General features: G+C 34.9%; 4 protein-coding genes across 9 annotated transcripts in view; 2 read left to right on the top strand and 2 right to left on the bottom strand.

Moving 5' to 3' along the window:
• LOC132271666 (uncharacterized) overlaps positions 1–3,857 on the top strand; it is a 17,460-nt gene extending 13,603 nt beyond the window's left edge. For 2 of the 3 annotated variants that reach the window (XM_059773104.1, XM_059773103.1), the window contains exons 9-11: positions 1–1,157; positions 2,229–3,190; positions 3,278–3,857. The exon at positions 1–1,157 is cut by the window's left edge and continues 1,317 nt beyond it. In XM_059773104.1, the coding sequence (XP_059629087.1) occupies positions 1–1,157; positions 2,229–2,813 (1,742 nt within the window). In that variant the 3' untranslated portion in view covers positions 2,814–3,190; positions 3,278–3,857. The remainder of the gene's footprint in view (positions 1,158–2,228; positions 3,191–3,277) is intronic. The other variant, XM_059773105.1, reaches the window with a different exon arrangement.
• A 22,994-nt stretch (positions 3,858–26,851) lies between these two features.
• Positions 26,852–39,184, top strand: LOC132271665 (cyclic nucleotide-gated ion channel 1). Its single transcript, XM_059773102.1, has 8 exons — positions 26,852–27,069; positions 29,171–29,328; positions 31,189–31,756; positions 32,466–32,678; positions 33,425–33,714; positions 34,658–34,769; positions 36,196–36,432; positions 38,255–39,184. The coding sequence occupies exons 2-8, from the start codon at positions 29,300–29,302 to the stop codon at positions 38,951–38,953; spliced, it is 2,148 nt and encodes a 715-aa protein (XP_059629085.1). The 5' UTR covers positions 26,852–27,069; positions 29,171–29,299; the 3' UTR covers positions 38,954–39,184.
• Positions 39,185–40,789: 1,605 nt separating this feature from the next.
• Positions 40,790–48,594, bottom strand: LOC132271664 (plastidial pyruvate kinase 4, chloroplastic-like). Its single transcript, XM_059773101.1, has 5 exons — positions 48,477–48,594; positions 46,116–46,205; positions 45,282–45,715; positions 42,043–43,692; positions 40,790–41,044 (listed from the first exon to the last, which is right to left on the bottom strand). Exons 2-5 carry the CDS (start codon positions 46,167–46,169, stop codon positions 40,909–40,911), a joined length of 2,274 nt encoding a protein of 757 aa, XP_059629084.1. The 5' UTR covers positions 46,170–46,205; positions 48,477–48,594; the 3' UTR covers positions 40,790–40,908.
• A 4,250-nt stretch (positions 48,595–52,844) lies between these two features.
• On the bottom strand, positions 52,845–61,664 carry LOC132271663 (spermine synthase-like). Of its 4 annotated transcripts, none has more exons than XM_059773097.1 (11): positions 61,491–61,664; positions 60,332–60,576; positions 60,127–60,171; positions 58,796–58,872; positions 58,562–58,684; positions 56,521–56,625; positions 56,366–56,438; positions 55,964–56,035; positions 55,174–55,369; positions 54,793–54,922; positions 52,845–52,957 (listed from the first exon to the last, which is right to left on the bottom strand). In XM_059773097.1, exons 2-11 carry the CDS (start codon positions 60,522–60,524, stop codon positions 52,877–52,879), a joined length of 1,095 nt encoding a protein of 364 aa, XP_059629080.1. In that variant the 5' UTR covers positions 60,525–60,576; positions 61,491–61,664; the 3' UTR covers positions 52,845–52,876. The 4 variants fall into 4 exon arrangements, with proteins under 4 accessions (XP_059629080.1, XP_059629081.1, XP_059629082.1 ...); XM_059773098.1 differs by lacking the exon at positions 61,491–61,664 and adding an exon at positions 61,306–61,475; XM_059773099.1 differs by lacking the exon at positions 61,491–61,664 and adding an exon at positions 61,164–61,270.
• Positions 61,665–72,089: the final 10,425 nt, after the last annotated feature.

Genomic DNA, 72,089 nt, shown 5'->3' with positions numbered 1-72,089 from the left:
TAACAGGCTTTCCTGTTGTCCCTTCATCTCAGGTAAGTATCTCTGAGGGTTGTTCAATGAAAGACCATGCATCAGTGGAAGAGAATGGAGGTTTAATTAGGGAATGTGTTGGTGAGAATCCCCATTATCGAAAAATTGGTGGAAGTGGTGCTTACACTGCCAGTTCAAGAATTGTATCAGCTTCGTTGAGAACCAAACAGTCTTCTGAGAGTTCCTCAGATGGATCATCTTCAAAGAACTCCAAGTCGATGGCGGGTAGGTGGGGCAGAAAATTGACTCCCAATGAAGATCGGTCTACTTCATATAAAAATGGGTGGCAATATGAGAACGAATCAGTTGATCATCTTTCTTCACGGACTGATGATGACAACAGAGACTGGATTCGACTCTCAACAGTTGACACCGAAGTGGCAGAGAGTGAGGCTACTGGAGCTGTTTCTTCACTTCTGCGTAGCCGTCAGATGCCTGATACTGAACCAGCACAGACGAGTGGATCAAATTCAGTGCTTCCTGTTGCTCCAATGTTTGCAGATTATGGTTCAAGGCAGAGAGCAACGGAAAACAGTGGGATGTTACCTTTTGCTTTTTATCCTACAGGGCCTCCAGTTCCTTTTGTAACTATGCTTCCATTTTACGGTCTTCCAACTGAGCCAGGAAACTCCGATGCATCCACAAGCCATTTTAATAGGGACGAGGAGTTTAATAATCCCCATAATGGTCAGTCTGATCAAAGGTTGGATTCAACTGAGAATCTAGTTCTGCCAGATGTTTCCAGTCATTCTAATTTGGAGGGGGCTGATTTGGCTGAGCCTTCTGAAGAGCACAGGCCTGATATTTTGAACAGTGACTTCACCAGCCATTGGCAAAATCTGCAGTATGGACGGCTATGCCAGAATCCCCAAATTCATGGACCCACACTTCATCCTTCCTCTGTTGCATCTCCAATATATATGCAGGGTCATATCCCATGGGGCGGTCCTGGAAGACCTGTTTCTGCAAATGCAAACCTTTACAGTCAGCTTATGGGTTATGGTCCTCGCATCATTCCTGTTCCACCTCTCCAGCCTGGTTCTAATAGGCCTACTAGTGTTCATCAGTATTATGGTGAGGAGATTCCTCGATCTCGGGGTGGGACTGGAACTTACCTGCCTAATCCTGTAAGATGATCTCTCCCAAAGGAACTTACTATTTTGTTCATGACTCTGGTATATATCCTGTATTGATTATTTTGGTGCTCGACTTGATTAATTATTAAGGTGGGTGTAATTTTCGTGGCATGTTGGTCAAGTTCAATGCTTAACATGTCGTTGCTTGTTTCCTATGCAATTAAAGTACTGAAAATGCTGGAAGAATTCCTGGTGTGTCAGTTTTACTATCATGACAAAAATTCCTTATTCTCACCTGAAAAATATGGCTATTGCTTAATTAGAATCAATTATATGGAAGAATTTCTGTATTTATTGCACTTCTATGCAGTAACGAGTCTCAAAATGTTATGTATGCCAAATTCATAATATGAATTTTGAGCTTGCAACACATAATTTAATGTAGGTGATTTTTCAAATTCTTGCATAGGTGACTGCCTGAGAATGCCCACCCAAGGAACCTATGTTTGAACAATATGCAGTACAGTGCTTAAGTCATTGTTACATGTGGTTTGGCTGGGCCAGGGGTTGTCGCCTTCATGCCACCCTTGGCCTGATGTATTGTTTTACTTCAATGCTCTGTTATCCTCCTTGGGGACCGGTGGCATTCCTCTGTAATGCACATTGGTGTGTGGCTCACATTGGTGGTAGGTGCCACCACTTGTACCAGTAAACTGTGGTGATAACAGTAACTAATGTTGATAAGTTGGGTTTCTTTGTTGGGTGGAATTGCATCCTTGGAGCATCTCATGTTGCCCTTGATTGTTTTTTGAAAGTTAAAGCAAAACACACACGCCCATATCCACAAGATGTCCCTAGTGGGACTAGAACTCTCAACTTCCCCCATTGGGGAAGAGAGATCATAACACTGGGCTAGAGGCCCTTTGATTATTGTGGGCCTTGTGTCTGTTTCAAGTATATTTATTTTAGACATGCTTATTAGCTTCCTGCTACTGTTTTGGAAGCTGTAGATGTTCTTTTCATGTTTTGATTTTATACTGATGAGTTCTAGGGATCCATGACTTTTGATTTGAATATTAAATTTTTTTTATTATAACTTAATTTCTCTTCTTATTCTTCCAGAAGATTAGTTATAGGGAACGGCAATCTTCAAATACCAGGAACAACAGGGGGAGTTACAGCTATGATCGGAAGGATCACCATGGTGACAGGGAAGGTAATTGGATCAACTCAAAGCAACGATTTGTGAATCGTGGCGAAGGTCACAATCAATTTGAGAAACCGAATGCAAGAATAGATAGGAGTACGGCAAGCAACAGTCGATCTAATAGGCCTCGAGATAGTTTAAAGCCTGATTCTTTTCCTTCAAACCGTTCCCAGAATGGTCCATTTAATTCTTCAAACTCTATCCGCCACGGCCCTCCAAATGTAGCATATGGCATGTATCAACTACCGGTAGGAGGTTCTCATGGCACTGCTGTGCCTTCTGTTGTTATGCTGTATCCATATGACCAAAACATGGGTTGTGTTTCTCCTGCTGAGCAACTTGAGTTTGGGTCTCTTGGACCTGTGCATTTCCCAGGTATAAATGAAGTAGCACCCCTTGGTGAAGGATCATCAAATGGTGTCAATGAGAACCAACATTATCGAGTAGATTCTTCGTATTCTTCACCAGATCAACCCTCTTCACCCATGCTTCAAAGGTAATTGCTCCTGCCGTTTCTCAGGGTGCAAACAACTAGGCTGAAAAACACCAATGGTTTATGTCGGAGTTTCTGGTAGATGCTGGTGTCTTTTACAGCTTGGGGATCTATGGTACAAAGGGTTGTTCTGCTGATATATCTACTACTTGCAATCCATTTCCTGGTTTGATTGGTTCGGACATGCTCATATAATTGGAGTGCCAAGTTTGCATTGGCTGTGGTTGAACTGACTGAACAGTTTGAGGAATTCTGCTGGATGGTTGGTTACATGTAACCAGTGCGACTTTTGGCTTCACTTGTTGCTCGTCTAGAGTAATAGGCATGCGCACTGCCAGAGCATGGTTTATTATGCAAATCATACCATTCGTTGTTACTTAGCAGGTCATTTTTATTTACCTTTTTTGATTGTTAGTTTGGTGATCTTGTAATTGAATTGCTTGTGATGCTGTTGATGTATCATCTTAACAGGGTGGTTCCAGATTGAAGGTACAGAAGAATTATCTGTTAAAAGGTGTGTGTTTCCCTCATTCAAATATAAACCCGGGAGATCAGATAGCATAGCGGGAGCAACTATAAATCATCGCAATACAGGAACCTTCCATTCACTCCTCATGTGTAAGGGAACTGTTTTTCTTTGCCATTCCAGTAGATTGCGTGTTCCCCTTCTGCAGACGAACAACCATTTCATACCGGTGTACTGCTTCTCTGTTCAGCCTATTTTGCGATGGTATGGTGTAGAAATATCGACGGTGGCTTGGGAAAACCATTCTGTGGTGGTATGGGAGAGGGATGTTGAAGATGAAGCAGTTCTTTTACGGTCACCCAATTGAATTACCTGCCTGAGGTAAAGCAGTTAGGGTTCACTGTGCTAGGGCTTGCTTTTCTAATTTGTATGTACTGTAACATACTGGTTAGGTTTCTTCCTCTTATTTCTGTCCTTTTTCTCGACTGATATATGTGTTGATGGTCAAAACTTCCAAATGTACTATTATCATTTTCAACAGAAATTTGTTTGAAAATTTTTCAATTGCTTTATTTAGTGACAAAATTTGCAAGGGCTCTTTGACGTGTGATTTTCCTACACCAACCGCTTGATTTTTTCCGTTCAACGCATGAATTTGACGATTGGAAGGAAAAAAAACAGGGACGAATCTGATTGAGATTCAACTAAGTGCATATGAACGTTTGCTTCTTCCCCCTACCATTGATGATTTTCAATACCAAAATCATTGTCTTTTGTCAGTTGTTCCTGGTAGCTTTTTCAGATTTTTCTTTTTTCTTTTATTATAATTGTTATTAATATTATTATTATTTTTTTATTTTTCACTGTCACTTGTTCGGAGTTTTTTTTTTAGTTGATATTCACACCCCTCCCACCGAGAAATTGTTTACACATGGCAGGAATTGAAGTTCTGAATTTGTTTAGATAATGAGGATCTGATTCTTATCAATGGTGATAATCCATGTCCAAAATCACCATTGTTACCAACATCCAGAGTCACCTAAAACGGTATTCACAACCTCTTTCGTGAATTCCATCATCTCCAGCGAGAAATTTTCTGTATATCACAAAAATGCATTATATATTTCCTAACAAAATGATTTACTGTATATGTTTTCTCTATTTAAGCTTAGATGATAATTTTTTATTTATTTTTACGTAATTCAAGTAAAACTAGATTAAAGAACTATACAAAACAGGTATATGATGGACAAAACACAACAGGTTTATCAAGAATGCAACATCATTACAATTTATATTGAAAATGCAACACGGTTTTATCAAGAATGCAACATGCAACATTATCTATGTAATTATCGGTAATAATCACCATTGAAAGTTGCCTGAATTGTATCCATATTCGGTTGTCTCTAACAACATGTTAAAACTATATTTTACGGACAAGCTCTTGTGAGATAGAGATTTAACATTTGTTATTATTTTACATAAATTGACACTTAAGAAATTCAAATTCGTGTTTTCACTGCACCAAGGAAGACCCTTTATTGATAAAATTTGTCAAATGCCAACTATACCATCTTATTTTATGTCTTTAGCGTGACAATTCAGTTTAAATAAATAAATTATTAACGGGATTATTTTCAACACCTCCATTTTCTCTCTCACTCAAAGGAACGTAGGTCCAAACACAACGAAAAGGCTAAGCATGAAGTATTTTCATTACTTTTTTTTTATTTAATTTTAATATTTTAACGTATCTAAACATGTTTGTCAACTTTATCGTCACTTGTTTATTTGTTTTGAGTTTACGTAATTATGTTCCATGACTTTTCATTTTCTTGACGGCGATTCCTTTCTAAAAACTAATAATTAGGAATCAATTCCACTTTTACTTAAAACAGTTAGTCAATTGACATAATTTTTATGATTATCTTGTCGAGACTTGGTCGGGGAAAGAAGGAAAAAGCTTGCTTTAGATCGCATAAGCAGAGTTCTCTTTATGATGTTAATATAGATCAATAATAACATGACAAGTGTAAAAAAAAAGTTAAAAAATTAAATCTGAATCATTCGGATCTTTTCATGGATCATTCAAAAAGAAAGATGATTTTCTTTCACACGTGTGAGACGTGATAGCGGGCTCTCTCTCTCTCTCTTTAACTCACGATTCATTCTTTCTTCCCACCAAATCCTCATTGTTGCCCACCATCTCTCCAATTTTGAGACCCTAATATTAATCATTTCTTCCGCCAACAGACCTGCACCACCATTTTCCGGTCTCCACTGCTTGCCACCTCCTCCATTACATCCAATCTTTTTAGATGATTCAAATCGACAATTAATAAATACGCATAACTCTAATGGCATTCAAAATTTTGAGATTTAACACAAACTGTTGCAATCTGAAGTCAAATTGATTTCCTTAAACTCCGTTGATAATTGAAGTCTTACAATTGTGGTTAATTTACCATGTTTGGACTAATTGTTTAGGTTATTCTATGGATTGCAATAAAAAGGGTTTAGAATAAAAAATCTTAAACACGAGGGAAAAAAAATCTTTTCTTTTGGATGATCCGCAAAAAGATCCAAACAAATTTTATTAATTATTTTACATTTTTTTTTACACATGTTATATTTTTATTGATCCATGTCAGCATTAGAAGAACATTCATACTTATGCTGTTCAGAGAAAAAATATATGTAAACTACATCTTTTGATATACCTGTATGTTTATTTACGAAAAATATTTGAACATAAACATTTCAATTAGTACTATCTCAAAATTAATATATATATATATATATATTTTTTTACATTGACAAAAAATGCACACAATTACTCATACACAAAATTTGTTCTTTTGAAAACTCGAACACTTATCATTCATTTTAAAAAAAGAGAAAGAAAGGACTAATAAATGTCAACAATTTAAGGTTGAATAATAATTTAAAATTTATTTAACAAGTGAAGTCTGAATTCTTTAATACTCCCGAAACAATGTTCATCAACAAGGTTGAAGTTGTTGAACACATCGTGATTTGCGAATTTTATAAATTTGTAACCTTTTCAATATATATATATATATATTATAATTTTGTAATTGATTTTTAAAAATAACTTTGACTTTAAATTTGAACTTAAATTTGACTTGTTAACTAGTAAAACATATCAACCACGACCTTGATAAACCAACAAATTAAATGTTGATTTAACATCTTTGAATTAGATGCAGACATGTAGTTGCATCCATATATATATATATATATATATATATTTTTTTTTTTTTTACATGGACAAAAAATGCACACAATCACTCATACACAAAATGTCAACAATTTAAGGTTGAATAATAATTTAAAATTTATTTAACAAGTGAAGTCTGAATTATTTAATACTCCCGAAACAATGTTCAATCAATAAGGTTGAAGTTGTTGAACCCGTGATTTGTGAATTCTATAAATTTGTAACCTTTTCAATATATATATATATATATATATTATAATTTTGTAATTGATTTTTAAAAATAACTTTGACTTTAAATTTGAACTCAAATTTGATTTGTTAACTAGTAAAACATATCAAGCACGACCTTGATAAACCAACAAATTAAATGTTTATTTAACATCTTTGAATTAGATGCAGACATCATGTTGTATTCATATGAGGAACTTCGACAGGGTGAATAATGTATATAGGACCAAAATTCATGTCTAGAAAGGCACGAACCTTTAAGGAAAGTTAAATACCTGAATAATTCTCGAGGACTTGGAAGAGCGCCTCCCCCACTCGGGTCAGGTAAGTCACTGTAGGGGTAACGGATGTTAGCCACAAAGAATACTTAATGAGACTCAAACTCCAGACTTTGGACTTGTTAAGCTCCAAAATTCAACGAGTAAAATGCTGAAAAATATCCAGAGTGAATTAGTTATCCTATATTTGTAAACAACAATGTCACCAAAAGCTCAATTATCCGTCTCCCTATAGGTGATTAAATTAAAGGGACTTCAATCACAGTTGTTTGTACAAATGTAATACCATCGACCAATAACAAGCAAATTCTACCATTCATGTTGAAAAAAATAAAAATAAAAAATTGGTGCAATGAGATTGGTTTAATAGGATTTATTTTTGTTATGGAAAACTGATTTACTAGTGTTGAGACAAAAAAAATTTGATGTAGTCTCACCACCTTTCTATTGGTCAAGAGTCAAGATTTCTTAACTTCAGTCGAAATTCAGGAGTTATGGATTATGGACCAATTTTCTTGGTGAGAAATGTGACGGATTATGTACACGACCATTCTTAGTTCAAGTAAATGCACATATACTCGCAATATTATTCTTGATAGAGCTCGAACACAGGATTAATTATGTTATTTTGAAAATACAACCAACATTGTTTGTACAAATGTAATACCATCCGGCATCCGCCAATAACAAGCAAATTCTACCATTAATTTTGACACACACACACACACATATATATATATAGATATATATTCTTGCAATGAGATTGGTTTAATAGGATTTATTTTTGTTATGGAAAACTAATTTACTAGTGTAGAGACAAAAAAAATTGATATAATCTCATCACTGTTGGATTGGTCAAAAAGTCAAAAAATTTCAACTAAAATCGAAATTCATGAATGAGTGCATATATGTGTTAAAATGAAAATAAAAAGTAAAAATTTCAATTCAACTTTATTTTCATATAAAAAGAGATAAATCTCTATTGTTTATGGAAATTATACCAACTAATGGGGGTTTTTCAAATTAATTACTCCACTATTTGACCTATAAGTGTAAGATCACACATTCACATCAACACATTAGAGGGGTAACATAGAGAGAGATTAAAGATATTATTGAACCTCTAACTTTTTCGACCATAAAATTTCTAAAGTTTTTCAATCCACTGTTTGAGATCAAGATTCTGGCCCTCAATCGAAAATTCATTCAAGCAAACTATTTTTTCCCCCTTATAAAAAATATTCCAAAATAAATGAAAGAAAGGATTAGAAAATTCTTATATAAAGTTCTTGTCATCCATCCTCCATGTAAAGGAATATAGCAGGCTCTCCAAAAAGTTATTTGATTTCTTTTGGTAAGTACACGAAATTATTTGATATAGATGTCGATAAGCCATTAAAATAGTATTTTCAGTGAATTTTGGATTACCAAGTTTCGACTCTCTGCATCTACTATTCTAACTTTTAACACTTCTTGGCTTGTAAAAAAAATAAAGGTTTGATGTAAATGTCATAAATGTAACCACTGCCATAACTTCATGTACACAGGTCTCATTATGGAAATAGACATTGAAATAATCGTATTCTGATTATAATAACGTCAATCTGAATTAACATGCTAATTCAATGTGTTGTATTTTATTTGTCAACTAATTTATAACCCGATTAGATTCATTTAACTAACTGTGTTACGTTTGCGTTAAAAGTGATTTGTTTAACTAAACATATTTTAGAATTGACTCAAATAATAATAATAATAATAAATTAATTGAACACACAGTGTCAAGTTTTAACCCATTTATTAAACATATGTTAACTGAATAATTATCATATTGTGTTCATGTCAAAATTCTTTTATACGAATAATAATTGTATTGTGTTCGTGTTGACCCATATAACACAATAAATAAGTCATTAGACGAGATGAATAACATTTCTTGATAAGAATAATTAGACTAAGATGATCGATTTTAAGAATATGTGCGGTGGTATGGTAGTGGATGAACGAGGGATGGAGCCAACAAGGGTCGGGACAAGTGCATCACCCCTCCCTCCGCCCAAATGGCCCCTAAAATGAATTTTTCCTAAAAATTATATTTCTTTACATTCGTACTATTCTTCTTCAAATTTTTTTGTTTGTTTGTTTGTTTGTTTGTTTGTTTTAATTCTTTTCAAAACTCTCTCATATTTTCTTCTTCGATTTTTCTTCACTAGCTTTTGTTAACATAGTTGAACAACTATAACGATTTTTTTTTTTTTAATTTTTTAAAAAATCAATATAATATAAATACCATTTTTAAAAATAATTCAAATATCTTTTATGAATCATTGTGTAACAAATTAGTTACCAAACATGATTTTTTTTTTTGGAAATAAATCACACACAAAAAACAAAAAAGTTAATGTTTTTGCTTCATATGAAATCGAAAATGCAAAAATGGGTACATTTTGCAAAAAGTACCCTTTTTATTTTTATTTTTAACATTGAAAACAAACACACTCTCACACTTACTTTTGCCCCTACGGGACTTAACCCTTAACCTTTTATTTTGAAAGGTAAGAAAGTATTACTAGACTATAATATTTTTAGCAATGACCTAGAAACTCATTAATTTTAGGGGGGCAATGGTAGGTAATATTTCATTAGTATATATATATACAAAAATAATAGGGCATAATGGTGAGGAAAAAAAAAAATCAGAGGCAATTGCCCCTGACTAATAGCATGGGTTCGTTCGTGATTGTCACTACATTTCTATATTTTTTGAATAATCGTTAGCTTAAAATATATATATATATATATATATATATTATCCTATTTTATACAGCACCCTCGGTTCCAAACACAAAAAAACAACTCAACTACTCGGGGATTTCCGTCAATAAAAACTCATTAATTTCTTTAACAATAGAAAATAGTTATTGATTATTGGTTGAGGGTATTACATTTGTTGTACCCCCAAGGATATACAACTCTCTCGTGAAATTTGTGCGAGAAAAAAAGCCCGTCAAACGCGTCATTTGTCAAAATGCGAATCTCTTGACTTGTGTAAGCTTCAAAAGACGGAGCTCCTCTCTTCCCAAGTTCAACGTCTGGTTACACATGCGCTCGCAATAGTTGTACTTAATGATTAGTCAATTTAGTGGTTGACTAGTCAAATGTTTTCCTTCAATATTGTACACACTCATATTTTATATATAAATATATATATATAAAAGTTCTATAACACAAACAAGTTTCTAATATCCCCTATTTAAATACTGACTACTTAACTTGGTAAACTTACAAAAATGACCGTATCCAAATAATATATGGATGAAAGAGCTACTAAACTAAAATAATTACCAAATAAGAAATTATTTGATAATTATTTAATTTTGGTCCAAAATATCCTCTATCACTTTTTAATTTTCCATCCACCTCCTTTCCCTCTATACTTTCTATATATATCACCACCACCAATCATTCTGCCACATATATAGCTGTCGCCGCTACCGTCGTCACATCATCACAGCTCCACCACACCTTTTTTTTTTTTTTTTTTTCTTTTTTTTTTTTTTTTTTTTTTTTCAAGTTGGTGATACACGTGCCTCCACCGAGGTTCGAATCTCTTACCTCTTTTTGGAAAGTAGGAATTTGGTACCGCTAGGTCACTAGCCCGTTGGTCTCCACCACACCGCCACCCCCTCAAGTAACTACCAAAGAACCACCCCCACTATCGCCGACCACCAATCACCCCCCCCCCCCCCCCCCCCACACACATACTCAAACTCACTATTTAATTTCACAAATCTTCATCTTTCATAGCCAATACCCAGAATAGCAACACCCAAAATTTTGAGATTAATTTTAAAATCAAAATCAATTTTGGGATTGTGTTAAGCTCTAGTTTAAATATCTAAATTTTGGGTGTTTGTGGGTTGTCTTAGATGTGAAATAGTATACTAGAATTTTTCTAGGGTATTGAAGGATAAGGAGGAGATGGTGGTGGTGGTGGTGGTGGTGGTGTTGTGATGTTTTCATTTTTCGACATTTCTCATTTTTTCAGAATTTTTGTTGTTGCAAGGGTATTGTTGTCTTTTGCCGTTTTGTGTACCAAACACTGTGGAGTGTGCCAGTTGTGTTTAGAGTTGTTTGGAACATTTTATTGAGTCCAGAACTCTTTGAAATGCAAGGGTGACCATTTTAGCATTTTTCAGTTTTTCGGACCGGACGGTCCTGTGTGGGACCCGCTACCGGAATTGTTGCATACAGAGATTTTGGTTGGGTCTATTTGCATCATATTTATTTTATTTAATGTGTTTTAAATTATTGTGAATTAAATGTGTATAAACATATATATGTGGTGTAAAATAAAAATAAAAGAAAAAGGAAAAAATAAATTTTTTTGAAGTGGGGCCCACTACCATTTAAGTGGTCATGAGACCACATTTTTGGTCTCTATTCTCTCTTCCTCTTCCGCTGGTATCTCTCTCTTCCTCTCAAACTCTTTCTTTCTTTTTCTTTTTACTTCAAGGCTTAAAACCTTGATTTCTCCCTCAATCCTTGGTATTTTTTAGTACTGTTTCCGGCAAATTAAAGATCACGGCGAGATCTACAAGTTGATCGGAGCAATTTCTTGATTGGTGTACTCTAGGAAATTCGAGATCTAGGGCAAATTTGGGAATTTTTGGCTTGTCTTGAAGTAGGGGTCTCTAATTCGTATTTTCTTATTCCTTTGTGAATCAATTTCTTGTTAAGTGATGCCAACATGTTTAATTAAAGTTAGTTACCCCCAGAATGGTTTTAATTGTAAGTACAAAGTTCATGATTATATATGTATATGTTGATTTGTATGAAAAACATGCTTAAGTGTTGATTTCCTATGTTTATTGTATTGTTAATTTGCTAGAAATGATGTATGTAAACATGTGTGATTTTCCTTGAAAACTTTTGATAAAGAATGCCTAATTGTGTTATATGAAAATATTTTATTCGATAATGTTGAAGGCATGAGACATACATGCATGTCATTGGGCATGAAGGAATGGAAATGTTTTGATATGAATAAAAAGAGGGTTTTGGGAAAAATATTTGAGAAAAAGGATTTTTGTGAAAACCCGGATGCCAAGAGGGTACCGAGGGTACGTGGCGTTAGTATAGTCTAGAGGGAACTAAGGAAATTGCCCTAGCGTGGTTGAGCTATTTGAGCCCCAAATGACGCTGCGGGGTTACCAAGGGTCAGGGACAGTAGCTAATCCTTCTCTCGTGTCGCCAAGGGGGTACCGAGGGACGGGTAACATTAACGGTTTGAAAAGTGAAGAATGGAAGTGATTTTAAGAATGGAGAGTGACATACATGGCATCATACTTCATGGCACGACATTGTTTATTTTGAATTTGGAATTTAATGTGTACTTTTTCCTAGAATGGCATGACCCCTATCCTCTATCCCTATTCATTATTTGGATTTATGGGGCCACAAGAGGTGTGTCTTAGGAATCACTTACTGAGCAAATTGCTCACCCTATTATTTAACATTTTTCAGGACCGGTAAAGGGAGTAGTGGACGCCGACCCTTCACAAGCTTGAAGAAGATTAGGAGTTTACTTTTGTCACCTTTTGTATTTAACCCATTTTTTTGTAAAGTTGTAACCTATGACACGTAATTGTATAGCAATGTGACTGTAACCTTTTGGCACACTTGATGTATGTTTGGAATTATGGGAACTTGTGGAGGTGAATGGGCATTGGAGTTATGTTTATGATTAATTATTGACGTCTTTCTAATGTATAATACCATGTTTTGTTGCCGTGAATTTGGAACTTAACCCTATAACAGGTCCGGTATAGGTTGAGTATACGTAAAGCAGAGTCAGAGGCTATTTCAGTGAGTTCAAGGTTTAGGGGCCTAGTTTCGGCCAGCTGATCCTTACCATCAGTTAACCGAAACCCCAGGTTCGGCCGACCGAACCCCCTCCATCAGCCGACCAACACACCTACAGTAGCAATCCCGAGAATATGCAAATTTTGGAATCGTTTCAGCCGAACGACCATGTAGATCAGCTAGTCGATCATGCCTCGTCAGCCAGCCGACCAAGGGCTATCAGCTGGCTGATCATCCCCCTTTGACCTGCATTGTTTGACTATTATTGTAAGGTTGTATTTTAAGGTATTTTGAAACCCGGATTGACCCTTATGACGGTGTTGGACACAGGAAGATGGATGGTATAACCTAATTGACATCGGGCCAGGATAAGAACCCGGTTAATGGTTCGGACCCACGGGTTCGGGTTATTACAGGTGTTGAATGAAGGCAAAGTTTCAGTTAATTTGTCAGTTGTTGTTGAAATGGGTCTGAAAGCTGAGTCACCATGGAAGTTCACACCAAGGTTTAACAAAGTAAAAATTTTGGGATGAAATCGATGATATTTTGGGGGTAGGGCTTTTGGTGCCGCCTTTGACATCGCCGAGGGTGAGGGTGGAGACAGTACCGCGGTCTTGCTACTTTTCATCCACGACTGATTGTCATAGACTTGTTTTGACAGATGATTTGTATTGAAGATCGGTGATGTAAAGAGAAAACTATATACACACACACACACACACACACACACACACACACATATATGTATACATAGAGACAGACCATGTGAGATATGATAAGAGTGATGAAAGTGTAAGGCAAATTGAAGTTTATCAGGGTCGAATCGTATGGTGGTAGACGGTAGGGATGGATGTGAAGTTGGGGTTGGGTGGATTGGTGGTGGTAGCGGTGGATGACGGGGATGCTGGGTACCTTTGTGGCTCTTGTTCTGGTCGGAGTCGGATGAGCGATTTTCTGGTAACTTTATCGGCCTGAGGGACTGTTACTTCAGCACTGGCATGATGGTGGGTGGAGATCAAAAAGAGTTGTTAGATTGTGGTGGGTGGTTGTGTATATGTGAGAGTTTCGATTTCTCCGGCGAAATCTGTATGGAGAAAGAAATAGTTACAGAACGAATGGTGGTGGTTGGTTGGGGAGGTGGCGGTTGGTGGATGGTTGATTGTGGTTGGATTTTGTTCAGATGATGGTGATATAGAGAGGAAGATGGTGGTGATATAGAAGGAATTAAAAATATTGGTGAGGGGTAATTTGGACCCAATTGTATTCATATTTGTCAAATACGAAATTATTATCCTAAAGTTGTCATATTTAATACTGTAATGACCCAAATCTGGGGATCCGGATCGCTACCCGAGTCCTAACTCGTACCCTAGGCAACATAAGGGTACTATTGTCATTTCGCATTAATATAGTGGTTCTAAAGTCCCCAAGGGTAAAATAGTCATTGGCATGGTCATATATGGCTTGGGGCTTAAAAAGGGTAGAACTGTCATTTATTAGGGTCATTCAATGATTAAAAACATGTCCAGGGGTAAATATGTAATTATATTGAAGTCTGGGTCATCCTATCGTTTAGATCAACATTCCAGTGAAGACAACAAACTGTAGGGGCCATCTGTACTCATATATGAGGGGATTTGTGCGCATAGTTGCCCTTCTGTGCGTACACATGGGATGATTTGTGAGCACAAAAGCCCATTTGTGCGCACACTTCAAAGGATCCGTGCGAACAGATGAGGGATCAGTCCAAAATCGCTCATTGCCAAGGCTATCTAAATGTTTAGATTGGAGCATCTAACCATTTAGATAGTCCCCAAATCCCATGTGATCGTTTAGATCACATCCCGAGCTTTCTTCAATGTGATCTCAAGGCAATTAACATGAAAATAAACCCTGTAAACATCATTTAACATACAACCATTGCATTAAATCATCAAAATAACATCTAGTATTCATTATTGATAATTGAATCCCCATGTAAACATTCATACATTCTTGAATGATATAATTAGATCCAAAAGAATATAATTACAATTCAAGGTCTCCATGGCCACAAATACAACGACTTCTCTTGAAGCCGGTACAAGAATAAGGTTATTACTGATATTAATTATCCAAAAGAATGCCTTTACAAAAAGATAACAAAAGTAATAATCAAGTTACAACTAAGCTTGTGGGAGTGCTTCATCTACGACATCTTTGCCATTTCCTAAAAATGTTAAATATAGGGTGAGCACGACGGCTTAATAGAGATAGTCTAAAATACACTTCTTATAATCCCGTGAATAGCAACCAAAATATAGGATAATAAGAGAATGAATTACATAATGGGGGAAATCCATCATATATCATAACTAAATTTCCATTCCTTTTAAACAATGAAATGGAATGCCATGAAATGCACTATCCCCCTTTCCAAAACTATTTCCTTCATAACACAACCCACATTGAAAATGTTAATGATGCGACAATGGTGTGTACCCCAAAAATAGGTTTTAATAATATAGATAGAATGTGCTAAGTGTGCATCAACTTATATATTTATAAAAGCCACAAAACACTTATACGTTAGTATAGTGAGAAGGGATCGTCCACAAGGATTATTAGCTTAGAATCTAACTTGCCATTAATAAGCATGAGATTAAAACGATGGTTTTTTGATTGATTAAACTAATGTTGAATAATGTGACATGCAATTGAAATTGAAACTAGAGTAAATGTGAGATAAGTGATAAGAAAAGAGGCTTATGGCATAGAATGCACCACTAAGCTCATGCAACTAAATCAACTGCCTTCAATTAATGGGAAAAAACTTATTGTAATCAAATTGTGGCTACAAGCACACATCAATAATCAAGTGGAAAATACAAATTGCAATGAATAAACATTGACTATCAATTTCAAGCATGAAATGTCTACCTAAATACAATTACTTTAAGATGTAGTGCAACCCCTCAAGACTAAGCATAACTCATCAAACTAATTAGCAATGGTATCCAATAATAATCATACATGGCCATCACTAAGTACAATTACAAAAAATACTTAGTGTAGAGATTAATCCTCAATTAATTACACATAAGACAACATGCAACCAACATAGAGAATCAATAGAAAGAATTATCAATATAAACCTTGGTACAGCCAAGTTTGAATTCACAAGACCATTGATGTGTAGAATTTATACCACTCGTAATAGTATGAATCATTTGTTGTATAGGGCTACTTAGAGGGTGTCGAACCTCGGAGACTATAGTGGTTTATTAAATTTTCAATTAATACTATTTTAATTTAGAAAAAGAGTTTGTTTGTTGTGTTGTGTGATTTAATAACATGAACAAAATTATACTAAATAAATGATTGAGATCAGAGAGAGAAGATCATAGGGATTGAGTTCACCACGAACTTCATAGTATGGTCAACTGTCCAACCTTGGGATTTCAACACTTATGTATAATATGGAATTAAACTCAATAACATTCATTTAATTCAATTTAAAGAAAGATGTTTTATGAATTTCAGTTAATAATAACTTATCTTCAGTTGACACGAATTATCTACCTACTTACTTCTAATTAATGTTATAATATAACTCGTCTTCCCTAGGCATGGACTATGAAAACATTCGTTCACAAAATACGTTTGAACATCATTGCATGATCTCTATTCTTATTGTCTGAAAAGCCCTTATCTGCCAATCTCATACACTAAGAATAGGTTGAATATAGTTTAAGAAGAATCAAATCTAAGACAAGGTATTAATTTCTCAAAAATTAATTTATTTCATTAAAATACCAACTATTTAAAACAACTAAGTTAGTTGCTCAAAATTATGCAATCAAAATATATACACAGTTAAAATCCCAAAGTATAGAACAATTAAACCATAGTAATCGGATTCGGATTACATCAATACCCTAAGAGAGGATTTGGCTACTCATGACGATGGAAGATATTATCCGTGTTGTGGTAAACTTTATCATCATGGACTGCACTTTTCTTTTAAGGATCTTCACCTTCGATGCTCCAGAACAACTTTAAAAACCCTAAAAGCCGCCAAATATTTGCAATAGAAAAGAACTAAAGGAATGAGAGCTTTTTTGTAGCCTTGTGCATCCTTTTATAGAAGCAATTGACTTCTATCAATGATTGGATGGGTTTTAGGTCTTCTGGGGTCATCTGGGCCCGTCTAGGACGAATTAGACTTAATTAGAATTAATCCCGTAACTTAGAAGTTTGACTTAAAAGGAAAGGCTCGAGCAGAGAAGCTTCTGCTCGAGCTTTTAGGTCGATGCTCGAGCCTTTTGACTTGTACTCGAGCAGGAATTCTATACTTAGCCATTTTTCTCCACTTTATTTTCTGAAGCATCTTTTTCATCAGCACTTAGAATATTTTGGGACTTTTTCTCAGGGTGCTCGATTACCTTTGTTTGTGCTTGAGCCTTTGGCATTCTGCTCGAGCTTTTTAAGTTGTGCTCGAGATTTTTGACCTCTGCTCAAGCTCTAGCAACATAAAGCCTCCAAGGTGTCTTTCATATTCCGAGGGAGTTTATGTCGAGCCCTTTTGTAAAGGATCGAACACCTTGAACTTCTGCTTGAGCAGAAATATCTCTGCTCAAGCCTTTTGGCCTCAGTTGGTTTTCTTGCCTCAGTGAACCTTGTGCTCGAGTTAGGAACTCTGTACTCGAGCGCTCAAATGATCGGGGATAACTCCGTAAGCTTCAATATCAGTCTTTAAGTCTCCATAAATCCTGATTTTATCATTTTCTTTGGGAAAATGCCTACAAAAGTAAATAAACTAAAATCAATATAAAACTGGATAGAAGTATCACTTAAGGTCTTAATATATGCACATTTAGGGGCTCGAATATGCAATATTTAGACTATCATGCGGGAGATAAGAGTTCTCCCCACACGTGTGCACTAGGTTAGTTCTCGGCGGGCTAGTAACCCAAAATAGCTACTATTGTCCGGTTTGATCCGGCGTGACGTCCAAGCATATCCACTTTGTTTGATTTCTCAATTTCGTTTCAAATTGATAACACTAAATTGTTGTAACTTGTAGTTTCACCTGTTGATTTCGTATTTTAATTTCAAGTTGATAATGTTTTGAAGTTATAACTTCTTGTTGTAAATTTGGATTTCCAATGTAGTTTAATTGCATTAATATTGTTATTTATGTTAAAATGTGCTAAGATAGCTTAGGGATGAGCCTATAGTCTCACTTTGTGTAATACCCCTAAAACGTAAAAAGAATATAATCGGAATTTTATTATTTGTGTTATTATTTTCAATATTTATTTTAATTATGTTGGAGGTGCTTACGTGTGATATCCCCAAATTTTCGGATGCGGGTTGGCCAGGCCCACGCCCGATTACCCGAGGATATCAAAACAGAATATAATTAAGATAAACATAAGTAAATAAAATTCGCTGGAAAGAAACTAAATGCAAATCCTTTACTGAAAACTTCAGAATAAATCTTATAAATAAGAACTAGTCTGTTACATCCAACTTCTCCAATTATAATACAACTCGGGAATCCATCTGGTGGACCCCTAATCAAAAGCCAACACTGGAAAGCGAACAACTAAAAATAAATCCATTGCTAAACCATGAAGAACCCCCTACATCGTCGGTAGAATGAGTAGTCATCTCTACTCGACACGAACAAGCTCTAAGACCTGGAACCGTCCGTTACCTGAAAAATAATAGTGGGTCAGGCCCACGAACAAGTTCTATCCTAACTACAATCCAAACAGAGACCCGATACGCAGATACATCCTAGACGTCTCAAACATATCTAAATAGTCCGTAATAGATAAACATATATCCACACTACAGGACTCTCACCAACTATGCTGAGGGTCTCAACCTGAATAGAAGGTAATATGCAATACGCACCTGAGTAGGCATGACTACCTAAGCCTAACAGGGTATACCTCAACCAATATAGCTAGCTACGCCCACCCTAACCGTCGACTACGAGACTCAAGCTCAAATCGCGGTACCATAATGATATATTTAAAATTCATTCACATTCATCCATAAGAAATTCAGTAAGTCGTTCAGCTTATTCAACTGCACAGACTTAAGTATTTAGGGTGGATTCTGTTTTAATCATCCGAACCCTTATTCCAGTATAGGTAGGACTTTAGCAACTGGTGCTGTCCAAACCTAGTATGACACCGTCCCATACCGGTTCATATAATCCTCCATATCCATGTAATTGACAGAACATATAATAATTCAGCAATTAAATCCACGATCATGTAACAATTACAGACTATTAATAATAGTTCAGCAATTAATATCCAAAAACAAATCCATCCATGTAATTAAACGAGACAAAGTTTAGTAACTCATTAAGTTAAAATCCAGCATCCATCCCGTTAATTGACAGAAAATATAAATATAATTCCTCAATTAATTCCAGGCCAAGCATTGAATTAGATTTATAAAGCCTAAGTACTGGTTCAGCAATTTAAATCCAAATCCTAACCCAAATAATTGCAGTGTAATTCTTAATATTACAGCAATTGTAATTCAAATCTTACATCCATGTATTGCAGAAAAGAATTTAATATCTTAACCAATAATGTCCAAACTATACATAGACCAAACTTGTTAATTAAATGGTCCTAGCATGCCACCAAAAAATTAAGATTTATAATTATAATAATATTTCGTTAAATTGCTAAAGCTTACTTAAGCAATTAAGCTCATTCCATCCGTTAACCGCCTGTACTGTTATATACTTTTCTACGGTTAAATTCATGAGTACTAAGACCTTAATTTATTAAAGATAGCATGGTATAATGTTTGGAATCCATGTTCCAACTCTTTTTAATTTTTAGACACAGTTTGCACAATTAAATCCTTTCGATCCGCTAAATCCGTAAACTGCCTGCGACTTGCCTTAGATTTTCCTACGGTTTAAAACATTAGCATATAGTTAAATTAATGCACCCTAAGGCTTAAAAACTCTATGAATTAATTTTTAAAAACCTTTCCCTAACTCAACACAGTTCAGAAAGTCTAATTTGAACTCAAACAGTGCCAAAAATATCAAACAGTGCCTTAAAACTAACCACAGAACGTAAAAGAAAAGTGGAGCCGGCTCTAGACAAGTTGAGCAGGCTCCAAAACACTTTGGAGCCGGCTCCTATACTCTTGGAGCCGGCTCAATGAAGGGGGAGCCGGCTCCCAACTTCCTGGAGCCGGCTCTCACCTCATTTGAGAGCTCCGTTCCCTTTTTTGCTCCGGCACCGACTCTGTGCTTCATCTCTGGCATATTTCTACCATTTAGTTGATTTATAAAACTGATTCTAAGGGTTCTAGGAGTATCCAGTAACATCTTAAACATTAGTTACACTAGTGGGCATCATTGAAAAATCTTAGAACACTTACCAAATAGAATATGCTTAAAGACTAACATTGAAACTCAATAAGCACAAACTGAAACAGATTAAATTGCAACACATAATTAAATAGGATAAAACTGACCCCATGAGTTTTATATAACCCCAGTAGCACTCCCCTATTTTGTATTCAATGGTTGCAAACAAATACAGAGATTTAACGTGCTATCGATTTAGCATGCGTACATATTTAATAGTGAAACCAAACTTAAAAATAAAATGATTTCAGTTTAATTTCAACCCCTATAGATAATTAATTTATCATATGCTAAGCATGCATAATCCGTTTAATATCCTAGAGAACAGCTATGAATGCACAGAACACAAGCCAAAGGGAGAGAGACAGAATAGAACTTGCCTCTGTAACTTTAGTTTGCCGTCCTCTGTCCAGACTTTCTGGTGACCTCTTGACTATCATCCACTCCATTGTTGCCCTAGGTTTAACCCATGAGCAGCATCCCTTCCTCCTCTCCTTGGTTCAGCCTTAATTCTTGGCTAAAACCCTCGTCTCCTCCTCTGTTTTCCTCACCATCTCTCTCTGTTCCCTCTCTGTTCTCTCTCCATTATAGTGTACGTGTATAAGGTTTCCACCCTTTGAAGACCATAACAGTATATATATATATATAAGCCCCAAGAAACCCTAAACCCAAATCCTAATCCACGATGGAAAACTTAATTCTAGTCGGCGTGAGATGTACCAAACTCAAACCCTAATTAACATTACAATTAAATACAAAATTTAAATTTAAATCAAATGGAAACAAAAAAAAAAATAAAACAATTAAGCACCTAGCCACATAAATACCAAAAATAATTCAAATAAATAATGAAAACAATAAAATAAATATTAAAATTCCAATTATAACCCTTACAAAATCAGGGGTATTACATTACGTGGCTAGGTGTTGATGGATTTAATTACAATAATTGATTATTGATTTGCATTTATTATTTGTGATTTGAATTAAATGGATGAAATTGTTTTATATGAATTATTTGAATTAATTAAATTGTGAATTTGTATTTGTTCTATTTAATTTCCACTATGGTAGGATTAGGTTAGGGTTTTAGTGTTATTATCACCTTCAATTATGCAGCCGACGTTGGTATAATATAGGTTGGTCTATGGGCCGGATAAATCATTTAGGGTTTAATGGAATCTAGAATTGGTGGTCTATAAATATACCAGTGATGTTCTGCCTAGGGTTGAGGGTTGTATTCACGATATAGAAAAGGCAGAAGTAATTTGGGAGAAGCCTGGGAAGCAACAGAGAGGGAAGAAACAGAGGGTTGGCCGGAGACTTTAGGATGACGTCGGTGTAAGGCAAGTTCTAATCCTAACTCTATCCCATTGATTCGTGTTCTTTGCATGTCTAACACAACTCCAAGGAACTGTTAAGGATTAAAATTAAACTGGATTTCTTGTACCTCTGTTGTTTTAAAACTGATTGTAGTTGTAATATGTGTACTGGTTGTTTTAATTGTCTTCCTTGTGTAACTTCTGGTTAATTCGTGTAATATGATGAGTAAGGATTCTAATTAGTTCTATAACATGTTGGGAAGCATTAGAATTAATTTAGGTTGCAAGTTTGATTTGCTGCAACAGTCGATGCTCAAGAATGCTTAAACTTCTCGTATTAAATTCTTGTTGCAAAATCCATGTATTAAATTGAGTTTGGTAATTGAACAAAGAATTCAATAGATTTTGGAATATGTGGAAACTTAGTTTAAACATTCTAAGAATCTTAGGATTGGAAGACAGTTCCTCAGAAATTTACCGGACGTAGAGACGATGAACACACGGGAAGAGAGACGACTTAAAGTTTAAAGAGCAGGCTCTTTGGAAACAAAGAGCAGGCTCTTAGGGGACTTGGAGCCGGCTCCAAGACTAGGAGAGCCAGCTCCTAGCAAAAGAGAGCAGGCTCTTCTTTTAGAAGAGCAGGCTCCTTCAAGGTTTTTCCACTTTTTGATGTTTCGGCGACCGTTTGCACTACGAGGGTTGGATTTTGGAAATTTCAGATCCTGTTAGAAGGTATAATTGGGGTTTTCAAGTATGTTCTAAGGCCATATTAAAGTTCTAAGGGTTGGTTAACTGGATTAAAACACTGGTGTTTATAGTAAAACATTGCATAAATTGTTAGAGGCAAATCTGGTTACCGTTTTTGGAGATATAGAGGTTTAATTGCCTTTAATCTAATCTAGCAGATTACTAAGGATGGTTACACCATTTTAAACATGGAATTGTGGTAGGAACAAGTATGCCTAAGCTTTAATTACTGCTAACTATGGATTAACTGTTATATAGAACTTAACTCGTTTCAGTTTTGAGCATAAAGACATGTTAAGTCGATTGTTGTTTTGATGTCGTATTAAATTCCTACTGTTATAACAATCTGATGGGATGTTATTGGGTGTAAATTAGACTCCTATGATTAGTTTTAAAAACCAATAGAGTGATAGGAATGATCCGTTGAAGGAGTAGAGAAGCTGAAACAGAGCAGAACGGAGAGAATGCTCACAAGGGGAAGGAGAGCCGGCTCTGGAATGCCAAGAGCCGGCTCCCACCTGATTAGAGCCAGCTCCAAGGTTGTATAGAGCCGGCTCTAGGCTGTTTTGGAGCCTGCTCTACTTTGCCAAGAGCAGGCTCTTTCCAATTTGATGGAATTTGACGCGTACTGTAATGTTTTTAGCTACTGTTTTGGCACTTAGGGTTCTTGAATAGTTTTAGAATTTTAATGGGGTTTTCATTAATTAGTTTAACCTGTAATCAAGGTCTTTAATTTTATAAAATACCCCTTTTGTGTTAATGGAATTAATAATGCGCTATTTAACAATTATGTGTACGATTAACGACTGGAAGGCAATTAATTGTCTAGTTAAATTTGACAATTTAAGATGCTATAACATGATTCTAAATTAGGTTTTAGATGCACGGTGGAGTCTTTTAATTAACAAATTGGACTTGGGGCATAGAGTATGGCTCCGTGTTAAAGGATGAAACAGAATACGAGTATAACACTTAGTACGCTGTTACCGGATGGAAAGAACTAAATTGCTTAAATTAATTTAGCAATTGTTTGGATTATAACATGATTATAAAACTGATTTAAATGCATGATAGGGTTGTTGATTTATTAAAACTGATCTATGCATGCTCTGGATGCTGGTTGTTGAATTATTACACCGTTTCTTGCAAATACATGGTTTAGATCTTGGATTTAAATTGCTGAAATTTTAATTACTTTTCTACAATGGTATGAATATTTGGTTTAGGACTGTAAATTACTTGCTTATTATTTATATATTGTAATTTACATGGATATGGAGGATTGTATGCACCGGTATGGGACGATGACATACTAGGTATGGTTTAGCTCAAAACGCTAATTCCTACCTTATGGATTTTAATTGCTGAACGGTTTTACCTATTCTATCAATTATATGGATTTTGTGGATTGTATGCACCGGTATGGGACGGTGGCATACTAGGGACCAACTGATTCAAAATACTCAGTCCTACCTATTTTGGAATAAGGGTGTGAATTATAAAAACATAATTCTCCTTATATTTAAGTCTGCGCGGTTGAATAAACTGAACGACTTATTGGATCTCTTGTATAAGTCTGTGCAGCTGAATAAGCTGAACGATTTATTGGATTTCCTGTGGATGGATATGTATGGATTTTAAATATATTTTTATGGTACCACGAGATGAGTTTGAGTCTCAGGCTCGTTGGTTAGGGTGCGTATATGCAGTAGGATGCGTAGCTGGATATGAGAGGTTGAGGTGTACCCTGTTAGGTCTAGGTACTCATGCCCACCTATGGGTGCGTTTTCGCATGTTGCTTTCTATTCAGGTTGAGGCCCTCTCCATAGTCCAGTGAGAGTCCTGTAGTGTGAATATACATATCTACGGACTATTTAGTTATTGTTGAGTTGGTTAGAATGTATATGCGTATCGAGTCTCTGCTTGGATTGTAGTAGGTTAGAACTTGTTCGTGGGCCTGACCCACCTCTATTTTTCAGGTACTTGTCAGTTCCAGACTTAGACTTGATCGTGCTGAGCGGAGTTTACTACTCACTCTTCCGACGACGTAGGACTTTCCTCCATGGTTTACTCTGGATGTTCTTTAAGTAGCTTCCATTTCAGTTTGGATTATTATTAGGGGTCCATTAGAGATGGATTCCCGAGTTGTATTAAAATTAGAGAAGTTGGGTGTATCAGACTAATTATTTATTTATAAAATTTTATTCTGAGGTTTCTAGTTTTGGTTTATCATTCTAGTTTCTTTTCAGCAATTTATTTATTCCTATTTTCTTAATTATATTTTGTGTTCGTTTATTGCTAATTGATTTGATATCCTCGGGTTATCGGGCGTGGGCCTGGCCAACCCGCATCCGGAAATTCGAGGGTATCACACTTTGGACATAGACATTAGATGGCATGAACCACATGGATCGGTTTATATAGATTTGCAAAACCGTTAAAACTTTAGGTTATACGCATGTTCATTTCCTACGAATAACTTTGTTTATTCACCCTAATTGTTTGGGACATTTTTCAAGTAAGGAGACTTTATTTTGGGATGCATAACATCCCCAGATTGACATAGTAGCTTTGGATACCCTGTTGTGTGATTTCACATACATGTAAGTGTTAGCATGCTATGTTTTCTTTCGAAGGTGTAATATAAAGTTTGGTTTGACACATCGTTTTTATTTCCGAACATGTAATGTGTACCTAAGTACACCTTTTGAGACCCTTTTTACATGTATGGTATGTGGCCAAGGGCCAAACACCTTTTAGTTTATATTTATGCTCCTTTAGTTTTATGGTTTACTTACGAACGTAATGAATTTTGGATGTTTGATATATGATATTTTGTAATTGGCATGTATTGAGGCCATATGCCATTGTAGCACGTGTAAAAATGTATATTACGTTTGCGTGCATTATCACTTTTGCACACAACATCGCATTTGATGAAATGGACACTTTAAGTTTCATGCATTTTCACTTCTTTTGCAAAATATCCGTATAAGGGCATTTTGGGCATTTTTGTAAAAAAAAATAAGGATTTCTTTTGACATAGTCATATAGAAAAATCACATTTTAATGGGGGTTTCTTTACAACTTTTTTTCAAAAAAGTTTGTTTTGATATCGAAAATTAGTCGCAGCTGCAAAAAATCTAGTGCAGCGCATCAATTTCTGCAGGCGGTGATTGATCTCCGACTCCCCTGGGCACTTCTAAATTTTGGCTTTTGTTTTCAAAATTTCGAGGTTGCATATCTTTGTCATCCGGACTCTGAATCAGGCAATTCTTAGTCTAATTTTATTAATTTTTTCGTTGTCTTTCCAATGGTGTGCATGGTGGCACCCATCTTTATTTTGAAATGACCATTTTATCCCTAAAGTTGTACTTACCCATTTTTCAAAACTTCACTTCCGCATCTTTGTTCTTTTGGGTTCCGTGACTTCATAGGAAGTTACTTTGGCATCTTAGGGGTGATGTACATCTCTAGAGATCATGTTTTTCTTTTTGCTTTCGTATTTAGGATCCGATATCGGGTCATCATTGACGCACCGGGTTTGAAAAACTTGGGGCCGTCACACAGTATCTTTAGATATTATTTTATTATTTTTTGGTATTTGGTTGTCGTAAAATATTTACGAAGAAAAAAATATTAAAATTTAACAAAAATAACTTACTCATTAATTTTCGGCAAATTTTTTTTACACGCTACCATCTGATGGACTCAACCTCAATCTCAATCTCAATCTCAACCTAAATTTTTGCCAAATAATGAAATATATATATATATATATATATATATATAACCTAAAAAAGAAAAATCTTTTCCTAGAAAAATATTTTTCAATTGACCCCACATTTTGTTTGATAGTTTTGATAGAGACTGTGACTCCTTTTGGGCAGTGTTTGGCATGATTCAAAATAAAAAAAATGAGTTTAACTATGGTTTAACGAGTGAGACACTTTGCCTTCTAACATAAAAATTTAAGCTGTTATATAATGTCTATGCATTTTGAATTTGCTTCTACAATTTTACACTACTAATATTAGTTCTCTCTTTTCATTTTTATACTAATTCTCGGTGGGTATTTTTATTTTTATTTTTATATATTAATGCATAATATAAAATTTAACATTTTTTCTTGAATGTTTTCTAAGAAAAAATGTAATAATAATAAATAAAAAAATCTAAGAAGAAAAAGGGTTTGACTTAAACCTTGCCAACAGTATTGCAATTTGCAGCTTTTAAAAGAAGTCGAAGTCAAGCACCAACCATATTTCTAAACTTAATTATCCAAAAAAAATAAACAAAAAAATAAAAATAAAAATAAAAAACGTAAACGGAAAGACCGGACGGAAAGAACTGGAGAGAATTGACACCGGTTTCGAAAGTTAAAGTGGGACCCAATACCACAAGAATTGCTTGCCTCATCCCCAACTGTACTCCCGTGGACTCACTCTCTGTGTAAAAATCAAAACTTCCATTACATTTAAACTTTAATCTATAACTTACACATATATAGATATATATATATAACTGTACATTCAGAAACGATTCAAAGACGGTCACTGCCCTAGAAGTCTCCGCGAACCTTCCCTCCATATCTGCTCTCTCAACCAAAGCCCTTTTTCTCTTGAAAACTTCCTTGTATCTCTCTCTCAGCACACCCCATCGACAGAGTCCAGTTCATGATACAGTTGGGTGATTTCTAAGACTCTTTGCCTTGGTATGATCAATCTATTCTATCACTGCCATGTGTTTTTTTTTTTCCTTGCATTTATATTTTCTTAGGGTCATCTTAGTATTAGTTTGTTTCAATTTTAATTAGTTTGAATTGATGTGCGTGTTAGTTGTGTTCTATTTTGTTTCTCATTTTATGCTTAAATTTAGTGAGTATTATGCTTATTACATCTAAATCTTTCTTCACTGGTTAAATTTGCAGTCTTTTGATACTTCTTTGTGACATATGGTGAATATTTAATCTCGGACACTTTTTGACTTTCTATGATCAACCTATTCTATGACACCATGTTATCTTTCTGGATTTTTCATTTGCATTTATCAATTCTTACTCAAAATGTACAATTGGGTATCTTAATTTTAGTTTGTTTGAATTTTTATTCGTTGAAATCAATGCATGTGTTAGATGTTACATTTTTGGGTACTTTTTTAGATTTAGAGTTTGTTTAGTGATTTTTAGGCTAAGTTTTTAGAGTTAAATTTGCGGTTGACTTAATATATAATCTCTGAGACCCTTTGCCTTTGTTTTATCAATCAATACTATCATACCGATGTGTTCTTTTTTTATTTTTTACTTGCATTTAACATTTCTTACACAAATTGTACAACTGTTTTATCTTAATTTTAGTTTTTGCAATTTCAGTTCGTTTGAATTGATGTATGTTTTAGTTCTGTGATTTTCCTCACTTATTTGTTTTGGTAGACACAATTTGGTAATTTTAAGGCTAATTACATCTGAATCTTTCCTCAGTTAAATTTGCAGTTTTTTGATACTTGGGATATATGATGAATATCTAATTTCTCATTTATTTAATATTTATCGGAACGATTTGAAATTCAAGGAGGTTTTTTATTCTCTTTAATGCTGTTTTTTAAATAGTAATTTTAAAATTTAAAGGTATTTCAATGTTTATGTATGTTCAGTTACATTTCTAGAACCGATTTTGTTTTGAGAAACGAAGTTCTTTTCCAGAAACTGTTTTAAAACCTGCTTTTGCAGATTAATTTTATATTTTGTTTCCAAATATGTCTTTGTTATGACAAACATAGCAAACCCTAGATAAAACCAAGAATCACGAAAGAAAATAAACACGCCACACACAAGGAACATAAAGATTTATACGTGGTTTAGCAATGCCTACGTCCACGGTGAAGATCCGGCGAAAGTCTTTACGATGCGAAAAAAGATTTCACTCTTTATCTCTGCGATTTTCAGTGTCTCTCGATATCGCACTCCAAACCCTAAGCGTCCTTATATATCGGGCACAAGAGAGTACTAATTAGGGTCCACGACTCACAAGCAAAAAAATGGTAAAACATTTTCCTTGGGGCTAAGCCCCGGACTCCCAGAGCTTTGGTGGGCTTGGGCCCATATAAAGCTCATCCAATGGAGCGTCGGGTGGCAACGCGACCCACACCAAATTCGGGTCGCAACATCACAGTCTCAAAATTTTTATATATTTTTATTTTTTTTGTAAGCTTGAAACCTTTTTTTGTAAAAAAGAAGAAGAAAAGAAATCCAAATGTACCTTAAAAACATTGTTTTATTTTCTCTGTTTAACTTTGTGCAGTGAGTTAATTCTTTTGAAATGTCATGGTAGTAAATCAATGGGATATATGTAATTTTGGAACCTTTGGGAAATTTATGTCATATTTCAAATGCTGCTTTTACCAATATTTTGGTATAGGACAACCTGATGTATCTCATATTCACGGTTTAAACATGCTTGTCACTCTTCATCTATATTTTCTCACTTGTTTGTATATATTAGCTATTTAGAAAATTGGTATGTTGCTTTCTTATTGTGTGTGTTTGTTAATTAACTAATTCCTTGCATTCTCCTTTTGTGATAAAATTGTCAGTGACAAGATGGTCAAAGTTATAATCCACCCTTGGTTTGAAGTAAAAAAGTTTCATCCTGTTTTGTTTGTGCTCATGTGAGCTTAGATACTTCTAGAGTCCGTTTTGTTCTCAAAGTTCTTAAGACATCTTTCCTTTTAGATTGTTCCTTATACTGCATGGCCTTCTAATAATACACTATTGTGACTGGCGAATTGAGATGATCTGATGTAGAATTTTGTCATAGTTTCAGGGGTGGACGTTCAGCACTCTGTGAGAGTACTCAAAGCAGTTTGGCACATGAAGAACCTCCCTTTACTGAGTTCAGAGGTTGATCATCCTTTTTTGTACACTGTGTCATACTTAATATAAAGTTATGAATTACCAGCAGGAGAAGTTTGTGAGGTTAGTTCTTTTATCTTTTCATACCATGAACTCTTTACATTCAATAGCTTTAATGTGGGTTGGTAGTATCCTAAGTATCTCTTACTGGATTTTATGTTAATATTCAGCAGTGTCAGAGCATTTCTTTTTGCATGTAGAAGAAAACAACTCGTAATATTGCTGAAATGTTACACTCAAACAGCACAATTTTCAGAGTTAGACAACATCTTCAAAGTACTTTTTTTTTTTTCCGTGGAACAAAAAAATTATAAGTAGATCAGATCACATTCGTTATTCCATTTTTAGTTGTTACTTTGTGCAAATAATGCCAATGATTAGCTTTTCAACGCCCTCAAGTAACGGGGACCACATTGGGAATGAACCTTTTGACTTATTTTTTAAAAGCCTGAGAACATATTATTGACATGTTAGTGAAAGCTAAGTCCATGCTTGGTTTAATTTATTTTTTATTATTATTTAAAAAGAAACAGTTTTATGGAAAATAGTTCTCAGAAAATTGAAAAACAAAAAAGAGTTTGAAATTCATTTAGTTAATAGTTTCCTGAAAACTAAGTTAAAGAAAAGGCTTGATATCTAAGAATAGTAATTGAAACAGTTTTCAGAGTTCTTGATTTCCTTGGGAACTAAACCAAAAAGACCCTAAAATATTTTCGTTTTTAAAATAAACATTTACCATCATCAACACATTACCACAGGTCCACAACCACATTGCAATGCGCCGTCTTGAGATTTCACTAGTTACTTTATGGGCATCACCATCACCCGACACTGAACATGCTTTCATGCTAGCATTGAAATTGTTGCTACAAGCACCAAAATCTTTGCAGTCTCCAACTCTTTCAGCCATCTGCATGGTTACTCACCACTATATCGCCAGCAGCACCTTCTTCGTCACCTGTCACAACCACTGCACTTCTATGTCCGCTACTAGCATTACTATTCAAGACATCCATCATTATTAAAACACCATTGTAACTACTTACCACCACATGGATTATCCACTTCCCTGCAACCATGGCTGCAATCATCCATTTTCACGTCCACCTTTATTGTTATCGTTGATACTATATCTGTTCATTTGTCCTTGTCATTAGTATCATCTTCACCTCATCCACCGGTGTTATTGTTATTAATCACACCATTAATGCATGACTGAGCTTTCTTACATGCGTTAATGATTAGTTTCTTATGATGGTAGTGTTCTCCTTTTTCTAATTCTTCACAAGTGTAAGGTCCTGTATTGAAAATTGCACTTGCGAAAGCTTTGTTATCAAGTAAAGAGAGTATCTAGATGAAATGGATGTTATTGATTCACACAAGATCTAGAGAGGGTGTCTCAGTAAAACTTTGATCAAATTTTGCCTTAATTAAATTTCTGAATAATTATCAATCAATTAATTAAGCCCCAATTTATCTATTTGCTAATTTTAATTAATGAACTGATTATTCAGTAACCAATGATCTATGCCAAGGTTAATCATGAAGTCATGAAAACCATTAAAGCAGTGAAGACACTAAAAGGATTTCCGTGAAAAACTAAAAAGGAAAAAAATTACATGATATAGTTTAAAGCTCATAAACAAACTTTGCAAAGAAAAAGTATATCATTTTCATTAGTTTCGTACTTCAACCCTTGAATCACTAACATTGATTTTTGACTCAATGTCTTCCCGTTAATTCCAGATGCTATCACCCTCGGTTACAATTGAGCCTTTGCTAATCTATTAATTATTTCTCTCTCGTTTTTCCTGGGAATTAGATTTTAGAAATGAGTCACGACTTCATTTGTGCCTTCTATTTGTCACTTACATTTGATGTAGCGATGAAAACTGACTCTTGAATTTATTATATTGTATTCAGGTTTCAGGATTGGAAATCCGAGAAAAGCTCTGAGGAACAGTTTTCCACAAAAGATGTAGTCAGTTCGGGGAAACTTAGAAGAGCAATAAATTCAATTTCCGACAGGTTCTATACAGGCTTGGAAAGAGGTTCTGAAAGGATTAAAAACATAAAAGGATCATTGAAATCTTTTTCATTAAGTAGCGTTCTGGTCAAAAACTCGGGTTCTAGAAAAAAATTTCTTGACCCACAAGGGCCATTTCTACAGAAGTGGAATAAGATTTTTGTATTATCGTGTGTGATTGCTGTTTCTCTGGATCCTTTATTCTTTTACATTCCAGTGATCAATGATGACAAGAAGTGCCTTGAATTGGATAAGAAATTGGAGATCACAGCTAGTGTTTTGCGTTCCTTCACTGATATTTTTTACATAATTCATATTATCTTTCAATTTCGTACTGGCTTTATTGCTCCCTCTTCTCGGGTGTTTGGAAGAGGTGTTTTAGTTGAAGATGCTTGGGCTATAGCAAAGAGATATTTATCCTCGTACTTCTTAATTGACATTCTTGCAGTTCTTCCATTGCCACAGGTAAAATACCTTTTTTGGCTTTCATTTACTAAAATTATCTTATGGTCGGCTGGGTTAAAGCTTCCTTCTCAGCATGACTTCAAATGTGCACAGAAGAGTCTGGGTGTGTAGATATTCATTACAGTGGGGTTTCCCAAGGGGGGATTGTTGCAAATTTTAATTTGTGTCTGGAAAATTCCAAAAAATTTCTGTTTGTATTCCAGTTTGGATCCTATGATATATGAGATACTTCAAGAAGAAGGGATCACCTAGATTTGTACATGGTTAGCTTCACATGTTATATGTTAGTAGAAATAGTGAAATGACTTCCGTACTATTAAGCCAAAGGCCCAACCGAATATAACTCAATAAAGCCTTGTCCCAACTATTTGGGGCTGGCTACATGAATTGCGCTTTGTTGTTTGCCATAACTTCAGTTGAACCAGATGCGTATATTTTTCTTTATTTCCTCAGCCCATTTTAATTTTGCTCTTCCCCTTCCCCTAGCATTTACCTCAGCGTGACATGTCATTCTTTGCTGTCATATCTTTACTGCTTTCCTAATGCAGGTATATTTTGTATGTAGTTGCAATTTTTTTGTTTTTTATTATAAAAATGGTGTAAAGTATTCTTTTGTTTCTGATATTTTGCTGGAACCTGAGGTTTATGTCCTGTTATTAGAAAATTTGATTTGTATGATTCGATTTTACCTGAATCTTGTAATTTCCAGGTTGTAATTCTACTTATCATACCCCACATGGGAGGCTCTAAATCTTTGAATACAAAGAACTTGTTGAAGTTTGTTGTTTTTTTCCAATATATACCGAGGGTTCTTCGGGTCTATCCGTTGTATAAAGAAGTCACAAGAGCTTCTGGCATACTTACTGAAACTGCATGGGCTGGAGCTGCATTCAATCTCTTTCTTTACATGCTTGCCAGTCATGTAAGTTTGGTAGAACAAGCTTCGGTTTGCATTTTCTTGTACCATATTTACATACCCATTAGTGTTTACTTTGGTGAAATGTCAGTTTGGAAAGTTTAATTGCATTTTTTGCTCATCATTTTAACTGTGTAGTGTGTACTTTCATGTTCACTTTATTTCTTTTACAACTTTAAGTTTTATTTCTGGAGGCACAACACAATTTATTTTTTCCTAGTTACACAACACAATTTTATTAAACTGGTTTATTGTTAGAGGTTCTTGTTCTACATCAGATCCGGATGGGAAGGACCTTGGGCTTATAAGGGCGGGTAGGCAGCTCTACCTAACAGCTTAAGCTTTTGGGTTGGATGGCAAGCACCCAGCCTGTTACAAATTGTATCAAAGCAGTCCCCGTCCTTGATCTGGTGTCATGTCTAGCGCCCACATGATGGGCGGGCTTGTGTTCGGGTTGTTATAGGGTTCTCCAACTCCTGCCATTCATGTGGACGGGTATGCAGGGTGGTCCGACCACAAGGAGGGCATTGCGAGTTCGGGTGGGGGAGAATGTTAGAGGTTCTTGTCCCACATTGGATCCATATGGGAAGGGTCTTAGGCTTACAAGGGCGGAGGCAGCTCCACCTAACAGCTGCTTTTGGGTCGGATGGCAAGCGCCCGGCCCATTACATTTATCCAGTCTTCTCATATACTTCTAATAGTTCTTTTCTTATTGATCTCTCTGGTCATTGATGATTTGCTTGTCTTTTTAGGTACTTGGAGCCTTTTGGTACTTATTTTCCATAGAACGAGAAACTGTATGCTGGCAGAAAGCCTGTGGAAATCAGTCCAATCAGTCAGCATGTGTCAATGCTTCTTTGTATTGTAAAGACAGTATAGGATTTATCCAATTTCTGAATAATTCTTGTCCTATACAAACGGAAAATGCAACAGTTTTTGATTTTGGAATATTCCTTAATGCCCTTCAGTCTGGTGTTGTGGAATCAACAGATTTTCCACAGAAGTTCTTTTACTGTTTCTGGTGGGGATTACAAAATTTAAGGTATGCGCACATAAGATCCTCTTTCATATTCGTTTTGTTTTGCAATAGTGTTTTTTAAAGTTTTTTTTTTTGTAAATGTCTTTCTTGATGCACTGGCTTGCATAGAACTCCATGTGTGGTGATTGAACATTAATTGAAGCATTCAAGAATATCAAATACTAGGCTGTAGTTTATGGATAGTACTAATGCTGTTTCTGCTGCTACACTACTTGTTTACTGCATCAAATCCATGCCTTATACAGGTAGATATATGGATGTGCATGATATTGCATTGTACATAACTTAGCACAGATGCACAATGAGATTATTGTTGATATATATATTTTTTCTATGATATTAATCCTAGACTAAGTTGGGCTCATTTGTCGTCTTAACTCATGGTCTATCTACAATTTTTGAATGTAATGCTACAGTAATTATATAGAAAAGGACACTGGGTGAGTCCATATAAAGAGAGTGCAGAAGAGCAGTTACATTTTCTCTCCTCTCCTCTCCTCTCCTCTCCTAATTTCTCTCTCTCACTTATTTATTTTTTTCTCTACATGAATTGTGATTGCATGCGCCACAGATTCCTGGCCTTCTAGTATCAGATTTATTCGCCAACTAGTTGGTCTTTCATATAGAATCCTGTGTTGCTTTTATTTATTTATTTATTTTTAACGAATTATGTAGTCAGAACCTCCCCTTGTCTCTGCACTTGGAAGTACTTGTGTAAAGAGTTGCTAATCGCATCAAATGAAGGGTCTTTCTTTCTCTGTGTGTGTGTGTGTGTGTGCGTGTTGTGTCTACACGCACGTCTTCTTGTTTTTCCAAATAGGCTTTATGTTGGCTTCCTACTTTCATGACGATAAATGCGCATTTTACAGATTACCATTGAGTAGTGGATTATAGTGGTAACTTGTGGATTAATATCTGATACTTTTTCCTTGTTTCATTTTTGCAGTTCTCTAGGTCAAAACCTTAAAACAAGTACCTTTGTCTGGGAAATTTGTTTTGCAATTTTCATTTCCATCGCTGGCTTGGTGTTATTTTCGTTCCTCATTGGGAATATGCAGGTCGGTGTTAAATATTTATACATTACAGTTTCTTAGTTGTTTGTGACTAACCATGAGGGATGTCTTAGCTGTTTGTAGGGCACAAAGTATGTTCTAAACATTGAAAGCACGCACTTAGAGCACGATATGAATATTATTTCATCAAAATTTTCAAGTTTTTTTATTACTCCATAAAACACTTGGGCATGCATTCCCCGAGTACTGATGTAAAAGAGCTTCTTTCACAGGCTGCACTTGCTCATGTTTTGATGATAGCAGATTGTTAATTCTTAAATGAAGTAAAGTTCCACTATTTAGGGTTGAATAGCTGCTTAGCAGGCAATGGAATGATAGCGGATACAAATTTGATATGCCTCATCAATATCATGGATACACTTTTTTCTTTATATTTTTTTCGGTTGGAAACAATAGGTCCAATATCTCTTTACCGGAATTTAAAAAACAACAGCCATTAAAACTAGGGAAGCAAATGAGCGGGTTTTGGATGGGGTACTTTCCCAATGTTGCTGCTTATTATGTAAGTAGTATTTTATAATGCATCAAAACTATCTGTATATTCAACAATTTGGTAAGCTTCAAACTATGTCATTTCATTGTGCTTTCTGTTACATCAAACTTCTCTGGGAACATTGGTTAGCAAAGTCTGTTGTAGGTTCTTAAGTCACATGTATGGGCTATGTAAGTTGGACGAGTGGGCAAGGGTATAGGTGTTTCTGACCCTGTCCTGAACCCGAATCAGGTTCACTCTTTCTTCTCATTTATGCTCCTTTTTGTTTCATAGTTCTGATCCCCATCCCAATAGGTGTAGGTTGGGCCATTTACCCAAATCTCATATTAACTTGCCATCTCAAATTAGATTGGCTATAGTGGGAGTTTAGAATATGGCAGCAGGACCACCAAAGGTTGTAGTCTAGTGGTACTTCCTCACCTTCCAAAGTGGAAGGTTGAGGGTTCAAGTCCCTATAGGGGCATGTGGGTGTGTGTGTTGTTTGCCAGGATTACAAAACAAAAAAAGAAAGAAAAAAAATTATTAGTAATAGATCAAACTAAAAACATTTCTATTGTATACACGAATTCAATTAGAATTGAAGGGAAATGAATGTGATAACTTGGAACAAAACTGGATTTGGATTCCTAGTTCTAATTTTTTTTTTTTTATTGATGCGCTACAGCAATTGCACCTATTAAGCAACGAAAAGAATTATTGAAATGAGTTCAAATGTAAGAAAAAATCTGTTGATAAATGAATCCGTATTTGTTGACTATTATTTATCAAATCTTTTTTCTATAAAAGAATATGGGATCAGGCTGACTGCTAGATTGGCAAGTGTGAGAGGCTCAACGAGATGGTCTAAACACACTAATACTATACATTTTTATGGCATGTCTATTTTGAAATTTAATAACTGAATGTACTTTGCAACAGACATATCTGCAGTCCACAACGACAAGGTTGGAGGAGATGAGAGTGAAAAGGCGAGATGCAGAACAATGGATGTCCCATCGTTTACTCCCTGACAACCTGAGGGAGCGAATAAAGCGGTATGAACAATACAAATGGCAGGAAACTAGAGGTGTTGATGAAGATAATCTGGTTCGCAACTTGCCCAAGGACCTGAGGAGGGATATCAAGCGCCATCTTTGTTTGGATCTGTTGATGAGAGTGAGTTTTGGCCTTATCTAATTGTTTTTGTACTTAGTGTGCCTTTCCAAGGAGTATAGCTGGTATTTTAAATTTTGTTGTAGATGTATTTGCTTCCATGCTTCCAACCAGGCCCAATGAATGTCTCGTTTTAAAATAGTTCAGTATGTCATGGAAAATAATTCGAGATTTTTTCATAATTTTGCCATCTTGTTATACTATGAAAAGTCGATAACTAAGAGTTAAAATAGTAGACACAATTGTCATGGTTTAGTGTTATATGTGTTCTGTGCATGGGCAAGTCTCATCCTTTCAGCATTGGGCTCTCCTCTCATCCCTTAGATTATTAGTTTTGTTCATAGTTATGTTGTCGTTATGTATTTTGAAGCTTATCTGCAGGTTGGATGCATATGAGTTGAGCTGAGGATTGGGTTCCCCAAGCTTGTCTTATTCTCAGCCAAGATTGAACTTGGATCCAACTGGTCTAGCTCATTGATTTATGTTTGGCTATGCATGGGCTTGTCAACTAGCTACATAAAGCTTGCTAATTAGCTTACTAATACATGCATTTTTATGTCAGAATCCTGAACCCACACCTTTGCTATTTTGAAAATTTCACCACAAGACCATCTGAATACCTACTCAATTAATTGTCACATTTCTAGTCCTATATTACTTTGTTGACCTTTCGTTTTAGATGTTCTTGTTTATGTTCGAGTCTGTAAGGGATTATGCTACACATTGCACAGTGCCAGCATCCATTGTTCATTAATCTTGTCTAGCTGTGTCTGGTGTTGTTCGAGCTTTGCTGGTCAAGTTGTGCGCTTTTCTGAATCGGGAAATATTGCACACGAGTACTTGTGAGCTTAATCTCAGCCAAGATTGAACTTGGACCCAACTGGTCTAGCTCATTGGTTTATGTTTGGCCAAGCATTGGCATTTTCACTAGCTACATAAAGCTTGCCAATTTGTTTTACTTATACATGCATTTTTATGTCAGAATCCTGAACCCACGCCTTTGCTATTGAAAACTTTCACCAGAAGACCATCTGAATACGTACTCAATTATTAGTCTCATTTTTATAAATTGAATAACTGTTGGGCTCGAGCAATAGCAGGCACAGCAAGACTAGACTCGTGAACAATTGATCTTGACCAATTTAATTTATAAAACCCTAGTGAACTGAGCCCAAGATGCTAAGAAGCAGCTTGGTTTCTTATTTATGTTACTCTATTACACATTTAGCTTATGTTACTTGGACTCAGGTACGTGTATTGGGTACAAGTATGTATCCACACGTCGGATGTGTCAAATTCCCAAATAGGGGACACATGGACATTGTTAATTGGTCATGTTATTTAATAGTTTTATTTTATTTGGGTTTTTTTTTCCCTAGTACACATCCCCCGTCCAAGGAATTGTTTGCACCTAATAGGAATCGATTATGAGACCTGATGCTTCATAATAATGTCTCTGTGTTACATATTATTATTAAAAAAAAAAAAAAAAAATTGTTAAAGCAAACATACATGTCCATTATCCACGTTCCTAATGGGACTTGAACCCTCGACCTCTCCATTTGGAGAGGAGAGGTTATACAATCGACCTCTCCATATGTCCCTAGTATTTGATATAGGCATTTCACTTGTTTTGAAGTAATAATATAATAAAATTGATTTTTTTATTTTTTATTTTTACGGTGCATATCCAACCAAAAGTGTCGAACACATATTTTATACTCATGTCCGAGTATTTTTTGTGTTCGACACGAATACTTTACTTTTTTGAAGAATCACAAAATCATGGGTTTATTCTTACCCTTCTTTCTTGAATGCTTTTAAGGTGCCAATGTTTGAGAAAATGGATGAACAACTATTGGATGCAATGTGTGACCGTCTCAAGCCAGTGCTCTACACAGAAGACAGCTTCATCGTGCGGGAGGGTGACCCAGTTGATGAGATGCTGTTTGTAATGCGGGGCAAGTTATCGACTATAACCACCAATGGTGGAAGAACTGGGTTCTTTAACTCGGTTTGTCTTCAAGCTGGTGACTTTTGTGGAGAGGAGCTTCTTACTTGGGCTCTGGATCCCCATACCTCTTCCAACCTCCCTATCTCAACCAGAACCGTTCAAGCCCTAATAGAAGTTGAAGCATTTGCCTTGACAGCTGATGATTTGAAGTTTGTTGCCTCTCAATTCCGGCGACTCCACAGCAAACAACTCCGCCACACTTTTAGGTTTTACTCACAGCAATGGAGGACTTGGGCAGCTTGTTTCATACAAGCTGCATGGCGCCGCCATTGCAGGAAGAAGCTGGAAGAGTCTCTTCGGGAGGAGGAAGATAGGTTGCAAGATGCGTTAGCTAAGGGTGGTGGGAGCTCGCCAAGTCTAGGTGCCACCATCTATGCATCACGATTCGCAGCTAATGCACTCCGTGCTTTACGGCGCAATGGTGCACGAAAAGCAAGGATGCCGGAGAGAATATCGCCTATATTGCTTCAGAAACCAGCAGAGCCTGATTTTAGTGCTGAAGATAAATAGGCATCTTAGATCTCATTAGCAATTTATCTTTTCTTAGTTTTGTTTTCCAAGATGTGAAACTGGAAGCAAGCAGTGTGTGATTAAATAGCTATAGTTTATGTGAGTGTATCCAGTCCCTGTTTAGATTATGTATGTTGTATATGAAAACATTCTGTTGTTCTAACAGTGATTACTGATGTAATGATTATTATTGTTATTTGTAATTGTAGATACTGTTGGGTTTTGCTTCAATTTGTGAATTGTCAATCCTGATCTTGTGTTTAGAAACACCGAATCGGCACCTTAGATTTGGGAATGGGAGGGATTTTAGTTCAAAGTTTAAACTGAAATTTCTCCAATTCCATATCCAAGGCTCTGATTCGGTGCTCCCAAACATAGCACAACTACTGCACAAGGGCTTTTATACTTTTATTGCAGTCGCTCATTGTGCGTGATTATATTGATCATTGTATGGTGCAACACTTGCAAATTATGGGCAAATCATTTTGTGGAGTTGTGAAGTGTTTTTTGAATGGACCTTCTGTGACTCCTCGAATGAAACATTGAATCACCTATTCTTCTGTTGCTCATTCATCCACCCAATCTGGAATCATATACGAAGTATGTGGATTCTATATCATGGAATGACCTAATCCTCCGGGCGTTCCACCACTGGAAATCAAGAGCACCGCAAACTCCATCAACAAATTAGCGCTCTTAGCAACCATTTACCGTGTTTGGATTGTGAGAAACTCTCGCATCTTCCACGGTTCCTGCAAATCTCAACGTTCGATTTTACTGGAGATTAGGAACTCACTCACTCCTCCAATAATGGATTGGCTGCTCAGCGTGCCCGTCGAGCTTGGGATTTGCCTTCGACCTTCATCAGACCTCCTCCTAGACCGTTGGACAGATAACAGAATGCCTCCCCAAGTGGTGAGGCTATGGCTCCAGCTGATTCTAAGTTCTAACCAGTTGAATTAACTCATATTCGACGGTTATGTTGCTCCTTTGGGATTTTTGGGCTCTTTCATTGCCATTAAGCTCTGTTTGGGCTTTGTGTTTTTGGGTTCTCATTTTGTATTTCCCAGTTTGGCTAGTTTTTAATTTATACATTGCTTGAACCTTTCTCGAAATAAAAAATAAAAATAAAAAAATAAAAAAAAACAACTTAGATGGTATTGAAATATACAACAATGACTTGTAAATCCAGTAGTAAAGAGAGTAAAATTAGCTTGTGTAGAATCTACGAGACCGAATTGGGGAACAAACTAACATGGAATGAAGTTATCGAAATAATTTTTAAAAAACTAAATTCAAGAAGATAAATTTCTTGTAATATAAAAGAGTAATATAAAAGAATAAAAAAGAAATATTACTTCATGGAACCGCCCAGAGACTCAAACAAGGATGATGATGATGATGATGATGAATCGACGATCCAGTCACGTGTATCATCATATTCCTAGATCATCAAAATATATAATGTGATCCACTGCAACAAAACTGCTTTTCTAACCTCCGACCCAGTGACTTGCCTATCTACACTGAAGTGGTTCAACATATTTTACTGCAACATATTTACTGCATTTCTAACCCCCAACTCAAAATGTTGTCAACCATGCTCAGAATTGGGACTATTTTTGCAGCCAAGACGGACAATTCGTATTCCCGAGAGAGATGCAATACTGCCTATCTACACTGAAAGGTTACAGAAACCAAAAACATAACATTTCATGATCAATGCAAGGCCGGGGTTGTAAAGACAGCATATGAACACTGAACAATTAATGCAACTCGAAACAAAAATAACACAACTACCATGATCCTAACCCAAAATTGAACACCATTGTCTCAGATAAGCAAGCTCAACCAAACGAGCAAAATTATGATTAATAAGAATGCCAAACTCAAGCAAAGAATATTTACAACACCTGAGACACCCCAAGTAGGCGATCTTGTCAAATGATATTAAACTAAAATGATTTCTTTGATAATAGAAGAGGCTTCAGTTCTGCTTTCACCTTTGCAGACCTGCTGTGCAAAATGGCATCCAAAGTTGAAACACCTTCCAGGATATGTTTGCCTTTGTTCAACATGACGCAACTTGCCCTGCCAAAGCACGGGAATATTCCTTAATTTTTGTCAAACATTTAAGTGAAATTTATTTCAAAGGCAAGCAAAGGGGAAAAATAAAAATAAAAACAGATTATTTGGTTATGGAAATGAGAGGTTTCCTTCAAGATTAAATTAAAATATCGGAAATCATGAGGTCATTGGGAAGGCATGGCTTTTGAATCGATCATGGGCTAATCGGAAAGGAAATGAATTGGCTTAATGTGATTTCCATTGATTAGAAAGGCTTTGGAACTGGGTAAACTAGTTCCCTACCTAAAGTGATGGGCTTGCATAAGAAAAGAAAAGGTATTAGCAAGAGAGAATCAGTAGGGAGCAAAATATGTTCTAGACCTGAGGCCACTAAGACTAGGGTCGATTGGTCGAAAAGGCAATGATCAACTTATTTGCAAGTTTATCCATTAAAGAATATAAAAAGATTGGACTTTCTGGCACCTACAAAATAACAACTTCAGCTGTAATACTGTAGTTTGGTTATTGAGAAAACAGAGAAAAAACGGAAAGAACATAAACATTTGAAACTAATGTTTTTGAGAATGATAAAGCTCACCACACATTAGGCTTGGTCAAATGGAGATTTTTGTTAACAATCAGCTACCAAAAAAGCTACGGCTAAAGAGAGACGTGACTTGTATATATAACAACCACCTCCTCATCTGTAGCTAGACTACCCTACATAAGTGGACCAAACAGGGCCATGTATTACAATATTAAGGCAAGTGTCAAGATTTGAACACAGGACTTGCCTCTTATGATAACTGGTAGAGAGGCAGTAACCAATTACCAATGTAACTCATTTATATAATATCACCTATAGTTTTTGGCTTTGTATATCCAGAATAACATAACTATTCCACCCACCCCTCGCCCACGAACAAAAAATTAATAAATAAAATAAGCATCCTTTCCAGCCTTTCAGTAACAAAATAGAGCATGAAATAATCAAGATAATAAAGTACCATTCGATTGCTTACCTCCTTCCATTAGCTACATCAGTGATCTCAGCTCTAGTAGGGACACCAGACTTAACGAGCGACTCTAGCACCTGAGTTGCCCAAATGACTGGTATATGGGCAGCACAACAGATAGACAGAATTTCTTCCTGTATATCTGCCAGCCTTTCCCATCCACACTCTACTGCAAGATCACCTCTTGCGATCATGACCCCCAAAGGGTTGGGGGACTTCATTGCCTCCAGTACCATGACAGGCAATTTCTCAAAACCACCCTTTGTCTCAATCTTCAAAACAATTCCCAAGTTTCGAAGCTTCCGCTTTTCAAGTTCTTGGCGGAGAACAACAATATCACAAATATCTCGGACAAATGAGAAGCCCACCATGTCAGCATGAGTAGCAACAAAATCAAGATCCATGAGATCCTTTGAAGTAAGGCCTTCAAACCGAATATTACTCTCTGGGATGTTAATGGATTTCTCAGAGCCGAGTTTGGTACCTCTCGGACTTGCATGAGTGATTGAAACAACGATCTCCGAAATACTAGTTCCTTGAATTACTCCCCAAATCTTCCCATCATCAAAAGAAATGGTCTCTCCAGGTTTGACTGAATCAAAAAGATATCCAGATGGACAAGTTACCCTATGAGCACCTGTTGTGGATTCACTGGATTCATCATGTTCATCTGAGCTATCTCGCGATATGATTAGCAAGTCTCCAACTCTCACTCTGACAAATTGCTCTACAGCAGGGACATCTGATACAACTGCAACTGAGAATCTTCCTTTCTTTCCCTTAATATACAACTCTGTTCCTGATTGAACATAAGCATTCCTGTTACACTCGGCCATGTACCCTACACCGGAAAAAACAGGGAACTTCTTAGAAATTTTTAGTGTCCTTTGCTTTCCTCTAGCATCGTGGAATCTAACAGCATCACCTAACTCAAGTTTACTGAGAAACTCTTGGCCATCTATATAAAGTACACCATCAGGAGATAAATGAGCAGGTGGGGGACCTGCTCCTTTAGGTGATAACCAAACTTGGGCAGGGAAGATCACATTTCCGCTGGCACTCTTTTTAGGAGATATTTTCATTACACATGGACCAGCCTTCAGGTTACCTGTTCGGAGCTTTGGTCCAGCCAAATCCATGAGAATTCGACATGGTTTCTCCAGCATCTGGGAGCTTCTTTTCACCCTTCTGATAATCTCACTCCACACACTTGGGTTTCCATGTGCGCAGTTTATACGAATAATGGTGGTTCCCAACTTGAGAAGATCAGTTATAAGTGTTTCACTTTCTGCAGCTTCTTGACCGACTGTAACCATGATATGAGTCGTTCTATCATCTTGAAGGGTGCCCAGCAGTAATTTCTTATTAGAGGACGACTTGTTTCTCATTCTATTTATAGTGTACTCTCCTTTTGTTTGTTTGTCCAAACTTTTTGGAGAGGAAATTTCATCACCAACACTCCCTCTGCTGTTTAGAGAGCTTGATTTCATGTTCTCCAACAACTGTACGCCAGCAGAGAGACTTGCAAGGACGTGTGGATTGATGGTCTCCAAATTCAATAGACCAATGGAAGAAAGATCATCTTTGAGCTGCTCAACATCAAGACTTTGTAGTGCCAGATAATGTATTAGGTTTGATGCACTCACCAAATAATTTCTGCTAACACAAAGAAATCATGGATTAGATATTTGATAAATACCCAAAATAATAAATAACGATAAAAATTTAAAAGGACTTCTAGAGAAAAGGTTTGATATATGTACTACAGCCTCCTTCCCATGCAATGATTAAAAACCTTTACTCCAGAGTCTTTATTTTCAGGAAGGTTGTTAAAACTTTTTGCAATGCAGATATCAGGAAATCAATGAACATAAATAAATATTAGTTGCTAGCACCTAACACTTGCACTGTCCATGCAGGCATAAAATCAACGAACTACTTCTCTTATGGACCACGAAAAAGTTGTCATCATACTAAAATATCATATCAAGCGAGAACATTTTGGGAATGAATCCAATACTGCCAGTAGGGATAACAGAATGAGGAAAAAATTGAAAACACATCACATTTATCATTTATGATGGCTCGTTAAGAGAAAAATTATAATTAATGAAGCATATGTACGCAAAATACAACTAGAGCTGTCAAATATGATTACTCGGATATGGATTGCGTATTTAATCCGATAATTCGTTAATGATCCAAAGCTGATAATCCGTTCAGTTAACAAATCCGATGGATTACGGTCAATCCGATCCAAACAAATATATTATACATATATTATTTGCCATTCAATTGGTATGCAGTTGATGAAAAAATTAATCCTTTTAACAGAGGAGGGGCTTTCATTAAGGCATAATAGAAGAGCGAAATGATCGAATCCAAAGACACAGATATGATGGACTTTGCTGCGAGAGAACAAATAAAGCCATTCTTGTGAACAAAGACCACGGTCAAGTCTGGCTCTAATCAAAGATGTTGTCTATATAGAGTTTTATCTTGTATAGTATTAGAACCTTAAGTACGAAGTATATAAGGTTTTTTTTTTTTTTTAATTCTTCTTCCTCCTATTGGTTTTTTTCACTCTTCATTGTTTTTTTCTTTAACAAAGAATCAACTATCTAATTTTTTCTCTCTTTCTGGTCATATATTTCGGCCCTTCTCTTTCTTTCTTTCTCTCTTTTTTTTAAAAAATATTATTATTATTATTAATTTGAAATTTTTAACAAGAAAAAAATATACCTCTTAATGGATCGGGTTATCGAATTGGAAATCCGATAAACTACAGAATTGGATAGGATTCACTAACAGATAATCCATTGGGTCATTGGATCAAATCACATATATTCCTTATCCCAATCGGATCAGACGAGATCTGGTCCGAATTCGATCCGTTGACAGGTCTAAATACAACCATCAGTCGCTTATGGTACAAGTTCTTTATCAAAATATTCCTCAGTGCATGTTTGATGGTAAGTGACTTTTTTTTTTTTCCATGGCAAGAAACTCACATACCCACATTGCCCCTGTACGGACTTGAACATTCTAACGTTCTACTTTGGTAGGTGAGGAAGTACCACTAGGTTACAGCCTTTGGTGGTAGGATAAGTGCATGTTGGATGGAGGTAAATAGTTCAGAAAGTAGTTCAGATGTATCTCACTAGAAGATCTATCAGAGGACATGAAAAGGATAAAAGAATTGCATCCATATCAACAATTTACATCAGTTAACATAATAGACATACCTGTTACACAATTTAACTTGGGTAGAATTCCATTGTTCCATTGCTAATACCTGTAACTGAACAGCCTTCAGCTTATCAAGAAGGTTTTCATGGTTTCCTAGGATCTCTGCGCTTCCAGAGACGTCTGCTCCTGAGCTTGCTACGAATGCAACACCACCTTTATCTGGAACCTTAGAAATCTCATCATTTTCCAAAGCATAAAGCATCAAATCATCAGCGCAAACATGTGAACCTCCTCTTTCAACTTCATCATTTCCCTTCGGAATAGCAAAGACAATAGTCCTTGGGACTGGGTTCCCTTTCTGTCTTAATGAGAATTGAAAGGTTTGATCCCTAAAAACTGTCCTTTTCACACGAGGTCTACATGGCACAAGTGTAAATTTTCCACGTAGGTTGGAGGAAGTCAAATCTGAGGAGTTAGTTGTTTGGCTGACCTGCAAAAATGGAAAAAGAGAACAAGATCAATAATAAGAACATGAGTTATAAGCATTTAATAAGCAAGGTCTGAAAGGGGAAAGGAAGTGAACAAATGCAGCATGCTAGAAAACACATCAAGTTTTGACCAAAAGGGACAAGCACAACGAGTCGTCTGAAGCCCTTCTCCAAGGTCCAAGTATAGCAAATGGTTTTACTAGGAAGCACATCTAAAGAATGACTTCTTCAAATCAGAAGACAACACAGTGTCTCTAACTCAGATACAATTCCCTAGAAAATTACTTCAGAAAACCTTAGTTGCATTGAAAAGAAGCTGATTTATAATGCAGCGATCCGAAATTAATAAACAAAACAATCAGTTATGCATGCATCGTGTGTCAAGGGTGAAGGACTAATTACATAATTTGAAAACAACGCCTGATCCATGCAAATTGAAAGCACATGCAGCTTCATCTATCTGTTGATATGCAGCAACAAATAAAGTAGAACCTGAAAAATCCACAACAAAACAGATTAACCAGGCTGAAATTTGTAACAGAAATGTCATGAGATAAGAAAAGCATTTTCCATGAAACCTAGCATATGCACTAAATAGTTGAATTTAGAAAGAAATAAGACATAGTCTAACACGTGTTGCCATCATCTCATCAGTAGGGGCCAATCATTTATTGATTAAGATAAGAAGAGAACAGTGTGTTAAATGAGAATAAATCATGGGTATGTAATATCTGCAAACTGGTGCATCTATCTTTATTTTTGGTTTTTGGGGGAAGGGTTACTTATAATCTTCATTACTCATTAGCAATTGGAATGGTAATTCACAAGCAGTTAAAGAAAATGCAGAAGCAATTTGGGTTTGGTGATGCAGCAAGACAATTGATTTGTGCTTCTTTTCCAGTACTCTCTGAAAAACATAAGCAAGAACTACCTTGTGCAAATTTGCTACAATACAGCACGACATGGACATGGGTATGGGATGTGTTTGACACATATCCCCAAATTAATAGTAAAGAACTACTTTACATATAATGATTGAAGAAGAAGAAAATCTTAAATTTGATAGTAAAGAAAGGTTTCCAACTTCGAAGATTGATGAAATCCCCCTTTTGTCACCACATTTCATTTAATTCAAATCATAGTTGATGATATTTATAAAGAATAGTAGCATCATATATATATATATATATATATAACATATTAAATAGGACATGTCCACGTAACGATACCCAACTATTGGACACATTTCAAGCCAAGTGCCTGAGTCCTAAAATTTGGGACTGAAGAAGGTCAAACACTTGGATACGCACCCACACTAGATACATGCACCCAAGTCCATGTAACATAGGATAAATACAATCAACCTCAAAGCAACCCAGATTCAATCCGAACATTGAAGCTTGAAACTTATATAACTCTTCTTTAAATTGTAGTTTTAACTTCCAAAGCGTCAACCGATGAATTTCAGTTCCTTACATGAGCAACTTTTTAGCCAAAATCAAAGCTTAGAATCACTCCCCAAGAACTTTCTTCTTTTTCTTCTCTCTTTTCCATATTATGACTAGGCATCCCGTAAGCACTTTGAAGTTGAACAACTAACTTTACATTAGTGTTCGAGCACAGATTTTATGTATTTGCATGTTCCCAAACACCAGTACACTGATTTCTTATAGCAAGGACGCACTACCAATACAAAAAACATAGACAAGGACAACAAATGCTTGGGCCCCATACGACACAAAATTAATATCGCCAAAACAATAGTAGGTGGTGTCCTGCACAACACCTTGTCCAGGGGGTACCAAGACTCTAATGTGAATTACTGAGAAAAAGTTTGAACAGCATTGACATCATTCAAGCAGCATTGCACCATGTTCAAAGTATCATCACTCATCCAAAGCATTAGGCACACCAAAAACCTTTTTTGACAAAGAATCTTACTAAAACTGAGGATAACATTTTGAAGATAAGCCAAAAAATCAGGGTTTCTGTAATTTTTAGAAATTTTCTCTATTTTTTTTTTCCCCGAAAGTTCAGGTAAACGCGCACCAACCACAATTTATGCCCATAGCAGGGCTCGAACACTCAACCTCCCAGAAGGATAGATCATACCATATGGGCTAATGCCCTTTAATGATTTTTTCTCCATTTGGTTTGTCAAAAAGTGGGGAAACTATATTTTGTGTATATTTTTATAAAAGGTATTATACTTAGAATGAATAAGATTCATATATACAGAGAAACAGATTTCTAAACTTCTGAATTTCAGAATTCTATATTCTTTTGCTGTCAAAAATAATGTTGTATCACAAGAAAGGTCATTATTTTCCATGGTTCAGATGATGAAAAATCTGTAAGATTTGAAATTCTAATTTCTTGTTCTTTTCCTAAATTTTCGTTAATAGCAACCAAGGGGGTATCAATTTCCCACATTTTATCAGCAGCCAAGCATCTGAGAAACATGGCTACTGGAAATCATTATTCGTGACTAGAAAAGCATATAACACAGCTCAATATGTATCATTTCAAACTTATCCCAAAATAATTCATTTAAAAAAAAGCTTCAATTCCGATGTTTCTTAGACAAATTTCATGCAAACATAAACAGATTAAATCAAAATCAACACAGTCAATACGTCAGAACGTTAGATAATTGTGATGATTAAAGGAAAAAAAAAAAAAAAAAAGGATAATTGTTTTGAGGATTTTCCCAGATGAAATCGAAAACCCAAAAGTGAAGAATGAAGATTGAAAGTACCATACCTTTAGGATGGTTTTGATTGAAGGTGTGCGTATGGTTTTGATTGACGGTGTGCGCGAGAGAGAGAGAGAGGAAAAGGAAGAGGAGTGTGGACGGCGCGTGCCAGATTCAGTCTATATGATTCAATGTCTGCCGCGAATCTTATTTATTTATTTTTAAAAGTCGTTTATTTTTGGTTTTTTTTTTTTCTTTTTCTAATTAGTTATTTAAGTAATTTATTTATCTTTTGACAATTAGATAAAAACTGATTGAACGGTCGAAAAACTAATTGTATGGACAGTTGAAATTATTCTCACATAATTCGCTTAATTGAGACATCAAAGTACTGATCAATTTTACCTTAAAAAAACTAGAGGATTTTGTTAAGCTATTGAAAGTTGTATTAATTAATTTATTTTATGTTTTTATAAATTTTAAAATATTTTAATCCAATAATTAAAAAGAGAGTGCATGACTTTTTTCTTTTTGGGAAAGCATCTTCTCCAAGAAAAGTTCCCTCCAAGTATTTACAAGTATTAATCATACTGCTACTAAGGTGTTACATCAATAACTTATTTCACTACTGAATACGTTTGGATTAAAACACATCAAGTTTTACGCTTTTTCAACCAACTTTTCTATTAGGGATCAGTTTCCTTTCTACAATTGAATCCTTCTCTCAAAACCAGTCAATCCTTCTATTAATCTCACATAGCATGAATATTTGGAAATTTGAATTATTTTAAGGATTTATGTAGAAATATCAAATTTGGACAATACTAATTTTTCTAGAATTTGTGAATAAAAATATAAGTTTGATTAATCTTACAAATCTTCAATTGTAACAATCAAAGATTGTTGATGGTAGAGAAAATCGAAAAAATAAAATTTCAGGGTAAGAAAATTATTTTAAGGGTTTATGTAGAAATCTCAAATTTGAGCAATATTATTTTTTTTTTAGAATTTGTGAATAAAAATATATGTTGGATTAATCTTGCAAATCTTCCATTGTAAAAATCAAAGATTGTTGATGGTAGAAAAAATTGAAAAAGAAAGTTTAAGAATGATAAGAAAGTTATTTTAAGAGTTTACGTAGAAATATCAAATTTGGGCAATGCTAATTTCTTATAATTTATGAATAGAAAAATAAAGTTTCAGAATGGTAAAAAAGTGTTGTGTTTTAGTGTATTTAGTAGTGTATTTAGTAGTGAAATAAGTTGTTGATGTGACACATTAATAGTCGTAGGATTAACACCTGTAGATGCTTGGAGAGAATTTTTTTTGGAGAGTATCGTTCCCTTTTTTTTTTTTTTATATGAAGAATTTCTCTTGAAAGCATTATTCTTAATTTTTATTCATTGATTTTAACATAGAAAAGGAATTATATCATATAAATAGATATATTTAGCAAGAAAATCACATATCCAAGTGCTCCCGTAAAAAAATAGAATTTCAAATTTTTTGTTTTTTTGAAAGGCAAGGAAGTATAGTATATCATATTTAACTCTTATCCATGTAAAAAAATTCCAAATTTACTGTATAACACAATTTTCTATTCCAATCATAGAATGGTTGAAATAAATCAAAACAATTTTGTTTAAGAATGATACTACAGTGGATCAAATTTATGGAATTGTGGTCCCCATTGGAAAATTCAGTTGATCATATCAACTTGGCTTCTTATATTTGCTGGTCAATTTGAAAATGTCAAAATGAATGGAAATTTGTGGTCCCCATTGGAAAATTCAGTTGATCATATCAACTTGGCTTCTTATATTTGCTGGTCAATTTGAAAATGTCAAAATAAATGGAAACACATGAAATTATTGCACGGAAATATAGGGACAATTTCATTTAAAATGGCAGAAGAAAGGAGAAAGGATAAGTGGATTATTTTAGAAATTTTAAATTAAATATTATTTTAAATTATATCAATTTTAAATTATAATAATATCCTTTATAAATTATAATATTATAAATATTGCTGAATATAATAATAAGAAAAATTAAAACTTTCCATTTCCTTCTTTCTTAACTAACATAATAAGCAATGGTAGCCCAGCCGTGTGTATTGTTTGGAGCCTTTGGCTCGTGTTGGAAACCCATCACCCATTATTTCATCTCCCTCTTTAACATCTAACCCCACTAATTATTTTTTTTTTTTCTAGTTGGTACTCAAACACACATATCTTTTCCGAGACTTGAACTCCTGACCTCCCTTTGAGAAATAAGAAGACGATACCGTTAAACCACTGGCTCGTTGGTAATTATGAGTTTATTTTCTTTTTTCTTTCCGACGCAACCACTAATCATTGCCAAGTCAAAAAAAAAAAAAAAAAAAAAAAAAAAAAAAAAAAAAAAAAAAAAAAAACACTTATTCTCTTCTTTCTATCCAACCCAACAAAAAGAAGGAAATACATAATCTCTTTCTTAGGAATGTTTTATCCATCCCTTCTTCTCTCCCTTCCTCAAACAGAGCATTAGTCTAGGTAAAATTATGCTCCCTTACAAAAGGGTAAATAAAATCAATCATGGTTCTTGCACAACCCAACTAAATAACACTACACGCAAAGGCATGGGACACACCTAGATCAACACGCAGAGAAAGCGTATAAAACCATGAAATCAGATGACTGGACATAGGGACTGCCCATAATAGTGACAAGAAAGTGGGTTAGACTAAAATCAAAACCCATATCCACAAAGTTCATAGTCACTAGATAAACCATTGCCTGTGTATCACCCAAGTGATTTGGTGAAGGCAAGACAAGACACCCCATAGGGCCCGCTGCACCAATATAGATATCCAAAGTAACGTACCCACCACGCTGATGGTACAGCTGATGGTACAGAACAATCATGACTGTTGATTTTTGAAGTTCAATCTAACAGACCATAAGATGACGTGGGTTTCAAGAAGGAACCAAAGTCGCCGGCAACTGAGAAGGAGGAAGAATCAAGTTCGCCGACAAATTCCTAAACTTTGAAGCCTTCACAATAGAGAAACAACTTCGACCCGGACTAGCAATCAAAACAAATAAACTTTGATTGCGCACTTGGAAACTTGAACAAGGACAAGGTTTAACAGTGAACGATAACTCCAACAGAGAAACATCGTCGAGTAGAGCGATGACCAACGGATCCAAACACCAAAATATTGCTTTTCTGAACCAGAGATCTTGCAACTAGGATAGGCACAGTACTACCTCCACTGAAATTCATGGATAAAAAACCATGGATAAAGAGGAAGGCAAACCGAGAAAACTGAAAGCAAACGAGTACAGAAATAAGGTTAACACTAACAAAGATAACAAAGACAACATAATAATACCCGGATCAAAAGGAAAAAGTCGAAAAAAAGGAGTAGCAAACTTTCCAATTTTCAAAAACCCCAAATTAACATTCAATCCATAGGTGCAACCCACAGGGTCGGCGGAATGGAGAGGGGACGAAAGGCATCATAATCTTCACAGACCACACCACCATGGAGAAGAATTCCAAACTCTAATTGACAGAGGACCTCTACGGGGAGAGGAAAACAAATCTCTGATGAACAGAGAACAAATTTGTTGGACAAAAGTTGAAGGAAATTGAAAGATCTGATGGCAATTGGGTATTTCTCTCCCTAGGGTTTAGAGAGAGAGAGCCGCCTCCTTTCTGGTACAAAGTTAATAAATCAATTATGGTTCTACTCTTTTGGCAACCCAGCATTTACCATGAGTCCATGGGCACATCAATTCTGTTCCTCTCATATAAGCAAAAGGTTCATTCAATAATGTAATGTTCAAACAGTGAACACATCAAACTTTCTCATTACATTCTAAACCCAACTCAAGATGAAAACCCTCTGAACATCCTCCAAGAGATAGCAAAACTATCATAGGACATTAGGGATTCTTGGAACTGTCAGGTTAGAACTTATACGGAGTTTAATTAAATAAATAAATAAGCAGGCATAACCACAAACACAAGAAGTTACGTTTGAGAGCACCAAATCCGGGCCTTGAATTTGAAATTGGAGCGACTCTCTCCAATTTCAAAATCAAGGCACAGATTCGATGCTCCCAAGCTCACATAATTGTCTTTAATCAAGGACTTGCCATTCATAAATTTGGAACCTGCACAATGTTCTTGGATCATGAGAAACTGCTGCTGCTACCAAATCACCAGAAACATTCCCAATACACTGAACATAATGTTCCAAAACTATAGATGATACTGATAGGTTATTTGGAATATAATAGTTGAAGTGCCCGTAATACAAATGTTCAAGCGCAAATCATTGCTAAACCACAAAAGCAGAGCTCATGGCCGACTCTATACTTCGCTACATGTAAATCATGCAATCATCTCCTCCAGTCCAATTCCATGGGAACATTTATTTTCGAGAGAAAAAAAAAAAAGGAGCTGCTAATACAAATCCCTATGATGGAGTCACAGAATCACAGTGAAAACTAACTTCCCTCTTCACAAAAGATGGCAAGGCAAAGGCAGCGGTGTGAATCTGTCCAGTAAACAACAGAACATTATTATTTGTACAAGTGAATGCATGTGTGCATGTGAATATGTGTGTGCGTGCGCGGAAGGAAAGAGAGAGAAGTCACATACTTCCAATGTGTTCAGCAGCACTGAAATATTACCCATGTAACTTATCCCAAAAAAATATAAAAAAATAAAAAAATAATAATAATTATCCATGCAAGTGCTAAACTATTTGCAGTTATCCTAGGGTTTAGGGCCTGAATTACATGATCAAGTTAAGAGCCCCAACAATCAAAAATTTGTATTCAGAACAAAGTTATATTGGTTAACCAGATTTCTTGCCCTTCTCTAGTTAATTTGTGGATGAAGAAAATCCAAATCAATGAACAGGCCAGCTTTCTAATGATTTTCTAGTGAACCATAGAGGAACCAATGAACTTGGGATTTATAAGATATTTCTAAGCGAGTTGGAGTTAACCTACGCTATCAAAACATTGAGCTGGTTTGTTTGAAGAAATAGCAGTTCAAACTCTTTCGAGTCAAAAGCCAGTATGCATAAAACATAATACCGTACAACACAAGTGGGAAGACGATATACATTTTGGATTACAAAGTCAACCATATATGTTATGAACTTATGACATGCACAATTTTACTCAACCAGAATGACTCACTATGGAGCTTAAATTAATTTTCTAATTCTATACTAAAGAATTGCATAATGTTAAAAAAGAAACCATGCAAAAATCTTTTTAAAAAAATATTGTATTAACCTACTAAGACTACTATCCTCCCATTTTTATTTTTTTATTTTCCCAAGCAAGATGATGTATATGGATAAATCAATGAAGAATCCTACCATTTTTATTTGTTACAATTATATTCTTATACCATAAATAAGTATTCATTTCATCCTTTGTTTACAATGGCCAAGTTTATAATGTCAATTTATTTATTTTTTATTATTACTATTATTTATTTTTTTAAAAGAAAGGTAGGTTGGACACTTGGAGTGAGTTCATCATGTTTCCAAGATTGTCAAACATAACACATCTTAAAATGCATTTGTATTACATAATGCTTTTGCTGTGGAGTATTTGAGATTTGTAAGTGAAGTCTATAAAACATGAAATTTAATTTCAAATTATGGACATATCTATGAGGTGCCAATGTGCCATACATGTGTCTAAAGTGTCCATGAAGACAGTATCTGAAATAGACAAGGTACCTTCTTAGAAGATGTTCATGCTTCTCAAATAGAAGGCATATTGACAGGCCAAAAGGTCGTTCCTCAATTTTCTTAATTTTTTATTTTGTTGAATCCAAATAAAATATAACTATCAAATGAAATGAATTGTTGAGAGAGGGAATATATATAAATGCTGCAAGAAAATATAAAAGTGCCAGCAGAGGGGTCAAAAAAACAATTGAAATTGAACAACAATGTTGTGAATATTATCATCCGAAAACAAAAACTTAATATTTTCTATTTTACTTGAAATTAAACAACAATGTTATGAATATTATAAACCATATCCAAAAACAAAAAATTAATACTACTATTTTAATTTGAACAAAAAATCTTTAACATTTTAATACTCAATATTTTTTTCTTAAACTCAGAATGCTCAAGTTAATGAAATTTCTGATTTGTAGTTCCAAAATCCAAACTTTATTTGCATTTTAATTGACAAAGACAAGAAACTTGTTCATCCCTTTAGATGTCGTTACTTGATTTCAGCAAGGTGTAAAATAAATAAATAAGCAATCTATATGGTTTGGGGGGAGACATATATTCAAGCCAAGACATGGGACTGGAAACTTGAAAGAAAAAGGAATGGTTGGGTGAGTAATTACCTCAGAGTTGTAAAACCTAAGCTCTCTCTGATATTTGAGTGCTCCCTCTAACTTCTCAATAGGATTGATAGGATTCATAAAATCCACTGGTGGCCCCTCCTTTGCACATATCAGAAATCCAATCACCCCACTGTACAAACAAAAACCATCGTTAAATAAACATGTAACCATATCAAGTACTTCTATAACTGAATTCTCAGTGGTAAACCAAACTAAATGACAAATTATGGCAAATATTTATTATAGTGAATTTACAATCTAAAATCAATAACAAGAAATTAACTCGACCAGACAGTCTGTGTTTTATATGATCAACCATAGGCAGACAAGTCAAGCAAACATTTCCAAGAGAGGCCAGTTGAGGGATGCATGTATTTATACCTCGGATAAGTAGGAACACTTGCCCATGCATAACGAACAGAACCTTTAAATGCTTGATGGCAAATAGAGACCATATCCTGAATAAGATGGGTATGGAGCCACATACTTTCTGCCATGTTACAAAGAACGCCACCAGGCCTTAATGCTCTCGCCACAGTCTCAAAAAATGGCTTTTCCACAAGTTCTTGTGCAGGACCTAATCAAGAAACTCCCAATCAATTAAAATTTTGATTTAATCTGAGAGTTTAAGATATAAAACCCACCAAAAGTGGGCACCGGAGTTCATTCAACTGCCATGGCCTTCAGATATATATATTCAGATATTCAATAATCAATATGGAAACAACAATCCAAGTTCTAGAAAATTAAGAATCAATGACAATACATAAATCCACCAATATTGAGCATGAACTGTGATCAATAGAAAACGCCAATTTTCACAGGCTAGAAAAAACATACCAATGACTCACTATTTTTCAGTGAATAAACCTAGTCAAAAGTTTCATAAAGAAATTCAACGAGTCTTCCTTCCAAATCACCAGATATATTTGACTTGATATGTTTTATGTGGTAATCAACAATTAGTAAATGTAATCCAGAAAGATGTTTGGGAAAAAATTAGTCAAACAATTAAAAGATCCTGAAATGACTGACAATAAGATGCATACCCAGAAAATATTGGTACATCCAAACCCACAGATAACCATATCATGGGCACAGACAAGCATGCCTGCCTAACAAGAAGTGGGGAGGAGGAGAAAGAAACAAAAACAATGAATCAACAGCGTACCTACTGGGTCTGATGAATCAACAATTATCGCATCATACTTTCCTTCAGGCACATGCCGTAGAAATTCGACGGCTGTCAAAATCATATAACCAATATCAACAAAAAAGCATCACTATGTACTCAATGATAGCTACTGAAATATAGGCTCCATTTTGCAAAAAGATCACAACAGGACTTCAGATGAGAAGTCATAATCAACCATACTTGTCTGTTTTTCCATTTTGGATGTCCCAAAATTCATGTTGCATTTGAAAAGTCAAAGTAAAAAGACTGCATCTTTCCAAAATATCCTCAAACTTCATAATCTTTCCCAAATTGAAAATAGTATACTTCTAAAATTTCAAGGGTAGTTTGGGAATTACAACAAAAATGGGAAGGAGGGAGTAATATTTTCCAACATACCATCACCAACATGAAGCCAGACACGAGGATCCTCAAAGCCAACAGCTAATTCCGGAAAAAACTTCTTACTGACCTACAGCATACAAGATAACAGCAACGGACTTGTTAAACTAAGAACAAAATGAATTAAATCAATACATCATTTCACCACTTACATCTATAACCATCTTATCTATCTCACAGATATCAATGAGCTCCACAGATGTGTGACGAGAAATTTCCCTAAGAACTCCACCATCACCACCACCTACAACCAAAACCTGTGCATTGTGTAATTCAATTGCATTAACCACAAGATCTCAGCATTGAAAGTTTGAGGGGGAGGGGGGTGGATAAATGCTTGCAAAATCATGAAGAGAGAAAAGATAAGCGGCTATATCAATAATGTCTTCATCAAATACAATGTAAATTATATCTTTCTATACTAAATCAACCAAACAATAATATCTAAAACAGTGCGTAAACAAGGAGTTCTCAAGGTAATCAAAAGATTCCCTAAGAAGGACATAAGGGTAATTTCAAATTTTCACACAATCCAAGCACTTAGTGATATTACAGTATTTCATGGTGTTTATAGGGTGAGGCTTACTGTGCTTCTCCATCTCACACAGAGAGAGCCAGGGCAGTAAGTAGAATATATACAAGAATTTAAAAGGATCTTTGCTTATGAAATCAATATTCTCACTTTTTATTAATGAAATGATTCTCTACAAAAGTATAGTATACTGAAAATGTCATAGCTTACTCATACTTTCTCCTTCTGTAAAGATGATGAAAGAAATTGTACAAAGATCAAATTTCTACGTGTTCCCTAACCACCAATCTAGTTACATAGATTGAAGTTAAAACATGGACTCCGCAATGATATTTCTTAATTTTATATTCTTTTCTTTATCCAATCATTTCTGGGAAGAAGTTTACATAAAAAGGACAAGAAGTTGATTTTTTGAAAATTGTCATTAACCCTATCCTGCCATATTCCCCCAAGATGCCTTCTTTCTCCTAGAACAACAGGATATATGACAACCATGACAAAGATGAGGCATCCATGGGGGGTGTCAAATGACATGATCATTCAACTAGATATTGGTATGCTGCAGCGAGTTGCATGTTATTAGATAACACCCGTCAGATATTTATGCTTCTTCGGTAGAAGAGAAGAGAGAAGGAATGGAGCAAGTTTCCATTGTTTGGTAAAAGGGAGAGGAAGAGGGGAAGGATGGGAGGAGGGATGAGGAAGAGGAGGAAAATTGAATATTTGTTTGATAAAAATGAAAAGACATTCTTGTCCTCAATTAATATATAAAGGATATATTGGTAAAATAATAACAGCACCCTTTCCTTCCAGTTCTACTCAGGGGTGGCAAATTATCCAGCCCCACCAAACCAAACAAAAGGAGGGACCTAGGGATGCCTCATCTATCTATCCATTCCTCTCCCATCCATCTTTCCATCCGTCCTACCAAATGGAGCATTATCAAAAAGGAAAAAGAAAAGGCGAACACTACAAATATTAAATACAACACATAGGTGCTTATTTAATCAATGTCCTTACTTTTTCTTAACAAAATGATTCTCTATAAAAGGATAGCATTGCTTAAAATGTGACAGCTTAGTCATACGTTTTCCTTCCTAACAGATGAAAAAATAAATTGAGAAAGGATTCAATTAACACTATAATCCTTGGTATCTTTATAATTATATGGATTGAAGTTGAAATACAGACGCTGTGAGGATTTCTTTGAAATTTCTTTTCTTTTCTATCTCTTAATAGTTTCTGAAATAAGATAAAGACAGAAAAAGAAAAACAGCTACTGATTTCAAGATAGCTCTCTTGTAAGCATATTAACAATTTAAACCTATCTACTTACTTTCTTTTCCTTAATTTTATTTTTAAGATCTTTTATTTTAACTCTTAAAAGGAAGAGGACATTTAGACAGGATTATTATCAAAAGTATCACTAATTTAACAATTATGATTGCACAGAATGCTCTTTCACACTTTTGAATAGTATAAAATTAGCATATCAACTAATGGTACTCTGTTTATTGAAAAGAATAAAAAAGAACAAATAAAAATAAAAATAAATAAATAATAAATAAAAAGCATTAGAATGAGATGCAACAGAAGTATAATCCATTTTAAATGTAAAAGAATAACCCAAAGAAGCACGCTTGCTATTGTTGGAAATTTACATTTTTGGGGGATCGAATCGAACAAAGGGGCAAATGAGCTATCATCTCCTGATAAGCACATTCGTCTTTCTCAGTCAACTGAACAATGCCATCAAGAACAAGCACTTTCCCATATGCTAAAGACTGTAGATGAAAGAACTATTGTCAGGAAACACGAAGCATAAAACTAGACAAGAGGCAGAAGACAAAACAAATATCCATCCAAAGACAAGTCTCAGAGTTGAAAAACTAAACCTCAAAAACCAGTACTTCTTGGTACTCTGACTTCTCCTTGTATAAAATATTTTCTACTTTCAGTGAATGTGCTTCTCCTGGGAAAAAAAATCAAAATGAAATAAAGTTGGGAGGAAAACAAAAATTATAATTATCAATACAAAGAGGATAGATCTTAAATGATCAGTAAATTTCTTCTGACCAGTAATTTCCTTTTGATCAGTAAGGGAATCACTCCCATGCCCTAAGCATGAGTGATAGTGTGATACTACAAACAACATTCCCGTACTGCACCCTCAAACATTACTTCTCATATTAGATTTTTTTGCCCACTAAAAAAATGATATTCCAACTTCTAGTGCTTTCGACTCTCCAGCAACTTCAAACTCCTTTATTACTTAACATCTTGAACATGCTTTACATGAATAAATTGCATTTATATACTTTTAAAAAATGAATGGGATTTAATACCATGAGATGTTTATTAATTTATTTCTATAACAAGAAAAGAATAAAAATATGATATGATAAATTGATTATTTGCATTAGAAGTTCTGTCAAGAGGTTCTCAAATCACTATAACCAAGGAGTTCATTTGGTTAGATGGAAAATGATAGTGGAAAATGAATTACAAGAAAGTGAAGTAAATGAAAGGAAAACAAATTTTTTCCAACCCCAAGGGGATAGCCTAATGACAAGGTTCTCACCTCACCTCACCTCCTCAAGGTAGAGAGTTTGAATCTCTTGGGGCCACACCCATGGAATTTTCCAGGTAATTGCCCAGTGCATGTGGAGCGAGGAGAATGCATGTGCCCGGTGGTGGATTATGGGGTGCTCTAAGAGGCCCGACACCACCATTGTCGACAAAAAAATAAATAATAAATAGTAAACATAATTAAAATTTCAAAATAATTCCAACCTGTATTTGATTGGCATGAAAAAAATTCCAGAAAGCAATGAGAAATTACCATTTCATGGTTTTGGTAGCATGAAACTTACAAGAAAAGAAAAGGCATTCTAAAATTTCTAAAGAAATAAAAAATTCACTGCTTTTCTAGAAAGAAATTATGGGAGAGTTAGGTGGTTATGGAATACTACTTTCACTCAAATTTTCCTTTTCCTGCCATCCAAACTCAGAAGTGTTAAATTTTCCACTTCCTTTCCTTTCTTGCTATTTCCATCTAATCAAAAGAAGCCTTACAGAATTGGTAAAAGGGGAAAGGAAAATAGAAGGGCATTTCAAGGAATAAAGCAAGAAGAAATTGAAGAATGACATATTTTATGCTCAATAAAAATATAGTCATATCAGGCTAGATCAAGAATGAAAGTAATGCAATTATATCAGCATATACCTGGCCACATGGGGTTATTGAAATACACTCGCTCGCCATTTTTATCTGTTACAAACAACAGAAGAAAGAAAAGAAGTCAAAAACCACCAACCCATTTCTACTAATAATCATGCCAAAAGAACAAAACAGCACCAAAAGGAGAACATAAAGTACTGCAAAATTGCATAGCACAAAAAAAATAATAAAGAAGTAGAAAATTAATGACCAGAGCATGACCGAGGTTCCGAGAACCATCCAGAAACAACTGTTGAGTGGCATTTGGCTTCAGTCTCAGGGTCTGAAGACATAGCCTTCAAACAACAAGAAGGGATAGACTTGTCCGAACTGTTCCAATTGTTATTCCCCTTCCCATCCATAATCTTCTGGCATCCCAAACCTCTTCCTGCGTCGCCCTCCATATATTATCCTTTTCTTTTCCAGCTCCAGTCTCTGACCAGCAAATATATATACCTATAAGACCAACATAATAATCATCATCAGAATACAGACAATTGAAGCAAAGAAGGAAAGCTCGCCCATATATAATTGATATATATATATATATATTTGACTGGCAAGCATACTTGCACAAGTCTATGTAAGTACAGTCTCAAAAAGAATTGTAGAAAATGCAGGAAAATAGAAAATGCATTCCGAACAGAGTTAACAGTCAAAAATGAAAGTACTATTATAACCCAAAAAAGAAAGTACTATTATAAACGTGGTAGTACAAAATAATTTTAAAATAAAAGCAAATCAAATCACAATAAAGCCTCCGAAATTTGTCACATATTTGTCAATTAAGTGCAAGAACAGCAATTTAAGCATCCATTATGCATGCACATAAAATCCAACATACTAGAGGTTTAAGGGTTAGAATCAATAAGTATTAAAGTTTCTAATGGTTTCAAAATTCTGAAAAACAAAATCTAAATAAAAAAATTAAGAACCCATGTTTTTCATTGACATAAAAATATTTAACAAATAAAGACTCCTTTGGTTACCTAGAAAACAAAGGAAAATAAATGAAAACATAATTAAGGGAGTAAAAACCTGACATTTTCTTTGGCTTCTTTTCGAGGAAAATTGTGGAAAACTGTACCAATCAAGTCAATTGAATTTGAGCAATTATTTTTCGTCTTGGTGGAAACCAGACAACAAAATTACCTATGAAATTAACCTTCATTTCACTTTCTTTACCTCAACTATCTCAAGAACCAAGAAAAACACTAGGGTTTAATGAATGCCGAAAATGCCGAAAGTAATAAAACCCCAAAATTCTTCTGCTTCGACTAATTACAAAATGAACGGAAACAGAAATTTGTATCTGCCTAAAGAGAAAGGAAAACTAGAGAGAGACTAGAAAGTAGAGAGAGAAACCATACCTGGCGTTAGTGGCAGTGTGTTGATTAGATAGATATATATATATATATATATATATATATATATATCTGTATATCAATGAGCGGGAAAAAGAAATCGATGGGATTTCTTTAACTCGTCTGCTTCTCTCTCTCCTTCGCAGGCATAAGCAATTGTTTTCACAGAAATGACGTTCAAGCTAAATACGATATATATATATATATATAGATACACACACATATCTATGCATATATTATAATATTTACAGAAAATAAAAAATATAGGAAAGAATATTGGCACTCTCTTTTTATAAATGCACTTGACCTTAAAAAGTGAAATGTTATTAATGTCCCTTACCTAAAAACAAAAAATGCTATTAATGTCACAAAAGTAATAAAATAATAAAGACATCTTTGTCATTTAAATTAAGTAAATAAATGAGTATATTTATAAATAAAATAAGAAAAGTACTAAATATTTACTAATAAAAAGAATAATACTAATATCAACTTCATATAATACCCCACACACACTCACACACACACACACAACTTGTATCCTCTCCTGTCATGACTCAAAACTACAGTATTAAGGCACAACAATTCACCCTTATGTTTTTTCTCCTCTCTTTCCTTTCACAAAACTACAGTGTTTTAAGGCACATCCACCTCATACACAATCACCCTCTAACCATAGCTACCCTTTTTTTTTTTTTAGTTGGGACTCACACACACTTCAGTGAGGTTCGAACTCTTGACCTCCTTTTAAAAAATAGGAGCCTTGTACTAGCTACCAAACACCATATATATATATATATATATCTTGATAAGGTTATGCATCAAAACCCATATGTATAAATATAATTTGAATAAGAACTAATACATTTACACAAATACACTCGTGAATCAAAGCATATATATAAATCACACATTTCTTATTTTTGTTGAAGATTCTTTAATTTTTTTTTCAATTATTTATTTTGAGAGATGAAAAATAAAATAGGCTATTTAAAGAAATGGACAAATTTAGCCTTAAATAATTTTAAATGACTGCGGACTATGTGACACATGATAGGTCTATGATTTCCACCACCGGAGGGTATCCAGATCCCTCTTTCTCATTCTATCTTAGGGTTGACAAATGACACTTCTAACTTTACAAGTGAGAGTTTATTATTTTCTCATATTACACAACTATTCTTCAAAAGATAAAACGATCGTTTTGTCTCTCCTTCTATCTCTCCATTTTAATTTTTTTTATATTTTTACCGACCTCCAATCTTTAACAATAAAACAAAACAAAACAAAACATTTTAAATATGTTTAACAAGCACAATGTCATTCTCACTTGATATTTTATATTATACTAGGGGGAGTTCTAATATTTTAGAGTTATGCAATTTATTATTATTATTATTATTTTTTGGTAGTTGTAGTTTTCTAATTTATAAATCTAGTGAGAATGTTCAAAGTTATCCAAAATGACTTAAATGTCCCTCTCAGCACAAGCATGTGATACTTTGAAGATTTTAATTGTCCCGTTCTTACTCCGATGAGCCGTATTCGAATTGATTTGTTCCAGCTCACCCACTTATAGGCATTCATTGCATGTTAAGTTCTTTGTATCACATTAATAACTGTATATGCCATTTAATGTTCCATTGGAAGGAAGGGTGATGGGTGAAGGAAAGATTCAAACAAAAAATTATTATATTTTATTTGGTAAAAAGAAAGTAATGAGTAGGGATGACAATGAGGCAGGGAGTACCCTCCCCCTTCCCCATTCCCATCCCTATCCCGTTTAGCATAGTTAAAGCTATTCCCACCCCAAAATTATTAATTAAACGAGGTGGGATAGGGTGGGGGTGAGACGGGTGAGAATTGGTTTTGTAAATTACTTTTGTAGTGGTAATAGTTCTTTTTTTTCATAGAATGAAAACAAAATATAACTTCTCAATTGGAATTTTATACTTAATATTATTGTAAGAACAACAAAATAATACATAAAAGTTCTAAATAATAATAATACGAAAGGATATTTTGAGATTGAAATAGAATCAGTTATAATTTGTTTCATATATACCTCATATTAGTGAATATAAAATAAAATATAAACACAAAATTATAATTTATTATTATAAAATGGGCGGGGCGGGATAACCCTTCCCCATCTCCAGCCGATAACTATGCGGGTTTTCAATTATAATTTTTATCCCTATCCCAAAATCATTTAACCACTCCATAACCGTTTTAAATGGGGCAGATACTTGACGGGGTGGGGTATTTTGTCATCCCTAGTAATGAGAGAAAAGAAAAGAGAATGGATGAGTCATCTTTCATTTTTCCCATATTTTCATCCCTGGAAATATTGACAGAAGACACGAAGGAAGAAAAATAAACCTATAATAAATGTTTTTAAATCACATAACTTTCCTTAATTATTACTTTCCGTTTTATTCTCTATTCACAAGTAAAATGAATGAGCTATTTTCTTATTTCTTTTTGCTTCTATCTAACCAAATAAAAAGAGAGAATGACATAATCTCTTCCCTATGAATGCTTTATTCATCTTTTCTTCTTTACATTCCATCAATTTTTCGTCCATATATCCTACCAAACAGAGTATAAGCGTTGACAATTGAATTATTCTAATTACTAAAACAAACCATAGTAAATGACTTTTTGTGACCCTAATTAATATATATATATATATATATATATATATATATATATATATATATTTTATTGAGGTCAAGTCTATTAGGTTAGGTGTGTAAAAATATTTGAAACAACTGGAGGACAAATTTTTTTTTAGATAGTTTATCAGACAATAGGATTTTTTTTAGATAGTTTATCAAACAATAGGCTCATTTTTAGCAAAGTATTAGTAATATTTTAAACATGAATTTTCTTATAAACTTTGGTTAAAAGCTTTGACACAGCCCAAACTTATCAAAGTTTTATGAATCTAAACTCAAATAATTCATACTTAGTTTGATAATTCATTAGCAAACCTACAAAGAACCATGAATGTCTACTATTATTGAAAAATAATTGCATAAGAATTTGATTTGTAAGAAAATTTATTTACTTAAAATTCATAAATACATTCTAGGTATTTCACAAAATAAGCATTTTGTAACACAATAGTTAAGAGCTAGATTTTAAAAAGGGAGAGAGAGAATTCAAAAAGTGGGAGAGGCATTGAGAATGTGATTCTCATGCTTGACTGAAAAAGAAATTAAATATTTGGAAGATTTCCACTTTTGGACTGCCCTCATTCACTTTCCCTTTTCTTTTCTTTTTTTTCTTTTTCTTTTCTTTTTTTTTTTTCGTTTATCAAGAAGGCAAAAAAATATATTAATCACAAGAAAAAAATGCAATCAAGATGCACAACATCTACGAGTCATTTCGGACACTATCTGATCTGATGGTCTAATTGGAATAGTTGGTGTAGCATCATAGGACATTATCTGACGGTCTAATTGACCGAGTGTCCAGAGAGTTTATCCATGTTTGAATCCCCTTATCACTACTTTGTCTGATTAAAAAAAACAAAAAAAAAAATACTAATAGAAAAGCTTTTGTAGAGAGGGGTAGTGTTTCACACAATATAAATATGTACAATTTAGAAGCTCATCCAACGACAAATATGTACATCACAGCCAATCAACTCACAATTTGTTTCACAAGATTTTGACACATGACAAAGAATATATACACATATGTGTGTGTATATATATTAATCATCGACAAGAAACTTAAGAAGAGGATTTCAACCTTCACCTTTCACTTAGAAAGGTTGTAGAGATAACATTAGCTTGACAGGGACTTAATTGACTGGACAACCCATCATGCTTAAGCTTTCTCTTTTAATGTCATCTAAAAGCTAAACCCTCCAATTGAAATAAAAGATGGAAATTATAACGTGTAGAGGATGCCCACTTTCTCAATACTGTGGTCCCAAGTTGGTTTAACAAAGCTGCATCAGCTTGACAGTGACATCCATATCCTCCTCCTCTTTTTATTTTTATTTATTTACCTTTTCAAATAACATTATGAGAATTATAAAATCAAATTTTCGTATTGAAAATTATTTAAATTAGATTACACTTAGGTCAAAATTTTATATGCTTTTTCTTGTGACCAAATTTGATCAAATAGAATGATTATCTTTAATAAGCTCGCATTGTTTAAAGTATTTTGATATGAATGATTATTTTTTGATCGATTGCACTTGCTTAGAGTAGCATTACTCTTTAGACGATAATATAATATGGCAATTTAAGTACGAGGAATGTGATGATGTGATTTTTGAATGTTTTGTGCTTATACTCATAAACTTAAAGAAAAACTCATGACAGTTTTAATAATGTACACCTCATGACAAACTTGTTCTTTTAATTACTGTTGGAAACGGCATTAGAAAACGCAAACTTTGGAAGGATTTTTAAAAAGATTCCGCTAAGAATTTTTTGCGAATCTATTGATGAGCGCGTTCCTCTCTGCGAGGAGATGAACGTGGTATATTTATTTTCTCAAATCCGTTTCCGGGTGAATGAGAAATTGGCTCCAAAGTAAGTGATTTATAAAGCCTAAATGGGTGTGAATAAAGTAGGAAATGCTTGTCCCACATCGAAAAAGTAGCAAAGCAACCTTGAATATATATATGTCTAGTATGGGATTTGAGTTTGGGCCCAAGGGCACCCAAGTTTTTAAGAGTGGGAGGACCTAGGCTAGCCTGGATCCGAACTAACTACCACGCGCCGCCCGACCCGGTCCGGTCCGGGCTAGGGCGGGGCGGGGCTTGATTGTGAAATGGGTTTAACTTTTTACCCAAAGTTGGAATGGGCCTGTGTGGTTGTAATTTTATTTTGATGCTGGACTTATCAAAATGGGCCTGTTTACTGGGCTGAATTAATGGCAGAGTTGGATTATTTGCTTGAAGGGCTGGGCTGGATCAGAATTTAAAGGATTCAGTTTTAATTTTGAACCAAGAGTTGCACCCTTTACAAATTAAAAAACCACCAACAGTTTTTTAATTCTGATTGGTCAACAATGGTTGCACCCATTCGGATTATGAGTGTACCCATTCAGAATAGGCACCAACAAGCCTATAAATACCCATCATTGGGTTCATTTCAATTCACACCAAGTTCAGAAATCTTCTTCTCTTCTTCTGAATTTCTTCTTCTAATTCTTCTTTGTTCGGTTCAGCCACTGGTTTGGGTTCAACCTAAACTGGTTTGGATTGGGTTCGAACCTTGGTTTCCAAGTTTCGGTTCAATCTTGGTTTCCAAGTTTCGGTTCAATCTTGGTCTCCGAGTTAGGGTTCAATCCTGGTCTCCGAGTCTGAGTTCAACAGAGAGTACTACACCGAGCCGTTTCGCCTATTCCATTGGTTTGAAGTGCTACTACCAAAGGAAGAAAAGTCGTTGTATCCTGGGAGATAGACGCCGAAGAGTCCGTTAGCACCGTAGCGGGGCGTATCTGTCTTAAGGCTATAGAATTAAATTCTAGCCTCGACTTTATCAGGTTCTTTTATAGTTTTATTTTCTTGATATTAAACTATATAAATATATATATAGATTATTATAATAAATATTATATTTACAAATAATATTTAAATAAATTATACTATAGTATATGATACATAATTTCTCAACAATTACATGGTTATGGTGGGTAGGGTAATAGCAAATAACATGTGCTGTCATTTCAATATGGATGAGAAATATGAATTTTTTTTCCTGAAGTCTCACACATCATCACATGAGTATATACGGAAATAACAATCATGCACATTCTCATAAAATACAATATTTTACATGATTTACTTAACTCTAGGCTATGTCAATGGAGAAAGATTTCATTATGTATCAAGAAAGAGAATATAACCATGTGTCAAAACCCCATTCACTCACTCATTATCTTTTTTTAGACTACATATATCTACACACTTGGAAATTACATATATTCTCTCACTCTTCATAAGACTTACCAACCCCTTACATCTCTTATGTATTCTCTCACATTCTACCTCTCTCAACTCGTCTCTATTTAATTATAGAGTCTTCAAACCCAATTCTTTGTGGAACAAGAATTTCACAACTTGCCTACAAAGAGTTACCTTACCAGTCTTCAACTCTAAAATAACAGCCTAATATTCCACAACTTTCTTTCCAAATCTCCATTCTCTTTCCGCAAGTCTTCTGATTTCCAAAACGGATTAGGAACCTCAATTGAACTGGTTCCAAATAACTTGAACATGTTCACTTCTATTAGAACGTTATTCAGACACTGAATTCCATTCATAAAACCCAACAATCTCCACCTTGGCTTTGATTCATTCTTCACGTGTTCCTCCATAGCTCTACCTCGAACAAATATCTCTTCATATATAGCTCCATATCAACTGAAGAACTCTAGCTCCACCTCGAATAAAACACTATGATGAAACTAAGAAATACTCTAACATTACCTCCCTTAAATTCACTCTATGGGTCAACTGTTGTTAAGATTTAAATTCCCTTTTCATCACACCTAGCGAAAGCATCATAATTACATTATCACACAAGCATATATAGATATAACAATCATCCACTTGTGAAGGGTACTAAATTAACAACAACTGAAGATCATGGAGATTCTCATGAAGGCTATCATTGTGGAACTATTTAAAGAAACAAATTAATACTTATTCAAGTAATTACATGATTGTAAGAATTATTAAAGGAATGAGAGAATGTGTGAAAACTATGGTTGACTAAGTATTGATTTGTTTCCTTGAATAGTTCCATGATGATAGCCTTCGTGAGATTCTCTATGATTTTCTGTGGTTGCTGATTTAGTTCCCTTAAAAACACATACACGTAAAACACAATATTTTGACTAAGTGGTGTTACTTCTGGTGTCGCACCCCAAAATCCAAAGTTTGTGCACCAAAAGATAATGGTGTAGAGTTATGATGAATATGGCCAAGTTTTACATTTAGAAATTGCTACTACTACCTTTCACTAAAAATATAGTTAGGACAAGTAGGGATCATCCCAATGGATTGGTGGGTCGTATTAGGTTGTGAAATCGAGATTAGGGTTAGTAGGTCGAGTGATCAAAAGATTGGTTAGTGGTTGAATTATACTAAGATGCAAATTAAACTAAAGTAGGTAATTAAATGTAATGGAGAGAAAATAAGAGAGAGGTCTTGGGGTTTAGAGATCACCACTAAGCATAACATTTCTACACCCTTAAAATGATTAATGAGGGGAAAAAAAACATGTATTGCAACATAATGTGTGTGTGTAATTATTTCAACAAGCATGGATGACAAATTAAGCATATATTGTCTAAGCAACATGGTGGATAACACAATATATCAAATTAAGCCATTAATCCTTTCTTTAAGCTCACAATCCAAACACATCACAAGGTTAGAGATATATGCTACTTGTTTTCATAAGTATGGAACATCAAACAGCAAGCATGGATTGTCCTCCCATTTAACACCTAAACTACAACTACACTACAATTAAGCTAATGACATGAAATCAAACTAATTAAACTAAGGGAGAGGCGCAATCCATCAAGAAATGAGTATGAACCATCAAATAAACCACAAGAACATTCCATTAAGCACCAAGTCTTGACAATCTCTAGATCTATAGCATTAATAGACATAGACATGCATCAATAACACAAAAAATAGAGATAAACACATGAACATCTATTCTAGCATACATAGACATATGGATAGAATTAAATAATCAATTGGAAGCATTAAACCACACAAATAATTGAATAAACAAGATCTATATATATAAGTGTCAAAACATGTATTATAATACAAATCCCCTCAAAAATACATAAATCAAGATGTAGAAAGTATGCTTATGGCTAACTCTAGCCCCAAGAGAATGTCTAGCCGCTCATGGATGGTGTCCTCTAACCCTTAAGGGCTAACTCCATGGTAGAGATTGCTTCTCTTCTTGGTTGATGGAAGAACTCCAAGCTTGTGTCTCTAGCCTCCTCATTTCTTTTCTTTTTCACTAAGAATATGGAAATTGTGTCTCTATCTACTCTCAAGTATATCCTCTCAAAAAGTGGCTCATATTCTTTATATAGGTAGGTTAAATATCACCCCAAATGAGCTGGGCTCGTACACCAATATTCCTTTCAATGATTGGATATGAGACAACTTTTAATAAGCTGGAAATTAGATTTTCTCGGGATTTGGGAAGTTCAGTCGATCGAATTTGTGGTGAGATCAATCGAACATGGCTGAGATCTATCGAATTTAAGCTGGATCGATCTTCTATGGCGGCACCTTTTTGAATAAAAACAAATCTGAGATATTTTGAAGATATTTTTGGGAAAGAGACAACTATGGTAGGTAGGGTGGTACAAGTGGATAAGATGGAATCTTTTCGATCGATCGGAAGAAAGTTGGATTGATCGAACTTTGTGAGATATTTGGATAAGGACAAAAAAGCTTGGATCCATCTTGGAATGCTGAGATTAATGAACTTTCGATCGATCGAATATTTGATGAGATCGATTGAACTTGCTAAATTTCCACCACTTGTTTCCTTTTGCTCCCACTTTGCTCCTTTCTTTGATTCATCTCAAAATTGCTTCAATTATGCTCTTATTTAGCTGAGTTAGCTTATTTTGGGGATAAGTACCTAAAAATGGAAATACAAAATCAATCTAAAGCGGGAAAATAAGATAGATAAATGTTCGAAAATACCTAAGCTTAAGGGGTTTAAATGCGTACTTTTCAGCGCTCATCACACCCCCAAACTTAAATATTGCTAGTCCCTAGCAATGAACTAGAAAGTAAATGAATGGAATGAACAACTATACAACTATGAACTAGAAAGCAATAAATGGATAACGCCACTTTCGTAGGGAACATGATTACATTTAGCATATGCAACAAGCCTTTTAAACCCCTAGGTTACCCCTAGTGGACGAGTGAAGTCTCGTGAGGGTTTCCAGAAATGATACCTATAAACATTAAGCTCATTCTTTCTAAAGAGGCACCAATATTGTAAACAAGTATTGGGAGAAAACTACCTCAAGTATGCAATTTTTCAACCCTTTTCAAGCAATCTCCCAAAATTTCAACATCAAGCAAGCAAGTATGGTCCTCCATACATCAAGAAAATGATCATACAAATCAAAACAACTCTAGAATTCTTTTTGAGTGGACCAACATCAAGTATGTTGCTATCTTAGCCAACTAAAGAAATGATGACATCCTTACCCTCAAACTAGCACACAAATCTAGTACCGATCATCAAGACAAAGAGTGGACCTTTTATTAAAGCTTTATTGTTCTAGGTGCGCTTATTCTTTTCACTCGATTTTTTTTTTTTTTCCCCCTAAGGATCAAAGATGGAAGCATGGTGCAATGTGTTGATCTATTAAGCTTTTTAACGATCCATGAGGTCGAGCGTTAGGTCAATGACTCCCAAACCAGACGGCTTTAGGGTACTAGGTGTTCAAACACCCCTAAGGACTTACAAGCTCAAATCAACTAGGCTACAAATCAAGACAACATCCATCTAATCATCTCACCTTTTGGGAGAAGTCTCACTTTTTATTGGCGCGAGAAATTCAGTGCTTGATGAGGCTAGAATCCCGACTACTTAGTGAAAAGGGGTTGTTATCCACCTTTATCAAAATAAAAACTTTCAATGCACTACTAGCTCAATTGGGATATAACCAATTCAATAATCAATAAAGTATGTACCCCACAAATGAATGCTAGTGTGTGCCTGTGCTAGTGTAGAATACTAGAGTGAATCTCAAAATAATCACAAAATCAGGATGATGTGGACCACAAGTGCAAGCATGATATCAATCTTGCGAAAAATTTACTCCTAAATGGCATCCATAAGGAATACAAGGAGTATTAGACTCTCAAGTCAAACAATTTTTAAATTTTAAGCAATATAATCCTCAAAAGATCAAAATCATAACTAGTTATGGACCAATCATAAAAAATCCCTCAAATACACAAGTCATGCTCAAAATTTTGAATTTAAAGCAAACACTGCAAATCACACTATTACCCCCAAACTTAAATGGCACAGTGTTCTCAATGCGCAAAGAGAACAAAAAGAAAGAGTATACCAGTGCAACTATAGCAAAGAATAGCTGGAACCGAATTATCCAAAGTAGGTGACATAGCCCCCCCAAACTTGGGATTAACTGTGGTCCTAAAAATTTGGCACTTGGATAAAACTCATCAAATAACAAAAGGGATAATAATAGTGCACAGTGGACATGCAAGTGTAAATGAGATAGCAACTGAAAATAGAGAGAGGTATAAGGATGGTTCTGAAAATTTTTGGGCAGTACTCTATCTCACTGAAGTCACAAGGATGCACCTGATGGAGTCATTCACAGACAGATATATCAATAGAAGAATATGACATCCAAAAGATCATGGCTAAAATAGAAAAGTAGAATAAAGTACAGTATATCCAGTGAGATATCAAGGCCAACAGACTGGCCGCAAAAATAATATAACAGTATCAAAAATATGCAGGTATCACAGATATATAAGAGAAGTAAGAAGATATAGAAATCATAAAGAGGAGGTAGGACGAGCAGGGC

This window comes from Cornus florida, unplaced genomic scaffold (assembly GCF_030987335.1).
Source record: "Cornus florida cultivar Cherokee Brave unplaced genomic scaffold, ASM3098733v1 CherokeeBrave_3.0.0_Hap2_Chr08, whole genome shotgun sequence".
In the NCBI taxonomy this organism is placed as follows: domain Eukaryota; kingdom Viridiplantae; phylum Streptophyta; class Magnoliopsida; order Cornales; family Cornaceae; genus Cornus; species Cornus florida.
The sequence above is the reverse complement of the archived record's forward strand: the minus strand, read 5'-3'. Positions and strand labels throughout refer to the sequence as shown.

What these genes read in the sequence shown, in the direction of transcription:
- LOC132271664 (XM_059773101.1), bottom strand. Translation starts at nt 46,169, where the DNA reads ATGAAGCTGCATGTGCTTTCAATTTGCATGGATCAGGCGTTGTTTTCA. An exon ending in AGGCGTTGTTTTCAAATTAT is followed by an intron (nt 45,716 to 46,115) that starts GTAATTAGTCCT and finishes CCATTTTTGCAG; the next exon opens with GTCAGCCAAACAACTAACTC. An exon ending in CAAGTTAAATTGTGTAACAG is followed by an intron (nt 43,693 to 45,281) that starts GTATGTCTATTA and finishes TTGTGTTAGCAG; the next exon opens with AAATTATTTGGTGAGTGCAT.
- LOC132271663 (XM_059773097.1), bottom strand. Translation starts at nt 60,524, where the DNA reads ATGGAGGGCGACGCAGGAAGAGGTTTGGGATGCCAGAAGATTATGGAT. An exon ending in CGATTCGATCCCCCAAAAAT is followed by an intron (nt 56,626 to 58,561) that starts GTAAATTTCCAA and finishes CACAATGCACAG; the next exon opens with GTTTTGGTTGTAGGTGGTGG. An exon ending in TTAGGTTTTACAACTCTGAG is followed by an intron (nt 52,958 to 54,792) that starts GTAATTACTCAC and finishes TTTACTGGACAG; the next exon opens with ATTCACACCGCTGCCTTTGC.
- LOC132271665 (XM_059773102.1), top strand. Translation starts at nt 29,300, where the DNA reads ATGAATTACCAGCAGGAGAAGTTTGTGAG. An exon ending in TTTACATGCTTGCCAGTCAT is followed by an intron (nt 32,679 to 33,424) that starts GTAAGTTTGGTA and finishes TTGTCTTTTTAG; the next exon opens with GTACTTGGAGCCTTTTGGTA. An exon ending in TGGGGATTACAAAATTTAAG is followed by an intron (nt 33,715 to 34,657) that starts GTATGCGCACAT and finishes TCATTTTTGCAG; the next exon opens with TTCTCTAGGTCAAAACCTTA.